At 38.9% G+C, this 72,089-nt stretch overlaps 1 protein-coding gene, 1 long non-coding RNA gene and 1 pseudogene across 11 annotated transcripts in view; 2 read left to right on the forward strand and 1 right to left on the reverse strand.

The window, feature by feature from the left end:
- The first annotated feature begins 4,577 nt into the window (after positions 1 to 4,577).
- Positions 4,578 to 23,888, forward strand: LOC144373989 (serine/threonine/tyrosine-interacting-like protein 2; annotated as a pseudogene).
- Positions 23,889 to 56,574: 32,686 nt separating this feature from the next.
- Positions 56,575 to 58,533, forward strand: LOC144373963 (uncharacterized). The gene is made up of 2 exons (XR_013433510.1): positions 56,575 to 56,799; positions 58,421 to 58,533. It is a non-coding gene; the product is annotated as an uncharacterized LOC144373963 (long non-coding RNA).
- A 4,965-nt stretch (positions 58,534 to 63,498) lies between these two features.
- LOC144373966 (transport and Golgi organization protein 1 homolog) overlaps positions 63,499 to 72,089 on the reverse strand; it is a 147,576-nt gene continuing 138,985 nt past the window's right edge. For all 10 annotated transcript variants that reach the window (XM_078036905.1, XM_078036904.1, XM_078036910.1 and 7 more), the window contains 9 exons: positions 69,831 to 69,932; positions 68,913 to 68,973; positions 68,762 to 68,797; positions 68,618 to 68,685; positions 68,398 to 68,498; positions 68,079 to 68,216; positions 67,041 to 67,117; positions 65,312 to 65,462; positions 63,499 to 64,303 (listed from right to left, as the gene is read on the reverse strand). In XM_078036905.1, the coding sequence (XP_077893031.1) occupies positions 64,026 to 64,303; positions 65,312 to 65,462; positions 67,041 to 67,117; positions 68,079 to 68,216; positions 68,398 to 68,498; positions 68,618 to 68,685; positions 68,762 to 68,797; positions 68,913 to 68,973; positions 69,831 to 69,932 (1,012 nt within the window). In that variant the 3' untranslated portion in view covers positions 63,499 to 64,025. The remainder of the gene's footprint in view (positions 64,304 to 65,311; positions 65,463 to 67,040; positions 67,118 to 68,078; positions 68,217 to 68,397; positions 68,499 to 68,617; positions 68,686 to 68,761; positions 68,798 to 68,912; positions 68,974 to 69,830; positions 69,933 to 72,089) is intronic.

Consider the following 72,089-nt stretch of genomic DNA (forward strand, 5'->3'; position numbering starts at 1 on the left):
TCTCAAAATAAAATATAAAAAGAGAAGAGCCGGGGATGAAGTTCAGTGGTTAAGTGCTCCTGGGTTCAGTCCCCAATACTAAAACAAACAAAAACATCAATCTCTATGTCTCTGGTTTTCAGAAAATAGGGGGGATAGAGAAACATGGCAGATGATACCACAGGGGTACAGTTGGCAAGACAGACTTGAGAATCACCACAATACAAGCAATTCCATTTCTTCAGCAAATAAATTGCAAGCAAAAATGAGACATAAAGGGAGAACCTGTAGTCCTAAGGAAACTTAGGACAATATGGACTAAATATAATTAAGTAAATGTTATTTATGTCCTTTTAAGACAAATTAACTATAAGAAAAATATTTAAGAGATAGAAATTTGAATATTAACCAAGTATTTGAAGATTTTAAAATCTCACTTTTTGACAAAGAAATTTAGCAGCTCAATTCAAAATAGCTAAGCTATGGAACCGACCTAGGTGCCCTTCAAAAGATGAATGGATAAAGAAAATGTGGTGTATATACACAATGGAGTATTACTCACCCATAAAGAAGAATGAAAGTATGGCATTTGCCAGTAAATGGATGGAACTGGAGATCATTATGCTAAGTGAAATAAGCCAAAAAATCAAAGGCCAAATGTTCTCTCTTATATGTGGATGCCAACACACAATAACAGGGATGGAGAATCAAAGTTCATTTGATTTGATAAAGGGGAATGAAGGAGAGGGAGTGGAGATGGGAATAGGAAACAAAGTTGAATGAATCAGACATAACTTTCTTATGTTCATATATGAATGAATACATGATCAGTGTAACTCCACCTCATGTACAACCACAAGAATGGGAAGTTATATTCCATCTAGTATGTCAAAATATATTCTGTTATGTATAACTAAAAACAAATTTTAAAAAAGAAAAAAATGATTCATTTTTTATATGTCATAATGACCTAATGATTATTTTAAAAAGACTTAAATATAGACAAAATGATATGATTTTTGAATTTGTTTAAAGAATAACTAGAGCTGGGTATAATGGTGTATGCCTATAATACCAGCAACTCAGGAGACTGAGACAGGAGAATCACAAGTTCAAGACTAGCCTTAACAATTTAGTGAGATCCTCAACAACTTAGCAAGACCTTGTCTGAAAATGAAAAACAAAAAAGGACTGGAGATGTAGTGCAGTGAGAAAACATCCATGGGTTCAGTTCTTAGTACCAAAAAAACAAACAACAGAGTGAAGAAATGGCATGATTTGGGTTAGATGAAGCAAAAATTTGCCATGAGTTGATAATTGTTGAGGTTGAGTGAACGTTAAAAATTATATGAAGATCTACAGTTATGTCTGTCAAGTAAAAGACATTCTAATTATGTGTTTTTTCTAGGGAAAGCTATGAAGAAATGGGTAGAGTCAATTGCTAAGATCATCAAGAGGAAGAAGCAAGCTCAGGCAAATGGAATAAGCCATAATATTACCTTTGAAAGTCCACCTCCACCAATTGAATGGCATATCAGTAAACCAGGGCAGTTTGAAACATTTGATCTTATGACACTTCACCCAATAGAAATTGCTCGTCAGCTAACACTTTTGGAATCTTATCTCTACAGGTAGGTAATTGTTATTTCTTGGTCTATTTTCAAAAACCTTGAGCATACCTCTTACCTATTTTTTAAACATTTTGCTACATATCATGACAGCTTAAAAATATCTCATCTATTTTCCTGGGTTTGGAGGGAAGCTCATAGCAGTTTTAATCACAGTATGTCCTGTACGTAAGTCTTCTAACATGTTGCTATATAGACCTAGATTAAGGATGAGCAATCCTTCACAAGAGGAATGGTAGGAAGACTAATGCAGTACAATAGTAACAACTATTCAACAGTAAGCCCCTTCCATAATTCCTCAAGGGCAGTGGGGAAGGAGGTTGTGAAAATCTCTGAAAGCTGGTGAGGTCTAGATTCTTAAACTGCCCCACATAGCTCCTGTCACATCTTATAAAAGTCAAGGCAGTTGACCAGGAAAGCTCAGCATCAGAGGTGGGGGCAAATCCCACTGCTAATGGCATAAGGTTCACAAAATTACAGCTATGTTTTTTTAAAGAATATTTTATTACAAATGGAAACCTTTGAAAACTTGATATTTCATATTAATTTCCCACCAGAGAAAAACAAAAAGCACACATATACCAGTTCTCTGTCTATTTTAAAGAAAGCTGATCTTCTGTGTTACCTTAGAATCAGGATGGTCTGATTCAAACAGCTTCCATTTTTATGGAATTAATTCTACATACTGTTTAACATGAATAAACAGGAAAACCACAAGATAAAAACATTTGTCCATCTGTACCTTTTTCAGTGTGAGATACTGTATTTATTAAAAATTGCCTTTTTATTCAATATAACATGATTTTTACAGAAGTTAAGGCTGAGAAACTTGAAATATAGTAGTTCAACAGAAACTTATAACTTTTGGAAAATATTTTGTTTGACCTCAAATGGAACATTACTCATATGAATGAATACATAACAAGATGATAGTACTTTTCAAGTTTTATAAAAAGCTTTTTATTTTAATCAATTTGTCATTCTGTCTCTGATTACATTCTTTTAATCTGAGGAGGTTAAAAGCAAATAGTTTTTAATCTTCTGCAATCATGGGTAGAAGGAGCTTCTCTCAAAGAAGAAAGCAGATATTATTTTTGCTTAATTAATGTGCTTTAAAAATATGTTAAAGCATATGAGCATTTTGCAAAAATAATTTAATAATTACTGTAAATTAATAATTGGCATCAGTTAAATCTTCTCAAGATACATTTCTTATTTGATAGAATTTTTGTAGTGAACTGATTTTATAATCCCTGTTGTTAATTTAATTGGGCTAACTTTAAAGTGAAATCAATGAAGAATATTTTATTACTTTTATTTTTATGTGCATTCATTATTTGCTTCTGGAAGAATTTAGAAATTCCAATTACATAAGTGCCTAGCACTTCAGTCTGTAATTTGTCATGGATAAGAAAAAAGCAGGACTTTTAGATATGTACACAAGTTACATAAAAGAAACCTGGCCCAGTTCCTGAAGTACAGGAGAACCAAGGTGCTGCCATTGGATGCCACACGGGAACCTGTAGAGAGAAATAGCATAATCAAAGTATGCTCAGATGGGAGCAGGGACCATCATGGTAAAGTTCATGGTAGGGGGTTATATCAGGAGCTCATTTATCACACACGAAAGTAAATGAAATAAAGTCCCAGTTGAAGCAAGATTATAGAACTAAACCCAACTTGGGGGTGACTGTCTGGGAAAATCTTTGTTCAACTGTATTTTGCCCCACTGTTGCTGGCCTTTGAAGATGGAGAGGACCATAAGTAGGGATTGGAGAATGGCTGCAAGGAGCCAATAGTGACTGCTGCCCAAATACCCAGAAGGACACGGGAACCTTAGTCTGCAACTGCAAGGAACTGTATTCTGCCAGTCCCAAGAATGGGCCTGGAAGAGGACCTGATGTTCCTGAGGAAAACAGGCCAGTGGGACCTCAGTTGTTCCTGCTGTAACTCCTTGAGCTGGGAACCCAGTTGAGTCCTGCTAGACGTCTGGTGCACAGAAACTGGGAGGTAAGGAGTGGGTCCTTTTTTAGTTTCTAAGTTTGTGATAATAGGTATGGAAGCAACAGAACACTGAAATAAATTCTGATACCAGCCATGCTACCATAACAAAACATCAAATATGTGCAAAGTGTTTTGGAATCTGCTGGTAAACTAAGCCTGCTGGAATTTTGAGGAGAATAATAATAATTTTAAAAGCCTTGATTGCTTTAAAGACTGCTATAACTATGGACCCTAAAAGGACTGCAAGGGAGTGCTCAGAAGAAAGAAAGCCTCATGTTATTGAAACAGCAGGAAGGGAGACCCTTGTTCCACCGTGGCCGGAAGCTTAGGAAAATGGTTCCCTGCAGTCCTTTAGGAGGTAGGACCTGTCATTGGTGAGTTTACAAGTTGGGTTTACTAAGCAAAGTGTTGAAGTGAAAACTGTTTTCTTCTTTATATTTATAGTAAAATTTCAGGGCGGGGAGAGAGAGGGAGAAACTGAGGAAAGAGCTGTCAATGTGGGAAATCCTCATCCTGTACAGATGGCAAAAGGTGCTAAAAATAAGAGATAGCTGCTCTGGAGGTTAGCACAAAGAGCTGAAGGGGTGCAGCAGTACAGGCCTTTACTGCAATCTCAGGAAGATGGAAAGGTCCCAGCACTCAACACCAGGGGTTCAAGTTATGCCTGTAGGTCTTCTCAGTCCTTTCAGAGAGCCACCAGGGAGCTTCTTGGAATGATCCTTCAGCCACCACAGAAGAAGCTGAAAATGGAAAAGGAATGACCTCAGCAAGATGTGAGCACATGTTCTGTCTCATGAAGCATCCACAGGGGCCCACAAGGAACTGGGCTGTCTCATCAGCAGGACAGCGGCCCATGGGAATGGACAGGGACAGACCTCAGGACAGGGAGAGATGCTCAGAACTATCAAGATCTCTGGCAGGAGGGGGCTGGGCAAGCCACGCGGCTACTAACACAAGCTCCCTTCCATGCAGAAGCAAGAAGACACAGTGAAGCTCCCAGAGGGCAGAGATAATCCAGGTGGGATCTTCCCGGGCCTGGGGACTTAACGTAGAGGAATTCCCCCATTGGATTCAATTTTCCCCACGTTTAAAGAAGAATGCCAGTAACTGTCAGTTTTCAATCCCCATGTAACAAATTAGCACAAAGGTAGTGACTTAAAACAGCACAAATTTTTTGGAACCTATTGAGAGCCACAGCCAAAGTCAGAATGATGCCTGGCATATTGCCAGAGGGAATGGTTGAAAGGTGCTGCCAGCGAACCATTGAGATGATGATTTGAGTTAAGCTGTATATAATAGTTGTGGTGCTGGATTGATTGAGTTGTATATGGACTCTGTTGGGGGGGGGGAATAGGGCGGCTCCGGGAATCTGCCTCAGGCACCCAACACTTTGTAGTCACGTTGCAAGGCCCTGCTTTTGGAATTCTTTTCAGAGTTTATTGGAAATTTTTGAATGGTGACATGTCTTGTTCTCTAAAGATTAATTAATTTTCAGCAGTAACTAAATTTCCAAAAAGCAAAGTATGGTATATAAATTTGGGCTCAAAATTAGACAAAGGTTATGAAAGGACTAGAAATCAAGTAGACATAATTTCCCATATGGCTTTTAACTGACTGTAAAGAAAACTCAAGAAGAACATTTAGAATAGTTGAAATCAGTTGTAACTTCCCATATTAACTTTGCTTTTATAATTAGTTTGACATTATCTTAAAATCTAAGTATTTTCATATCATATCATTTTAGCAGATAACACTAACTTGAATCAGTTACTCTTAGTTTATTTACCTACATTCATTGTATTCATATAACAATAATAATAATAATAATAATAATAATAATAATAAATGTGTTAGGCACCATTCTGCTGCAAAGGTGTTTCTATCAAAATTTTTGTGAAATTACAAAAGGAAAGTAAGCTTTTACCTTGTAGGTTGAGTTCTGTTGCCTACTATAATAAGTAATTGCCTTTTATAATAAGGTGATTCTGTGCAGAGTTCTGTATTTGCTGTAATTCTAAATTTTTATTTACATTGTCAGAGAAGCTGACAGGTAAGAGGTAAATTTCATGAGTTACACTTAGACCTAAGACCTTGAACTTTACTGAAATTGTTTAGTAGCAATGAATCACAGCCCTTCATCACCTGAGTCCTTTTCATATAACCAGGACATGACTACAGCAGCAGCTGACTGTGTAGATTTCCATATAGGCTACAACCAAGAGCAATTATTAATCTCCTTACTACAAACAGCAACTCTAGAGTTAAAATGTTGACTTTCAAGAGAATGTACGTGAGGCCAGAGACCTACCAGGTGACCCTATGATAGTGTACCACTCCAAACCAAAAATTTCACAGTAGGAAAACTGTGGCAGATACCTAGAGTAGAGTTGGAAGACATCAAATCCAGCATGGTTTTTTCTTCTGTTGATAAACTTACAGATTTCTTCTGTAAGAAAAATTCTGAAGAAAGGAATTACCTTATTTTCATAGTCAATGTATAACTGATTATGTTTTTCTGCCTCTTCTGTTAGTTTTGGAATGCCCTTCAACCCTGACTTCTATTTATCCTTCTCTTTACAATGAATGCTATCAGAGCAGTCAGTTACATTTATGTTCATGGTGCATGGCACAGAGAAGGTCATGAAGAAATCTTTTTGTTGGAACAAAGAAAAGAAATAAATTATCTTACTGGATTTTGCAAGCTTAAAATTAGTTTTGGAGTCAAACTTTCTGTATTAAGATTTTATTTATTGTTATAATGTTGGTGAATAAAAAAAAGCATTTCCTCCCACTGAACATTAATTCCCTTAACTGTAATACTGGGGTATAATTTGACCAATCTAAAAACACTGTTGTAAAGATTAAATGAGATAATACAAATAAAGTTGATAATATAATAAGTAGGTATTATATAGTGTTCTGACTGTAAATAGCTTTATACCATTTAACTTTTATTATTTCAAAGGGATGTTATCAATCTATTAAAGAATCTAATGGAATCCCCTCATCATCCCCTCATCATTCCATAGCTTTAGCAAGCTCTTCAAACTATCTAAGCACAATTCACAATAGCTAAATTGTGGAGCCAACCCAGATGACCTTCAGTAGTTGAATGTGTAGGGAAATTTTGGTATATATGCACAATGGAATATGACTCAGCAATAAAAGGGAATAAAATCATGGCAAATAAATGGAGTTGGAAAATATAATGTTAAGTGAAGTAAGCCAATCCCTAAAAACCAAAGGCCAAGTATTTTCTTTGATATAGGATACTGAATCATAATGGTGATGGGTGGGGAGCATGGGAGGAATGGAGGAACTTTAGATGGGGCAAAGGGGAAGAAGAGGATGGAAGCGGGTATGGGGGTAGGAAAGACTGTGGAATGAGTTAGACATCATTACCCTAAGTTCATTTGTGAAGATACGAATGGTGTGAAAATAATTTGTGTACAATCAGAGACTTGAAAAATTGTGCTCTATATGTGTAATATAAAATGAATTGCATTCTGCCATCATATATAACAAATTAGAAAAAAATAAATTAAAAGAAAAACTACCTGTGTGCTCCATATCAAAAGTCACTCACTGACACTAGTCACATTTTCCCCCACTTACATATCATGATCCATTAGTGAAATGAAGTCTACTTATTTCATAGAGACTGATTTTATTTGTGGGGGGAATGACTTGCCAAGGATTGAATTCAGAGGCACTTGAACACTGAGCCACATCCTCAGCCCATTTTTTTATTTTATTTAGAGACAGGGTCTCGCTGAGTTGCTTAGCACCTTGCTGTTGCTGAGGCTGTGTTTGAACTCAAGATTCTCCTGTCTCAGCCTCTGGAGCTGCTGGGATTACAGGTCTGTGCCAAGGTGCCCAGCCCCATTATGTTTTTAACTAATATGAACAAATGGAATGGAGTGGAGTAGAGTGCAGTGGAGTGGAATAATAGAATAGAAGAATAGAGTCTATGTTTTGCATTTAGTGGGATAAATAAAGGTAAACATTTTGTGAAACTTCCTTAAAATGCATGTGCATAGTATGCTTATGCGCCTATATATGTATGTTAGGTTCAAATATATCTTGCTTGATCAAGATGGCTCACACAGAGCATCCTGCAGATTTCTATGCCTTATCATTTTCATCACCCTTGCTGTTCTTAGTTTCACCTTTTTTGCTTTATTTCCCAACATCTAAGCACAACAGCTACATTTACAATACAACTGATTACAGAGATCACACTTATTTAAAAAACAGATTAAACCAACCAAGTGATCACATTATCAAGTGATCACAATAATTGTATGCTAGCTTCACTGATAACACAAAAGGTCATGTTCAGAAGGCAAGATGCATCAAATTTTGAGTGTTCCACATAGATGACCTGTATTCGAAAGTTTCTTAGGATATGACCCGGGAGCATGTTATACACAAAGCAGGAAAATGAAGGTGCACTCTTCTAGATGATGTCAGAAATTGTTCTAAGTCAAACTTTATATCAGAGCATGATGCCTTACAGTAAAATTAAAATAAATAAATATTCCATATTTTTGTAATTAAGATGCTTTAAGCCAATTTATCCACTTTCTTAACTTGAAACTAGAATCAGAACATGAATCAAATATGTCAAGTGGTTTTCTTACAACACAGAATTCCACAACTATATATAAAATGTTTTTGTTCGAATGATATATAGTAAAGACTGTTCAAACACACACACAGACACACACACAAAAAAACTAAAATGCCTGCAGATGATGGAGACTCCTTTGAAATTCTCCATTCCAACGACCATTAATCTAATTTTCTTCTTCTTCTTCTTGAATTCATATCTCTTCAAAAAGGATAGTTTCTCATTGAGTCTCTGAAATGCAGTGTAGCTGTTCTCCCTCATTGTTAATTTCTTGCTTATTAAACTTTTCCAAGAATTAATCTAATTAACATTGAGTTTACTTTTTAAGACTTGTATTGTTTCACAAGAAAAAGACATAAAATTATTTGAGGAAAAAATGCAGGCATTTCTTGTTTTTTACCTGGTGCATTTTTACTTTGTTTGCCACAATAGTGATTTAATTTACACTGAACAAACACAACTCTCTCCAATACAGTTTCATTTAATGCAGCTAAATTTGTATTTGGCAACAATGTACTATATTTAAGATAGACACATTAGTTAAAAAAGCACATAAACAAAGAATTTCTTTTTGATATTCTATGAACTCAACATTAGAGATTTTAGGAAGATTTGCCAGAGGAATTCCAGAAGTTATAAGTCATTATTTATTTAATTGCTCTTCCAGGGAATGTTTGGAACTTTTCGTGAATCTATATCTCATGTAGATGTTTGCCTTAAATGTTGATTGAATGAAGAATTAAATAGTCAATGTGTTAGAAATTAAAAACATAACTAAACTTTTAACTTTAGCAATTCCTGGTCTGTTGACTAAAGATATGTGGATGTTCTTTGATGCACAACATCTTTAATAAGCTTTAGAATATATATGTTTTTGAAGATTGTAACTTCATATATATTATGTGAAGAGTTGAAATAAAGCAACTAACTATTCAAGCCAGATTAAGAGTACCAGGAAACATATTATTGGTGTAATAAATGGTGCTTTGTGCATGCAAATTTAGGAAATAGAATTTACAGGCATAAAATAGAATTTGTCACAATGGCAACAGAAGCCAAACAACCAGGATATAGTCACATGATGTGGTTCCTTAAAGAGCACTAGCTCAGCAGTCAGGAAGTCTTCATTTTATTTTTCTTATTGTCATGACTATTCTTAGTTTGTTATCTTTCGTAAACTGAATGTCTAATTATAAATGTGTGAAACAAATATAAAAGCAACATTTTTGTTTTGGAAATAAGATACTAAAGTGGTTGCTTTAGTCACAAAGTTCATATACAGGCAATTATGACTACCCATTTAATGCCTGTAATAATTATTTTTTTCCAATAGCATGATTTTTTTGTTCCCTCAAATGGTGACATTCTTGAGTAATTTTATAAGTACAAAAATTATTTAAAAAAGTAAATGTTCTCCAGGAATGCCATTCATTCTCTCATAAAAACTGGACAGAATTCTAACTGCAAGTTAAAAGAAAGAAGGATGGACAGACTCAGTCATTTTCATTATAATCCTTTATATCCAGTCCCAGAATATAATTTGGAGTCCAAAATAAACAGTGAGGGCAGGGACCACATTTATCTTTCACTGATCAAGTTACCAACCCCCAATAAGATTTCAGTTAATAGAGTTTGAGTAAGTGAAAGTACAAAACTAAATCCAAGAAAATGAAACATGATAAAAACCATTTGTGCCTTTAACATTGAAGAGCAAAGGCTTCCTACCAAGCATTTTTCTCTTGAAATTTCCTATTACAAAATAGTATAAATTTCTTCAGAAATCTAAGCAATTTTTTATTAATGTGTTGTCCATGAATTTAGAAAAGCTTGTGATATTCAGAATTAGGATGATTTTCTCCACCAATAAGAAAAGGAGGAATTGATACAGTAAGTTATAATGTCTTGATCCAAAAATATTGGATGACACCAGGCAAGTAACGGTCCTAACATGCAAAAGAGTGCAGGTCCTGAGCAAACTCACACTCAATCAGAACAGTTATTTTTCATGTACTCAGAAGATGTCTTATCACTCATGGCCTATCTTCTGTTTAGCTGTGGTTTTTAATTAATAGAAGGACAAATGAAAGGCTATGGGGTGGGATGGCCAAGTTTTGCAGAACACTCTGGAGATGATGCACCTGCCTGTACTATTTAGCCCAGGGATGCCCAAATTTGGGTTGACACATTTTGAAGTCTGTGATAAATGTTTGCAAAATTAAACAATATTGACAGTGAAATGAGCTTTTTATTAAAGTATTTTTCAACTTTAAAATCTCATTTTAAACAGAAGTTTTTAAATAGAATATTATTGAATAGTAAATTTTGCTGTTTCCAAGCTCAAATAATTTTAAACTTTAGATAATTGGTAACAGAAACACATTCTGAGATTTCATTAAAAAGAAGAAAATAGAAAACATTGCAAGTGCAAGAAGAAAACATTAGATTAAAGGAACAAATTTCAGTGTTTCTATTTACAACTTCCATTCATTGATGAAGACAGAGAGTCTAGGAGTACTATGAACAGCGTTCCTTCCTCTTTTATTCATCCTTTGAAAGAATCCAGCTACCTTTGATACTTCTGTGAAAAATGGCATTCAAATATACCAAAAGAAAAAGAAAAGAAAAAAATGAAAGGATGCCTTTTGTATTAAAGAATGAAAATGGCCTTGGTTCTCAAAGGCTCTTTCTTTTTCATTAATTTATTCGGACCTGACCAAGTTATGATGGAATGTCTTACAATTTATTGTATAAGTTGTGCACAAATGCAAGAAAAAAAAAGCAAAACAACACTTACTCCAAAATAAACTCACTCTACTTAGGCAAATTGTTATTACCAAGTTATGTTGAATTTTAAAAAATAACTGATGTGCCTGAATTCATTTTTAAAAGAGCTAAACATATGTTAAACTTCTCTACAAGTATGATTTAATTATTAAGAGATCTACTTCAAAGTTCAAATATACATGAAAACTAATATATTTACTTTCATAGAAGTCTTTTTAAGAGAGGGAGCTTGATACTTCTTCAAAATAGTTAAGCCAGGTTTCCTATGAAAGTGGTGAATTGAAGTTTTTACCCCAAGATTATTTACTGTAGGATTATTATGTAATTAAATTAATTTATCATGTAAAAGTATTAAGTATAAATTCACATAATTTCTCTTGGTAAGTAAATAAGCAAATAAAAATACATAAAACATACCCCAAATCACCAGTGTATTGGGGGACTATAGCAGAATCATGATACCTTTGAGCTAATGTCATTACCATATTCTCTCAGGCTTTAAAATAACAATTTTCCTTACACATTTACCATACATTCACACACATATACACACACAATAGGTGCATACACTCACATAAATACACACACATGCATAGACTTTAACCCTTTTGCTTTACATTTAGACATTTATAGCTAAAACAAACCACTATGTTCCCCATTTGACTAAATAAAACTTTAAAAACTCTCCTTTGGGGAATTGTTAATTTTTTATATCATTGAAAAATTTATTTACTGCCTCCAATCAATTCTGTAGGAGAATCAAATGAGTATAGAGTAGTCTTGAAGATTTAAAAGACTGCAAACAAGTTTGTAAGAAACACTATATCCTGAATAGGAAAGATAAATATATGTAATAATGAAAATGATACACTTAGGCAAGGGAATTTGGAAAAAGTTGTAACAACAGAGAAAATAGACATTTAAACTCTGAACTGGACCCTAGTATTTAGATTTTTCTTTTCAAAGTTACTCATATGTTAAATAAGGATAGTAGTAACTACCTTCTTGGTCTTTGTGGAGATGATCAGGCATGTTAAATGACTAGCTCTGGAACAAGTATATTTATTAGAATTAGCAAATAAATGTTCATTATTATTAATGGTACTTGATGACATTAATAGTTATAATCATACTTGGTTGTGATCTTCTTCCCCAGCATTCCCCTCACACTGAAGCTTACTTTACACTTCTCTCATGATCCTTTTCATCTGTCTGATTATTAATATTCTGCTACTAGTTGTTGAACTGTGTGGGGTCAAGTATTATGATGAGCTGATGTGTGCATCCTACAAAGCAAGGTCTCTCCAACTACACTTTGGTTACCATGATTTTATTGTTTTATTTTTATTAATTTATTTTAACTGATACATAAAAATATGAAAATGATGTCTAAGATCAAGTGATTTAGTGTACTGCATCGCTTAGAACCAATGAAGTAAAGTAAGTAATTGGCAGAAAAAGTTTTTAAAAAATAGTGAAATGGCAAAGCAAGGCAGCTACCATTAACAACAACAACAACAGAAAGTAATGACCTTATTATAGACATTGTATGCCATCTCCACTCTAATTTTCACAACTCTGGATTCATTTGCCAGATTTGTAATAATGTTTTCTTCTACCACATAAATTTTATCTTTAATTCAAGTGTTAAATAAGAACACTGTTGAATACTGTTTAGATCTTTATTACAGGTTTTACACTTAAGTTACAGTGTTTCATATGCCCATGTGCAGTATCGATTAATACAGTTGCTTTCCTGCCCCTTCTTTTCTAATCTGAGATATAGTAATTCATTTACATATAAAAGTCTGAAGGTAAGCATCCATTAATTCATACTATGTATGTGGTAGAAAAGATTATTTTACATGTGGAAAACTCAATAGAAATAACAGAGAATTCAAACGATCATTGTTATAATGCCTTTTAGAAATAGATCTCAGTTTTTTGAACTGTGAGATCTGATTTAAAAATTCATGAGAATAACTTTCCTGTGAGAAGGCTCAGGGAATTATGAGTATGACAGATAAAATCAAAATAAAAATAAGAAACTCAAAAAATCTGGAATTCATTCATTATGTTGGTTTTATAGTTTATTATCACTGATTCAGATAAATCTTGGACATTTTTCTTCAGTTCACAAACTGAAAAGAGGAAGTGTTAAACTACCTGTGTAAAATTGTTTTGGAACCACGTAATTGTAATTAGATAGGTCAGGATATATGAAAATACAATCATATGCAGTAAATTTAGAGTGGGACCTGCTGGAACTGCAAGGGGCGGTACTCCTCACTTCAGACAGACAGAAGCCTCCGCCAGGGCCCAGGCACAGGCGGACTCCCTGGACTCCAATCCTCGAACAGCCGCCCACTTCAGAAACCTGCCGGATACTTCCCTGAAGGGCTGTCCCTCTTCCACAGCCACCACTGCAGGAGGCCGCCCCTCAGGGAGGAGGAGGTGCAGGCCAGAGGCCGTGTCCCTCTCGGAGGCCGTACCTCTCCTCTCTCTTCTTCTCTCCGTCAGTGCGTTTGGCTACCCAGAGAGGCTTTTCTCTCTCCTGTTCCTTCCCGCTTTCTTAGGGAAGGAAAGCATCTTGCTCCCTGGCCCTCTCCCTTTGGCTAACTTGTGAGCTGGTATACTATCAGGAGATAAGGTCGGCTCAGAGGGATGAGTCAGACTCTGAGCTGGTCTGGAATTTGAGCTTTTCTGACTTGGTGTCAGAGAGACACTGAACCTGGTTTGAGATTGGTAAACTCACCTGTCTGAGGTCAGCACGGCTGCTCAGGCAGTAGCGCTGTATCCGTGAGTCCTGAAAGCTTTACTTTCCCAGGGTAATTTGCATTCCACAGGTAAGGGAGTCCAACCAGCAGAGCGAACCAGGTTAGGGAAGAACATGGTCCATTCATTTGGAAAATAACTCAGAGCAACCACTTCATGCTGAGCACCATAGGACTCCTAAGTGTGACTCAGACAGACCCTAGTTCTCAAGGACCATGTCTAAGCTGTGAGCAGCCAGCGTTAGAGAAACCAAGGAGAGAGTAAGGGAACCCAGTTTCTTCCCATCACCCTTGCCCACCTGCAGCTGACCCTGACCCCAGTGTCTAGCTGGTGCAGAGGGCCTTTGGGGCCTTGCTAAGTCCGTCCTGCAGATCGCCTGGCATTCAGCTCATGCCCACAGTCCCAAGAGAGCTGGCCAGTACAAGTTCTCCAAGGAACAGGGAAGGCTACGGTGTCCCCACTCCCTAATGCAAATGCCACCTGCTGCCCATAGAACTCAATCCTCAGGGGCTCAGAGCAGATGCAGAGTGTCCGGGCATGCTGGAGTCCGCTGAGCAGCTGCTGGTGGAGGACCTGTACAACCGTGTCAGGGAGAAGATGGATGACACCAGCCTCTACAACACCCACTGTGTGCTGGACCTGCAGCGGGCCCTGGTCCAGGACCACCAGGAGGCCCCTCGGAATGACGTGGATGAGGTCTGGCCCCATGTCTTCATAGCTGAGAAGTGAGTGTGACCATGGTGGTGGTGGTGACCTTTGTCTCCCCTCTGTTAGTGCCTGGGAGAGGTGACATTCCTTCAGCTTCTGCCCACAGCCCTCGCAGCTCCAGCCCCCAAGGCTGGCTGACCATTTGCCCTGCCCTGGCCTGGCCTGGGGAGAGACTCCCCAAACCCTCAAACAGATGCCCAGGCTCCCTGATCTAGCCTTGCCTCGTGGATGCCTCCTCTGGGCCTCCTTTCCTGACACAGACTCCTGACATCATGTCCACCATCCCTGGACATCCATAACAGCCATTGGACAGAACGGCAGGAGCTGTCCACAGTGCTTGTCTGCACGCGTGCTCACCAACACACGAAAGTGTGTGCCACACAGTGGGCGGGAAACCGGGTTACAAAAGAATACTGAATGCTCACAGATAGGTAGAGGGGTGTGTGTGTGTGTGTGTGTGTGTGTGTGTGTGTGTGTGTTCGCACGTGCGCTTTTCCATCAACAAGTTAGCAGTAGGAGTCTCTGGGAAGTGGTTTTACAAGTGGCTTTAGTTTCCTGTCTAGGTTTGTTATGAATTTTACAAGTTCCCAAGACATTTATTGTCTTTGTGATCTGAAAAAATGTTATTTTTTAATAGTTTATGAATGGTTTCCAGAACAAAAACAAAGACAACTTCCACATTCCACATATTATCCCTCCAAGCCTTACCAGTACATAATTGGTACCAGCAGGTTAATATAAGAAACTAATTTTGGCTGATCCACTGCCTGCTGAATGGATGTACTCCCAATGTAATTACCCAGGTGTCCACAAGCACAGAGGGACCCGGGCCCAGGTGGGCAGTAGGAGATAGCTGGGGACATGAGGTCTGAAACTCCTTCCTGTTGTGACGGGTGCCTGGGGACTGTTCCCTTGGGCAGGGACCAAATCCTGTGTTTTCACCACCAGAAGCACTTGACCTGTGGCCCCAGGCATCTCCAGCCGCCCCAGCTCACTGTCCTGTTCCTTCCTAGGCAGGCCTGTGCTCAGGGCTCTCAAATTGAGCCCTTCAAACTCAGTTGCAGCAAAAAGAGCTCAGAAACACCGGTTCTTGTTCCATCTTTTTCTTCTTTCATGGTCTTGGGCAGTTATTCATTTTTAGAATCTTTGAATGCAGTTAAAATTGTTGCCTTTGAGTTTATTGTAAGGGGAAAACGAGATGATGCATATGAGGGGATTTGGGCAATACAGTGTGTGTCATCCGTGCACAACACACCTAATGTCTTGTCTGCCAGCTTTGTGCTTGGGTGAGTGTGCATTCCCAAGGTATGGGATTTGCAACTAGAGAACCCTGGACCACCCTAAAGAGTCCTTGCACCCCAATCTCATTCCCCCCACCCTGCCCATCTAGCTCCGTCTCTTCTCTCTCTCATGCAGCAGCCAAGTCAGGCCCCTTTAAACACAGGTGTCAACAGTGCGCCCCAGTGCCTAATGCCAATGTCTCGGCTTGGCACAAGATCATGAGCCACCACACAGCTTTGTAGGTTCAAACAGCAATTCTTTATTCCCGATCTCACACCAGCCTCCACACACGCTCAGGGGAAATTCTCTTTTTCTCCCCCACAATGCACGTCCTAAATACTTTTTCTCCACGAGAACTCAGCGGGAACTCAGGCAGCAGGCACGCCCTACTCCCAGCAGCAATAATCTTTAACTAAAACTTCCCTAAAACTCCTTTTTTCTTAAACCAGGAACACCCTAAGGAGCGGGATACTTCCTCAAACCTGATCAGCTCTAAACCCGGATCCGCCTTGGTCCTTGAGCAAGATCACCTTACATGCAATGTCAACAGCGAAATCCATTTAACATAGGGTACGCTGGCAAGGAAATTTTGAAGCGTCATTCCTACTTGACAATATCCCTCAGCACCCCAGACCTCCTGGGGAGAGGAGGAGGCACCCTGCTAGGTCTTCAGGCCCAGAGGCAGGCTCCCATCATGGTGGTCAACCTGCCCGGCTCTCCCTGCAGGAGTGCGGCTGTGAACAAGGGACGACTGAAGAGGCTGGGCATCATCCACATCCTGAATGCTGCCCACGGCACCGGTGTCTAAACTGGCCCTGAATTCTACACTGGGCTGGAGATCCAGTACCTGGGCGTGGAGGTGGACGACTTCCCCGAGGTGGACATCACCCAGCACTTCTGGAAGGCTGCGGAGTTCCTCGATGAGGCCCTGCTGACCTACAGAGGTGAGGGGCTCTGCTGCTCGGGCTGTGGACTCTCCCTGGGTAGAAACAAAGGGGGTGTCACGGTTATCTGAGGGGATCTGACAACACGGTTGTTCTCTAGGAAATGGAGAAAGAACAGGATGATCACTGACCCCACAAGCAATCCTGGGGGCCTCTCGTGTGTGGGTGCTTGGTGGCACCCAGGCAACAGATGGACACACTTAAGCTGGCCAAGGAGAGATGACAGGGAGGGCGGGAGGTGTGGGGTGGTGACAAGCACAAGGCAGGGACTGTCCTGTGATGGCTCCCAGGGCTGACTGGCTCCTTGGAGAGGCCATCTGGGAGGTCCTTCTGAGTCCCTGGTCCCCAGGGGAAGTGATCTGAGAGTAGCCACAGTAGAGCCTGGAGGACAGGCTGGAGCCAGGACAGTCGCCACAGAACGGCAGCCAGAGGACAGGGTCTCAGTCCAGGATTCGTTCGGCTTTTTCCACCTGGACTGGGCTGTTTCCCTGTCCCGGGGAGCTCCAGTTTTCTTCAACACAGAACAAAGATCAAAACATCTGATTCTAAAGTTGTCATGAGGGGCTGGGCTGGGCCTCAGAGGGAGAGCACTCGCCTAGCATGTTCGAGGCCCTAAAATAAAGACGCTGTGTCCAGATAAAAAATAAGTACTAAAAAAAAAAATTTAAAAAAATAAAGTTGCCATGAGGGATAAAAATCTTTAATGCATATCAGGGTTTATTTAGCACAACACCCAGCTCTTGGTGAATGCCTGAACGTCATGCCATTATTGTAATAAACCATGTGGCATTCCTGGGAAGGGCATTTCCTGTCATCACCAACATCAGAGATAGGTCACATCTAATGGGACATGCACACACGTCACGTGTGTGTCATAAATACACACACGCACACACACGTAATGCTTAAAATTCTCCTACTTTAAAAAACATGAGCCTTTGGACAGATTGGGGTTGCTGGCATCTGTCCAGGGTCTGTGGGAGGGGACCTGTTCCTTCCACTAGACCTGAGAGCAAGGCCAACCTCCCTGTGGAGAGGGAGCCAAGAGTGTCAGACACAGGGTGGGTGGAAGGTCCCCACAGCATCCAGAGCAAAAGAGGCTTCAACTCATTTTGGGGGCCACCGAGGCACCACGAGAGCCTGTGGGGAGGCGGAGGGAGGATGTTGCATTGGGTGCAGGAGCTGCGGCTCCAGGAGGAAGCTCCTTGCTGTGTCTATGAGGGGCCAGCCCACATTGAACACCCACGTTGGTGTCAGCAGGCGTGCACCCAGTCTGCTGGTGAGGTGACCTCTCCTGCCAGGTTTCTGTTCTTACGACTAAAAGGCTCAGGTGTCACTCCAGTTGCACTGGGCTGACTGGGCTGTGCAAGAGACAAGAGACCCAAATACCTTTTTCTTTGGGGTCGCGGTGACAGCTCCTCTGAACTTAAGGGTCCACAGGAAGAGAGAGAGCGAGAGCATGCGCTGACCCCTTTTATTGAGGAGAAGCTACTCAAATGAGGCAAGGGGTCAGGTTTCAGGGGGCTGAAATGATGTCCACTATTCATGATGTCCACTATCATCAGGTTGACTGACACCTGGGTAGGCCACACACCAAGGGCACAGTAAGAGAAGGGGACACACACAAGGCACTTCCATGGAATATTCTATCCTAAACAGGGCAAGGGGTTATATTACAAAGGAACCGGTGAGCATAGCTCCACCCATAGGGCTGTAGGAAGTCACACCCGTTCATGACACATTTCTGTGACTGAGCGCCTCAGCACTCAGCAGGGAGTGTGACTCAGTCACGTGCAAAGTTGGCCTCCCACAGTCTCCTGTCCCTCAAGCCTTGCTCTTGAGTGGGAGCAGAGGGCCATACCCTGACTCTGGCTGCTGCCTGTAGGGTAGGTCTCACATGCATACGCCCCTACCCTAGAGCCTTCTTCCTGTGGCTTCCTCTGCTCTTAGATGCTTGGACATTAGCTGCTAACAAGGAGGAGGGTGGAAAGGGACACCCCCGACCCCTCAGGACAGTGCTGTTATCCACATCTAACTGTCCTGGAAGCTGAGACCCACTGGCAGTCTGGTGACTTTGCCAGATGTAACAATCAAGATGCCCTTGGTTGCTGGTAACAGAAAACCACCCCAAAGCCTTCACAGCAGCAGAGGCCTTCAATAGGAGGCCACAGGAGGATCCAGAGACCACAGGAGTGTGGCACGGAGTGGCTAGGAGCAAGGACAGGCAGGGCACTTTTGGTCCCACCCTTCCTCGCTTCCCTGGGTGGCAAACAAAGGCTTGGCATTAGCCGATCACCTGACTCTGCCCATCGCCATGGGCTTCTACCCACCAGCAGTCCCTCAGGCCACCCTGGCTCCTCAGACAGACCCCAGGGTACAGTAGGCCCAGAGACACACAGAACCTGCAGCCTCGTCTGAGTGGGATCTGATGCCCTTATAGGAGGACTGGGTGGTCACGTGCAGGAATGCGTTGGCAAGTCCTTGGTCCTGCCAGATGGCCCAGGGAGGGACCGTGGAGCCCTGGGCTGGAGTAGGAGGGGCAGTGGCCTGAACCCCTGAACTCTGCTGTCCTGTGTCCCTCAGTGGGTACCAGATATTGGCAACAGACCCTGCAGCATCGCTGAGCCTCAGGGCCCATCTCATCTCTGACCCCTTGTGTGACAAAGGCATGGCCTTGGCTGGCAGGGAGACAGAATAAGGAGACTCGCCTCCCATCTCATCTAATCAGGGCTCTCAGCCGACGCTAAAGGTCCCCCAAGACTGTGGGCAGACAGACGGTGATGGCCAGGAAGTAGGTCTCCAGGAGTCTGGTCTGCACTATAAGCCAGCACTAGAGCGGTGGTGTAGACCCCAAGGCCATCCCGTTCAGGGCAGAGGGGAAGCACAAGGGAGGGGCAGATGACTGACGTGCTGAATGGCAGGGTCACGACTGGACTAGCCCCACAGACTTACGAGCAGGTCACAGCTGCCGCAGTACTGGAAGGAATCTGTGAGATGCCATGAGATAAGGAAGACAGACTTGGAATTTTTTTTTGTTTTATAGATTTCAGTTGATATAGAAGACGACTTGAGCATATTGTGTGACATGCCCACCCACACAGACCACAGGCCCCGGCACGTGGTGCTGTGGTTCAGGTTGGTCTGAGTGTTGCCCAGCACTTCCCATATTGGAATTTAATCATCCCATTGTGAGGTGTTAAGAGGGTGGGAACTTAATCAGAGTATGGTGTTCAGAGACCTTTGTGAAGGATGAGGTTTGGATGTAGGCATTAGGGTGGAGCCTCATGATTGAATCCTGGAAACGTTTGAAGAAGGGGGTAAGATGAAGGCAGACATATATGCATGCTCCCTGCCTCTTATTCTGTAAGGCTCTGCACTGCCTTGGGACTCTGCCAGCAGGAAGGCAATCACCAGATGAGGCTCCTGGATGTCGCACTTACAGAACCATAAGCCCAAATAAACTATTTTTCTTTGTAAAGTAGCCTGCCTCAGGTATTTCATTATAGTAATGGACAGCTGACTGGTACAGAATGCATGAACGAAGGCTATGTTCTTAGCGTCAGAGTGGTGAGAGTTCCACCTACTGTATGCCATTCAGTCAAACATGACATGTTTGGCTCCATCCTAGACCCAAACTCCTCAGTGACCAACTGATAAGTTTAACTCTTAACCTGGAGGAGAGTGTCTAGAATAGCATGGAAATATGAAAAAGAAAGTTTGAATATTGATTGAAAGACACATAATAGCCAGGAAAAAAAATCCTTAGTGAAGAATATGATAGTGATCCTCTCGAGGAATTTTGCACATAGGTCGTGATCATATGGACGTATTCATTCTTGAATGCAGAATGTCAGAATAGGAGCGCTGACTGCTGTTGCATTGTTATGCTTTGCCCTAGATAGGAAAGAACTGCCAAGACTCGAGTGATCCCACATGAAGGGGGCCATGTCCACCTGATTCTGTGAGCCAGTGAGCTCCAAATCGCAGGAAGTATCCTGCAGAGGCTGGTGGTGGCCAGCCAGCATGAGGACACTGTACAGGGCAATCCCAAGCTCTGACTGACTGGAGGTGCTCTTCCACCCTGGGATCTGCTGTGATTCGGGGACTCAGGCGATGATGAACACCAGCTCCAAGCACTGGGTCCAGCACCCCGAACAGCACTTCAGAGAAGCAGGACCGGGCAGCCGCCATGGTGGCATCACGTCTCTGTGTGTTCTATTTGCAGGGAAAGTCCTGGTCAGCAGCGATATGGGCATCAGCCAGTAGGCAGTGCTGGTGGCGCCTACCTGATGATCTTCCACAACATGGCCATCCTGGAGGCTGTGATGACCGTGAGCAGGAAGCGGGCCATCTATCCCAACGACGGCTTCCTGAAGCAGCTGCGGGAGCTCAACGAGCAGCTGATGGAGGAGAGAGAGGAGGACTGCAGCCCAGAGGGAGCCAGCGAGAGCCAGGAGGCCCGGGGCACCCTTGGGGCGCGAGCGCAGCTGACTGTGGAGGAGGACGAGGCCACCAGCCACCTCAGCGGCTGCTCCCTGGGGAAGGCCAGCTAGGCCTCCGAGCCCCTCATCCTCATTGACGAGGAGGAGGAGGAGAAGCTGTACGAGGAGTGGAAGAAGGGCCAGGGCCTCTTGGCGGGCAGCGAGGCCGGGGGTGGACAGTGTCCAGGGCCGGCCTCTTCGCGCCAGGCCAGCCAGGAGCAGGAGCAGGAGCTCGAGGACCAGGGCGTGGAGAGGATCATCCAGGAGTGGCAGAGCCGGAAAGAGAGGTACCACACCCAGGGCCACCGGTGGTGGGCCCTGGAGGAGGAGGACAAGGAGGTCGAAGAGGAGGAGGGCAAGTTCGCGTGGAGGCTCAGGAGGACGCGGAGCCAGAGCAGCGTCTCCGAGAGCGAGAGCATGCTCAGCCGGGAGGCGTGCTCCTGCGGCAGCTGGAGCTCGGTGGCCCCAGCCCAGGCACCTGGCGCCGCTCGGACTTGATGTCCACCGAGTGCACGTGGGACCTGTGGAACGAGAGGCTGCAGGACATCGAGAGGGAGGCCGTGCGGGAGTTCCGCTCCAGGAGCAGGAGGGAGGAGGAGGACGCGCGCTCAGAGGCCGGGAGCACGGTGCCCGAGGATGACCAGCAGAGCGTGTGCTCCGAGGCCAGCTCCTTTTACAACTTCTGCAGCAGGAACAAGGACAAGCTTACTGCCCTGGAGAGGTGGAAGATCAAGAGAATCCAGTTTGGATTTCACAAGAAAGACCTAGGGGCAGGAGAGGACAGTGGTGAGGCGCAGGGCCCGGAGGATACCCCCGGGTAGAGGAACCCCCCCAGATGTCAACCTGATGGCCTACCAGACCTGGAAGCTGAAGCACCAGAAGAAGGTGGGCAGCGAGAACAAGGAGGAGGTGATGGAGCTGGGCAAGGCGGAGGATGCCGTCCTGGCCAAAAAAAGACAGCGGAGGCTGGAGCTGCTGGAGAGGAGTCGGTGGACGCTGGAGGAGAGCCAGTCCATGGCCAGCTGGGAGGTGGATGGCTCCGTGGCTAGCGGGAGCATCCCCTGTCCGCCTTCTGCTCTGCAGCCTGCTCTGTCAGTGCTAATGGGGACACAGGTCAGTACTGAGTGCCCAGAGCCACCACTCCCACCTGTCCCAGGCCGCCAGCAGCATTGGGGGATGCTCAGCCACCAACCCCAGCACTCCCCTGCCCAGCCTGCCAGTGAGGCCTGGAGACACCATTTCCATTGCCAGCATCCATACTGGATTGCCAGCGTGGTCAGTGAGACCCTGGCTCAGAAGCAGGGTGAAATGCTGCTGCTGTCTCGCTCACCGACGGTGGCAAGCATGAGGGTAGGGCCAGACACCAGCTGCCTGGGGGATGGCCAAGTCTCCATGCTCAGTGGACAGAGCAGCTCCCTTCTGGGTGACTGCCTGCTGTGTCAGAGCCAGGCAAGGCCCAGCTCCAACTCTCAGTCCGTGCTGTCCTCCAGTACTTCACTGATCTCCAGGGCCAAAGGGGCTGGGAGCAGGGTGAGGGAGACCAGCAAGCCCATCTACAGCCTCTTTGCTGACAATGTGGACCTAAAGGAGCTCTGCCACAAGGAGAGGGAGATGCAGATGGAGCTGAGGGAGAAGATGTCCAAGTACAAAATGGAGAAGCTGGCCTCCGACAACAAATGCAGCTCCCTGTTCAAGAAGAAGAAGGTCAAGGAAGAGGATGATGGTGCCAGTGATAGGGATGGGGACACAGACAGTGCCATCAGGAGCTTCCGACTCTCTTCCCGCAGTAACTCCCAAAAGCCTGAAACAGACACCTCCTCCTCCCTGGTGGTCTCTGACCACTGTAGGAGAGGCAGCAGAGGAGATGGACAGCAGCATCAATAAGTGGCTCAGTGGCCTCAGGACCGAGGAAGACTCTCCTCCCCAGAGTGACTGGTCTGGCAGCTCCAGGGATAGGTACATCAGATCTTCCCTGCACCGGGAAACCGAGTCCAAATCCTGCAGTTACAAGTTCTCCAAATCCCGGTCAGAGGAGCAGGACACCTCCTCCTACCACGACGCGGACGGCAGCTCTGTGAGGAGTACTTCCTGTTTCTCCTCGTCCTCCACCAGGGAGGGCAGAGAGACCCACAAGTTCTCCAGGTCCACATTCAGTGAGACCTCCAGCTCCAGAGAGGAGATCCCGGAGCCCTACTCCTTCTGCCGGACCCCTGAGCCCTCCGAAGGGGAAGAGTCCCCAGAGCCATGGCGCCGGGACTGGGCTAGGCCCAGGGACTGGGAGGACATAGAAGAGTCATCCAAGTCGGACTTCTCTGAGTTTGGAGCCAAGAGGAAATTCACCCAGAGCTTCATGAGGTCTGAAGAGGAAGGCGAGAAAGAGAGGACAGAAACAGAGAGGAGGGAAGGTTTGCCTCTGGGCAGAGGAGCCAGTATCGGAGAAGCACAGACAGAGAGGAAGAGGAGGAGATGGACGATGAAGCCATCATCGCTGCTTGGAGACACTGGCAAGAGGAGACCAGGACTAAGCTGCAGAGGAGGAGGGAGGACTGAACAGGGCCTGGGCCACCTGCCACTCAGCGGAGCACAGGGCTCAGGCACACCCTGCCACCACCCCTCAGGGGCTGAGGATGCAGAGAGGATCTCTCCAACAGGCAGAGTGGCAGTGCCCAAGTGGAACGACACCGGGGTGCAGGGTGGGAGGAGAGGAGCCATGCTGGGCCAGCTCGGGCCGTTTTCTGTCATCCAGGGCCCTCTGTGCTTTGGTGCTTATGTGATTGATAGTGTGTGTCCTGGACTGGAGAGGAGAGCGTGAAAGGAATTGCAGTTTGTTGGAGACTCCAGTGTACATCCAGAAGGCCATAAGGCAGGACTTGCTTCTGTTCAAGTGGTTTCATAACAAGTCCCAGGAAATCTGTCAGCAATGCCCAGCTCTGTTTAATATCTTGGATCTCCATTAAATTGGTTTGTTGTGAAATCTTCCTTCTGCACTCTGGTCACTTTAGCTCTTTAGATGTTAGGGGAAACTCACTTCAGAAGTCATGGTGGGTTTTTATGGGCCAGCCTCACCTTGCTTCACAAAATCTGTGCCTCCAGGCAATGCCACCACCGTCTCATTGTTATATAATAAAGGAAGATGTGGTGCAGGATGGAGGGCAGCTGAGAGGCCATTTCAGGACCCACCCCCACCTCGCCCGGGAGCAACAGAAGGAACTAAAGAAAGAGTGAGGTTAGTGTGTGAGCGGCAAGGTCTGGGGTACAGAGAGGGTCCCTTGGAATGACAGGAACACAAAACCAGCCGGAGGGAGACCAGAAAAGCCCAACAGTACCAGGTGGAGGTGAGTTTTTATAAAACCTCGCGGCCATCCTTGCTTTCATTTCTTGAAGGCTGATTGGATAATGAGAGTGTACTTGGTCCTTCCTTACCCTGTGGGTGGGCTGAGCTGGCGAGAAGTCTTTACCCTTGTCACCAAGACATTTCTGCCTCCAAGACACAGGTTGGCTTGCTGGAGCAAGCAGAGGACTTTGAACACCTTACAACCTCCACTGGTGGGCTGCTCTCCAGAGCTGCTGTGGGGCCGCAGACCCTGGCCAGATTTGAACAGGCCTGTGCCATGCAGGGGTCTGAGATGTCTTGAGTAACCATGAATCCCAGCCCAGGGACGCAGCTGGCCATGACTTGATTATCGAGAGGGCAAGAGTAAGGAGGAATACACCAGTGGGTAAACAGTAACTGGTGATCCTGGGATCCCTTTCTCTAACCTGAGCTGCCCGGGACATGGAGATGAGGCAGCCTTTATGCATGGATTGGCTCAGCATCACATGCCTCATGGCTTCAAAGATGAAAATGCTAAGGCGAAGGGTGCCAGCATGATGCCTGATCCCTGAATGACACACAGCTGCTGTCGGAGCGGCTGAGTTCATTTTCTGCCTCCCCCTCCCTGTCCCTGCAGCTCAGTTGCTGCGGCCCCATCTCCCCTCATGATGGACAGGAGCTTGGCAGGGCGGGCCAGGGGGCTCAGTCTTTATCCCATTCCCCCCATTCCCCCCTTTCCTTCTCCCTGTTCACCGTGGCTTCAGTGGGCTCCCCTGGGCTTGTGTACTCCCACTGTGTACAAAGGTGCCCTTCTGGAACCATCTGCACCAAGAGGCTGCTCCCACGGGCCCTGGGCCTCCAGGAGCTCCGGGCTTCCTCTCCTTCGTGCTGTGGGGAGGCTTCTGACCCAGGCATGAGCAGCTGGGCACCCACAGAAGGAGCATCTTCTGAAGGGAGGACTGAGGATCTCACTGGATGGGCCCTGTGCCGTCTCCACGGAGCCAGTTAACCCAGGTGTCTGCCCAGGCCTCATTTTTAACATCACTCACACAACAAACAGATGAGTCCCCGTCATGTCAAGGTAGAGCAGAATTCTCACAACTCACTCCTGGTCCATTCCAACTTCCTTCTCTGAATGTGGACCAAGCAGTTGAGGTGTGTGGAGCTGAAGAGTCGCCAGCCTTCCTCCATCCGGGATGTGCACTGCCCACTTGGGTAGAGATTTCAGGCTATAAGGGCACCTGTAGACCATCTTGGCTTACTAGCAGAGGAAGCCAGAGAGGTCCTTTGCTGGCCTTGCTGGGGACCCTGCCGCCCAGGGTATCTGTCTGAGAATTCAAGACTCTGGATTCGGCTTATTCCTGGAGTCGAGTTTATTTTTGGAAACCACAACAATAACAATTGTATCTGATTTATGATGAACTTGAGGAAATATCTGGGATTGAACTGTTAGACTCCCAAGTGTGACTTCTGTATCATACCTAACCGAGGGTGACAGTGGCAGTCCCGCGTGCTGTCTGCCTGTTGGTAAAAGCCCCACAGGAAGAAGCGGGCACATCCACAGTGGTGACTGAGGAGAGCTCCAGGGTGGACGTTTGCAGAGCACCAGAGGAAAGGGGTCAGAGGGAGAGAGTGGCCCCACCCTCGTGCTGAGGGACAAAGTGAGGAAGTTGTTTCCAGAGCCCCACAAGAGCCATGACCAAGGGAGAGGGGCCCCTGACCACCTGGAGGTCAGGGAAATAAATGTCCCAACCCCTGTCCCCCCATTGTGGTCTCATGTAGTAGCACCCACCACCAAACCTGACTAAAGGCAGTAAGTGGAGGAGTCTGAGGGACAAAATGTGGGTCTGGAGAGGCCGCGCCACTGAACTGAGAGGAAAGAACATCACGCAGCCCTTTCCAAGGACGTGTCTTGGATGAGGGAGACGCTCTGCACTGAACACAAAACCCACCCGCCCTAAGATCAGCACTTGGCACCGAGTTTCAGCTACATGGAATCAACTTTTGGAGACGCTGAGTTTGTTTTACAAGAAAACAAATAAGGAGAACAAATCTGAAGTTTGGCCTCTGCCCTCTCCTAAGGTACTAGAGCTCACTAGGAGAAAACTCCCCACTTCCTGGCTGTGAAAGGGTTTGGGAGACCCGAAGGCATCTTGTGCACCCAGGGCTGGGCTCCACCTCTTGGCCAGGAGGGGCAGCTCCCTCAGGAACCCCAGAGACACAGAGGGCTGGGGACGGAGTCACAGAACTCCAGCCTTTCCTACCCTGGCGACTGCCTGCCTCCCACCCGCAAATCCCTGCGTCAGTCAGCCTGTGACAGTGTTGATAACAGGGTGGGGAGAACCTGCTTTTAGTGTTTGGAATGTCACCAGAATAGAGAGTGAGGGTTTCTCTGGGCTCCCTGAGGCGGACCCCTGGAGAGTCATTAACCAATGACAACTGAAGAACAAATTCGTGCTACCATCTGTCTTAAAGCATGTGTAGAGCTGCCTTGTGAGAAGCACCCTGAGTGCCACACCTGTCCCTTAGGGTTGTCTGCTCTGCTGCTACCAAGAGAACACCATATGAAGCCATGGAGAGTGGACAGTCTCAAGTCCGGGAAAGGCTCAAGTCCCTCACAAGAAGTAGCTAGGTGCCGTGGTGGTGGTGCAGGCCTGTGTCCCAGCTACTTTGGAGCCACAGCAGGAGGATGGCAAGTTCCAAGCCAGTCCCAGCAACCTAGTGAGACCCTGTCTCAAAATACAAATTCAAAAGGGCTGGAGGTAGTTCAGCCCTAGAGCGGCTCCCAGAATCAGCAACAGCAACAACAAAAGAGTTGTCAAGCGAATCAGAAGAGCCTGGCCAGGTCTCCCACCTCCTCACTCCTACCTGCACCTGGGCCAGCCGGATGGCTCCTCCACGCATCCACTCCCTTTATTCTGCCACCACCCCCCAAAACCAGGCCTCTTCCCCACCCCTGGCGTTTGCAGTGGACTTATAAACTAGTTCCACCTCACCACCCCTTCCTTATCTCAGGACCCAATTAATCTCCCCACAGCTCACAATTCTGTTTCTGTTTACTACTGTTTGTATGGACTCTGAGGGCTCCCGACCCGGGAGTCTTAAGTTCCTGTGCATGGCCGTCATCCGTCCCCCTCTGGCTGCATGTGGGCCCCATCTGGAGCACTTTCAGCTGTCCCTCTGTGTGGCACTGCCCTGTTTACCTGCTTGGGTGCTGCCCTCCAAGTCCTTCTAGCAGCAGCCCACACTTAAATCCCTCCCAGCCACTGGGCCACACAGTCTCCTCCTCCTCCAACGTCACACAGCACTCTGTGCCTGACTCTGGGCTCACCCCAGTCTGCTTTTCTTCATAGGCATCTGGTACTTCAACTTTCCTAACTTTCACCATGTCTGTGGTGCTACAATTAAGTAAGATTATTTTAATGTGCCGAGGCCGTCCATAGCATGCAGGAGAATTTAGTGGTTCCACGTTGCTCCATATAATTCTATAACAATGATCAGTTATAATTATTATTGTAGACATGGTGTGGTAAGTAGTTAAGAATACAGCTTTGTGATCTAATTGAAAAACTGCCAACACTTATACAAAGTGTTTACCGAGTTCCAGGCACTACACTGAGAGCTTTAGCATGGATTATCCACTTTGTGTCTACTGTTATCAACTTGATCTCTCCCCAATCCTACCCTTGGTTATTATTAATTTTTGAAGCACATGATGTACAAACACCGTGCCAGCCACTGGAAATTCAGCAGAAATCAAGGCAGGTCAAAAATGGCCTCAGCGAGCTGGCTGTCCTGTTACAGGAAACAGTGGACAAACAGGCCTTTCGAGATCTAGAACACTGTTCACGTCTGTGGGCCTTTGCATCTTGTCTGCCCCCACTAGCAGGGAAGCTCCCAGGGAAAGGGTTATTCTGGGCTGCATCTCCCACAACTTGATACCAAGTCTTCTCTGGATGAAGACAGAAAATGCTCTGAAGGAAGTGACGGGGACAGGCATGGGGTGGCGTGGCTTTAGGCAGGTGACATGAAACCTGGACCGGTCAGGCCAGGGCTCAGGGGAAAGATTGCTCCCCTTGGGCAACCCCTGGGGACCATGGGGCTCTGGAAGGAGGGATGATGAACTACCTGGGCCACAGGGCTACTCCACGCCCAGCCTGAGGGAGTCCCCTGGAGTCTGACTTCAGGCCACGCACCTCAAAGGGCAGGCAGCCTCTGAGGGTGCTTGGGAGGGTGCCTGTGCATCTAACCGAAAACATGGGTAAGGGTCCGCTGGCTGATTCAGCAAGGATCCTGGGGCCCGAAGGAGGCAGCTTGTCTCTGCTGAGGCTCAGAGTGCCTGTCCATCCGTCCTTCCTTCCTTCTCTCTCTGACTTGCTCGTTCTCTTTCTTCCCTATGGGTGAGCAAGACGGTTAAGTGTAATGGGAAGAGAATGTCACAGGATTCACAGTTGGAGGGGACTCCAGGAGGGACTCAAGTCCAGGGTGGAGTGGTTCAGCCACCTGCTCGGGAGAATAGCTGCTTCTGCTCACTGTGCTGGCCATGGAGCCAGCACTCCTGGAAGCCTCACTGTCCGGGCCCGGGGATGCTGCGAGCTCTCCAGCACAGCCTGTCTTGACCCATGTCCTGCTCTCCAAGGCAGAGCAGAGACAGGGAGGAGGAGGAGACAGGGAAGGAGCGTGGCTCCAGAGGCCATTGGTCACAACTGTCCTGCCCTGCTCTGGGTCTTTCACCCAGAGCACTGCCAAGGGCCTCTGGAGGAACCAAGCCTTCCTCACAGGAACCCAGAGGGACTAAAAGCCCATTCACAGGCAGAAGGCCAGATAGCAGGCAGGACTCTCTGCCTTTTGTGGGACATTGAGACCAGGTAGATCATTTCAAAGACAATGCCAGTAATGTCCTGTACCCAGCCCCAGGGGCCCCAGAGAAGGGGCACAGCAAGAGAGACCCTCCTGGCACTTCCTTTGGGGATGCCATCTGAAAAGCCCAGTGACGACCACGTGGTAAGATTCACTCAGCTCCACTGCCCAGCATGGCAAGGCTGTGACACGGGTTACTATCCCACCTTACAGATGGAAGACTCCGATTGAGAGGGGTGCTGTGCACTGTGTCCCCCAGATTCATATATTGAGAGCAAATCCCCAGTGCAGTAGTCAGTAGCACCCAGAGGCAGGTCCTCCACAGGAGAGCAGGCCCTGAGGACCTGTCCTTGTGGATGGGATCATTACCCGTGGAATGGTGCTTGCTCCCCATCCAGCCTCGCCCTGCTGCATCCTCCGTGAAAGGGAGAGTCCTCCCCAGACGCAGAATCTGCTGGCTCCTGGGTCACAGCCCCGGGAGCTGTGATCAGCACAGGCTACTGTTTATAAATTACCCAGTCTACATGGTTTTGTTACAGCAGCACGAAGGGACTGGCAAGGGCTGAAGTCATGTCCCCAGGATCACACAGGAGGGGGACGGCAAGAATCTGAGCCTAGATGTATCTGACTTTAAAACCACTTTTCTACCACACCATTTTGCCCAGGGAGAGGTTAACACTGTGATTGTAGAGAAATCTGGATGTGGAGGCAGGGCTGGGGCCGGTTGGCCACTCAGGAGACTCGGTTCCCGAACAAAGCACGACTGGCCTTCCTCCCAGCAGCATGCAGCCAACTCACTAATAAACAGCGCAGCACGGGAAGATGACAAGCCCGCAGCCCCAGGGACTGCTCCAAACAGGAGCTGTACTTAGAGACGGGATGTTCAAAGAGGTTAAGATTTCCATCTGCACATCTGCACTCTCTTCCCCGCTCCCGGGAGAGAAGCTCTCATCGCGGGGAGTCACCATATTTGCGCTTCTTTCAGACAGCTCTCTCTCTTTTAAAGCTGCCAGCACAGGTGCAAGGTAGCTCTCCATCCATTACAAAGGCTGCCGTGGGCAGCAGGGAGTAGGAGGGGCTTCGGCAGGGCTGACACAGGACACAGATGTTCTCTCTGTGTGTGTGTGTGTGTGTGTGTGTGTGTGTGTGTGTGCGCGCGCACATGTGTATGTGCATGTGTGCGTGTGTGTATAGACAAAGAGAATTTCTATACATAGCTATTTAAGAGGATGAATAAACCTGAGTATTTTGCAAACTATGTATAAACATAATTTTCAAATGTAATCTCTTTTCAGATTAAAATTGCATATTTTCTAAGCTTTTATATTGAAATTTTAAAAAGATTATGGAGATAATTAAATATTATTACTTGTGTGTCTGAGAAGCATATCTTGCTCAATAATAGGTTTTTTTGTGAGTTGCTGTCCTAGCTGTTTGTTGAAGATACAGTAATTGAAGAGTGTCCACTAGCCTAAGCACCAGGGGCCAGGACAATACTGTTACTTCCCTTTACTCCTCTTTTACCTTTCAAAGAACATTAACTAAACACAAAATCACCAAATCCCCATTTTACTAAACTTTTTGTAAGTCATACAGAAAATACATTCAGAAAAACATGTCAATTTTTTTCCAAAATATGTCATTTTGTAAGCATTGTAAATGTTGCACACAGTTCTTTGCTTTTATCATCTAGACTTATTCCTCAACACATTTCAGAAATATTTTTTTGGAAGGACCTAAAAGTCTCAGTGGCATTGTTCAGCTGCCTGCCCTGATGATTTCTTTTATTATTCTCATGAATCTCCCCTTTTAATTTCCACCTTAGCTATTCATATTCTTATTCTGAATATTGTTTAGACAGTTTGAAATAACTTAAATGATTTTTCCTTCAGTTTTTCCCCTTTCCTTTAAATTATGTATGCATTGCATACCTGTATCACAACACTCAAGGGTTTTTTTTTTGTTTTTTAGAAAGAGTCTCACTGTATTGCCCACACTGGCCTTAAACTCTTAGGCTCCTGCCTTAGCCTTCCCAGTAGGTGGTACACATAACTATGCCCAGCTCACAACAGTGTTCTTAAGGGCATGTCAGTTAAAAAAAAAAAAGAACAATAAAAACACACTTTTGTGTAACTTATTGTTAAAGAAATCCTAGATTCCTCAGCAAGGAGTTTGTGAAAGGTCCATTTCAGAATGACTATGCCCTACTTCACTTTACTTTTCACACCCATCCCTCTGCTTTCAGTTGGGGATTTTAAGTAATTGAACCATGACAATTTTCCAAACTCTTTGATTTGGAAATCCTCCCTAGTCTTTGGGACTGGATTCCTAATATAGATCTTGTTCTTTTCCTTTAGGACATAAAAGGAACTTATTTTGCTGAAGCTTATAGATTGAATGTCTCTCTTTTTAATATAGTGATTTGGTATATGTTTTATCACACATAATAGAACATGAGCATATTAAAAGCAAGGACTGTGCCCTATCACATCTGCTTTATAGCTTATTTTATAAAACAGATTGACTGTAAAATTTGCACCATTCATCAGAAATACTAATTTTGTTAATATTACCTACATTTTTATACAAGTCAGAATTGAGCTTAAATCAGAATTAAATTAGACCATTGTGCTATCTTTCAGATATCTTTTAGTAAATTTCAGGCTTTATGAGAAGATGGTTGGAAGGGAAGATGTCAAAACTCCCTTTTCATTGCCCTCCCCCTTTTTAATTTTCTGTTTTCTTTTTTTAAAGTTAGTATTTTGTGGCTAGAGTTGTAGCTCAGTGGTAGAGTGCTTGCTTGCCCAGCATGTGTGAGGCACTGGGTTCAATCCTCAGCACCACATAAAAACAAATTAATAAAATAAAGGTATTATGTCCATCTACAGCTAAAAAAAGCTATTTTTAAAAATAAATAGTCAATATTTTAACATACAGATAACAAAGATAGTACATATAAATGGGGTAACATGTTTTGATACATGTATATATTGTGTTATATTTAAATCCAGTTAACATTTTCTACTCACGTATCATTTCTTATGTTTAAAAACTTACAATTTTTTTTCTTTTTTCTTTTGAAATGTAGGATGCATTTATTTATCCCCCCACCCACCCCTACTGGCTCCAACCCCTGGTAACTACCATTATACTTTTAACTTCTATGAAATCAGCTTTTTTGTATTCCACATGAATAAGATTTTGTGGGTCTTGTCTCTGTGCCTGGCTTGCTTCATTAATATAATGATCTTGTTCCATCGTGTTGTTGCAAAGGATAGGATTTCTTTATTTTTATGACTGAATAGTATTCCATTGTGTATATATAACACTTTTTTTTTATCCACTTATCAGTTGATGGACTCTTAGGTTTCCATTTCTTGGCTAATAAGAATAGTGCTGCTATGAATATGGGAGTGCAGGTGTCTCTGCAGCTTACTGATTTCCTTTCCTTTGGCCATATATCCTGGAGTGGAATTGTTGGATCATATCATAGTTCAATTTTTAATCTTTTGAGGAACCTCTACACTGCTTTCCATAATGGCTATCTTTGTTGCCCTTTAAATCATATCTAGACCTATCACCAAACCAAACTTGATTTAGAATTGGTTGTGGCATATTAGTTTAGAAGAGAATATATACTCATCTCTCTCCCACTTCTCAGCCCTTTGTCTTCTGATTCTCTTCTCTAAAATCTGCAAGGTGCTAGAAAAGGAATAATAATTTATTTAAAGAAGTATAGATTTCTTTTGTAAATTTTTTAAATTGTAGATGGACACTATATCTTTGTTTTATTTTTTTTTATGTGGTACTGAGGATCGAGCCCAGTGCCTCACACATGTGAGGCAAGTGTTCAACCACTGAGCTAAAATCCCAGTCCCTATAGATCTCTTATAAATAAAAATTCTTGATTTTAGTAACCGACAGTTAAAATTATCTTGGGATTTATAGCATTTTTTTTCCTACAGAAAACCATAGGCAAAATTGCAACATGCTTGGAATTGCGAAGCGCAGTTTTACAGGTAAATTGATTTTTTAAAATGAATTATTCTAAATTGTTCTGATAAGATATTAGATATTCATGCCCAAAGAAATATTATCTCAGAAGGGTTTTATAACAATTGGAATTGATCAGTTGAACTCACACTTAAATGATTTAGTTCATACTTTGTACACGGTAGAAATAAAAGATATGATTCTAATTTTTTCTGTTTCTATTAGCTTGAATATTCCAAAAATCAGTTTGGAACTTTTCATTTTCTACCTTTAAAACAAGAAATATATTTATTTTAAATATTTTATTCTTGCCATTTAAAAGACATAGGGTGCATTGAAATCTTTGTAATGAAAAGATATAATATGCATATTTTAAATTTAGTCCACACAGTCCCAGGAAGAATTTAAACTGGAGGACCTGAAGAAGCTAGAACCAAGTAAGTTTTGTTTTGTATTTTTTAGTGATATTCCTTTAGGAAGAGAGTTTTATCTGTTGTGAATATTAAGATTGTTTAGCACAGAAAGTGATTGGATTTATTTCTCTTATTTTTTGGTGCTTTTAAAATTCCTACAATATTTGTATTTTTAATTACCATTTGGATTTAATCTTTATTATAGAATATATATGTTGTACTTCATCTAAATATCCAAATTAACCTTTAATTTGTCTTAATGGCTTTAATAAGATTATAATTATTTTGATAAACATTTTCAGTAGAGTCCAATAGAGAAGATAAGGTTACAGTCATTAATGCCCATTCACATTACATGTTATTGAAAACTACAGTCTGAATGTTGGGAATGCATTACAAAGTGTTTTTTTGTTGTCTCCATTTTTTTCCCTTCTTCAAAAATTTAAAAAGTAAACAATTCCTTTAGTTATCTTGTTGGTTAGGATATTCCCAAATAAAGCCTTTCTGCTGTTTCAAGTGATTGCTCTCTTAGAACTGTCTGCAGTATGAGCAAAGGCACAGTGTGAATAACTGAATGAATGTAAGTTAATGTAGCCTCTTTAAAAAACTTTTTTAGTTGTAGACAGATACAATACCTTTATTTTATTTATTTGTTTTTATGTGGTGTTGAGGATCGAATCCAGTGCCTCACACATGCAAGGCAAATTCTCTACCAACTGAACTATAACCCAGCTCCTGTACTCTTTTTTTATTGAGATAAGATTGCACATCTCAGTGCATTTATGTGACTAGGGAATAGTAGATTTTATTTATCCAACTAAGTAAGATTTTTAAGTAGGGAATCATAAAATCAAAGCATTTTCAAACAGAAAAGAGTCTCAGACTTGTGATCACATTCTCTATTGAGGAAAGAAATGAAATGATTTGTTTGTCCTGTTTCACTTCAATCTCTCAGTAACTGAGCAGGGCCTAAATCTCAGAACATTTGTCAGTGTATCTCAGTTCACACTAGTGCAATCCTTTTAATGTAAACATGCTTTGAGTAAGAGATAAAATATTAATTTAAGAACTAAAGAGAGTCTTGCACAGTGGCGCATGCCTGTAATCACAGCCGCTCGGGAGGCTGAGGCAGAAGGATATCAAATTCAAAGCCAACCCTAGCAAAGCAAGGCACTAAGCAACTTAGTGAGACCCTGACTCTAAATAAAATACCAAATAGGGCTGGGGATGTGGCTCAGTGGTCAAGTGCCCCTGAGTTTAATCCCAGTACCCCTTGCCAAAAAAGAACTAAATAGAATGTTCCTATAAATTCCACAAACTGCCAATATCTAATTCATTATAGCAATTTTAACAAAGACATATATTATTGAGATAGCTGAAATGTGATTGTATTGCAGATCCAGGATAGAAAAAGGATTCTCAGAGTATACTGAAGGGGATCTGATTTTCTGTTGTTTGGGTTGGAAAAGAGAAGTTAACAACAACAACAGACAACAACAAAGGAATGCATAGCAGATTTGTTGTGATTCTGGTGGCTTTTCCACAGTTTTAGATGATCATATTTCATTTCTTCTGGACACCATCCTTCTGAATATGGCAAGAATTCTGATGAACTCTGTAATTTTAATAGTTTTGGTTTCTTTATGTAATCCAGATCATAAAGTTTTGTTTTCTTTGTGGTTCTGAGGATCAAACCCATGACCTCACACATGCTAGGCAAGCGTTTTACCACTGAGCTACATCTCCAGCCCTAGATCATAAGAGTTGGAGATGTTATAAGAGACACAACTTATATTCAGAAATAGTTCTTATGCCTATATCCAATGTATATAAGGATACTAATCAATGTGATATTTCTCACAAATTTTGGGGGTTTTTTGTACCTAAAACTTTATTTTTCAAAAGCATTAATAAATACTTTGTATAAGATTGAGATATAATTTATATAAAGCACAATTCACCAATTTAACGTATCATTCAATTTTTTTAGTAAATTGGAAGAATTATGCAGACATCACCACAATCAATTTTAGGACATTTTCATCACCACAAGAAGAAACCCTATTCCCATGAGCAGTCATTCACTTCTTGCCATCCCCCTAAAATCCCTTCCAATTCCCAGCCCTAGAAAACCATTAGTTTGATTTCTGTCTATAAATTGTCCTATTGTAGACATTTTATTTAAATGGACTCATATGATATATGATCTTTTATGACTGACTACATATAAGATTATTTTGAGAAAAACACATTGATGGCTTTAAATAAAAGATTGCAACAGTTGTTTATACGGTGGTTCTACTGAAAATTATGTTTGTGTGTGAGTGTGTGTGTTGTGTGTGTGTGTGTGTGTGTGTGTGTGTGTGTGTGTGAGAGGGAGAGAGAGAGAGAGAGAGAGAGAGAGAGAGAGAGAGAGAGAGAGAGAGAGAGAAGAGAGAGAGACAGAGAGAGATGATGCTGGGGATTGAACCAAGGGCTTTGGGCATGTTAGACAAGTGCTTTACCATAAACTATGTCACCAGCCCTCAGTTTTTTATGATAAAATTATTAGGATTTTGGCTTCTTATTCAGTCACTATTTCCTATTAGTTGTTTGTTTCCAAACAAAATTTAAGAATCTTATAGATACACAGAGTGGCCGTAAAGACTGTGGATGTTTATTTCATATATTTATTATCTCTTCTCTTCCTCTGAGCATGCTCAAGTACTTCTATTGCCTCACAAGATCTTTCATTAATTGCCTTTTTTTTTTTTTAGAATAGCATCTATATGCTAAGCACTCGAATCCTCTCAGTAACATTCTGCTAAGGACAACACTGACACTAGCTTGTAAATCCCAGCAATGAGTTTTAGGGTCACCTGGATTGGTTCTTTCACTATGCTGTTAGTAATACCTGTAGTGGTGCTGTACTACATCATTCCTAAGTACAGCTCTCCAGTTCAAATTCCTAAGAAATTATTGACCCATGTATTAGTCAAAGATCAGGTTAAAATCTATTACTTTTTTGGCTTTTTAAAAAAGATTTGGAATAGAAATAGAAAGAGTATTTTGGAGATTCACTTTATTATACTTTATATAATGTTTTTCATTTGTACTTTTCCCTTCTTGATAGTTATCTTTTTAGATGATTTTAATTTGCTGTTGCTTCTCAAAGAAACATAAGTGAGTATTCTGTATTTCAGTAGGGTAGACTCTGTAATTTGGAATTTATCCAAGCAGGGCACTTGTTGTGAGTTAATTATTGAGTTGGAATTAAATATTTTCTACAAATTGGTATTTAGTAATATTTCAATTAAGTATACTTATTCAAGCTTTCTTTTTAAAACGTTAAGCCTCTTCTAAGGAAAATAATGAATTCTAACTTTTAATATGTTAAACTTAACTGGTTTCCTTTCTTTTAAAAAAAGTTTTTTTTTAAATTTAATGCATGTGTGTGGTGCTGGGGATCGAACCCAGGGCATTTTCCATATAAGGCAAATGCTCTACCACTGAGCTACATTGCTAGCTCTTGGCTGGTTTATTAGGCTGATGTATTCTTTACTTGAACATTTTGAAATCTTTTAAATTCTGTCTGAAAATACTAAAACTATGATTGTGAAAGTCTAAGCCATTTTTTCTTATGTTAATTGCAGTAATGTACTGCTGCTTACTCAAGCATATCTCCCCACCACCACCCTGCAAAATTCCCTTCTGTTAAGCCACCTTTCAAGGCTTCACAGAAATTCCACCTTTCCCTGAAAGCTTTCTCTGCTGTCTCTATAGAGGCATAATTAAACTCTGCCTCCTCTCCTGTATAGAATCATTTTAACTATCCATTGTCAGATTCTCACATGTGTTATTTTCACTTGTATTTGTTTTAGTCCTCAAAGAGATTATGAATGGACTCTTCCCCCACCCCAGAGCCTATTGAATGCTTTAAGTGTAGTATGAACTTGGCAAGATTGTGTTGAGTTAAATAGATTTGAATGTTTTGAAGGAATCTTTTCCTATAATTTAAAAAATAACCTTTCAAAATTGAGGCAGCTGCCCATTTTCTTACCACAAAAATGAAACACGTCAGTCACCAAAAGCAAAATGCATTTTGATATTTGCCTGTGTGTCATCTTTTGAGGGTTAGCTTCAGGAGGTTGGTAGGTCTGTGCTCCAAGAGAAAGGCTGGGAGTGCTGAATTTTCCATGGTGGAGTAGCATCAGATGTCTACCATGTAGTGATCCAAAGTGTGTAAGTCCTACCAAATTAGCCAATGAATCTCCAACCCATGACATGCTTCATACTTATGATAATGTCTTTTGTAAAATTCAAGCTCCTCTTGAGATCCTCCTAAGACATCATTGCTAGTATTGGTAGAAAGAAAACTCTATGTAAAGTTTAAGCTATTTTAAAAGAACAATAGAATATGTTATTCCATAGTTGTTGAAAATGTAAACCTATAATACAGTTATAGAAAGTAAAACAAAATTTGTTTTAAAGCTATTTAAATTTGTTCTAAAGCTATTCACATAAATTAAATGTTTCATAGTACTTTAACTTGTAAAAATAATATAACAAAGCTATTATTCTAAAGCAAATACGTCCTCTTCAGAGCTTTGATACCAAAGAAATGAAAATACTATTTAATTATTCTATTACAATACAAATGCAAGATAACCACTGAGCCACATCCCCAGCCCTATTTTGTATTTTATTTAGAGACAGGGTCTCACTGAGTTGCTTATGCCTCACTTTTGCTGAGGCTGGCTTTGAATTCTTAATCCTCCTAAGCCTCTGGGATTACAGGTGTGCACTACCACACTCAGCCAAGATATTCTTAATAACCAAGATATTTTTCAACTTTTTTGTTTGTTTGTTTTTGACGTACTGGGGATTGAACCCAGGGGTGCTCTACCACTGAGCTATATTTCCAGTCTTTTTTATTTTTATTTTTTAAAACATTTTTAGTTGTAGATGGACACAATACCTTTATTTTATTTATTCATTTCATGTAGTGCTAAGGATTGAACCCATTGCCACATGTGCAAGGCAAGCACTCTACCACTGAACTACAACCCCAGCCCTTTTATTGTTTTATTTTTATTTTGAGACAGGGTCTCCCTACGTTGCTTAGGCAGATGAACTTCTAGTCCTCCTGACTCAGGCTTTTGGTACCTGGGATTACAGACACATGCCACCATAACAGGATCAGCTTTTAAAAATTATTGTTATATACATTTTTAATGGTTGATTTTTTTGCTCATTTTATTAAACTCTTATTACAATATGATCATTTCTGTGTGTTTGTTTCTGATATGAGTGAGACATGATCTTTTTGTTACCTGCTCCCCATTCTTGGTATCTATTTTATTATTGTGTAAGTGATCAATATTTATTAATATTACTTATTAATATTAAGTTGATTTAATAGTTTAGTAACAATGATCATGCAGAAGTATAGAAAAGATGTTCTTGTATTAAAAAATAAACAGTACTTCTTAGTGAGATAAGAAATATTAGGATTCTAGTCAACTAGATCAAAAAGGTCATGGAGAGAGTGAATGTCCATTTTAGATTTTTCCTTGCCATTTTGTATACATTTATTTAGGCTGTAATTCTCTCAATAGCCTGTAAAGGAAGTAGCATTCTCATTTTAGAACTGGGGAGATTAGAGTATTTATGTAAATGTTCAAGTTATTGTTGTAATTGTAGGGCTAGGTTTTGATTTAAACCTTCTACTTTGATCTCCTGCTGCTTCCCCTTTGCTTGTCAGACTTAAGTTCCCACAGTCCTTTCTGTGCCTTGAATAAGGCAAACTGTTTCCTACTTGGAACCTTTGTTGTTGCTCCAGCCTGTTCTTTAATACCTGGGAAGCCTTATGCTAGAGCTACTTATAGATTATTCCTCTCATCTCAGGTCTTGGTTCAAATGTCTTCTTACAGTTTAGTTTTGAAAGGTACCCTGTCTACCTTAGCTACTCTACCAAGTTCTCTCTGCTTTTACACAGCATCCTGTTTGTATCCTTCATACCACTAATCACATCTTACATTATCTTGTTTATTTGTTGGCATATTTATTGTCTACTTTTCCTTTGTAAGGTCTAAAGTCCAAATATGAGTTCTTGATTACTGTGTATCTTTAGCACCTAAAACAGTGATTGGAACATTGTGAGTACTCGGTATGCATTTGTTGAGAAGAAGAAAGAGATAAAGGATGAAGAAGAGCTAAAGGGAGAGAGAATAAGAGTGAGTAATGAGAATCTAGGTACAAGTTTCCAACTTCTTTCTCACTGGATGATTGACTCCTATTGGAATAAGTTATGTAATTACAACCTGTTCTTTTTGAATTTCCTTATTTAGGAACCCAATATGCCATACTCCTTTTAACTGAAATCTGCAAGACTCCAAAATTAAAGTCTGAGTAATTAGAGTAAAAACCATGGGTTTCCCAATTAATAATGCTAAATATTCATCTTGAAATAATTGCAGGTAGTAACAGGGAACCCATAAATTGGGAAATGAAACAATAAATTTCATAAAATACTTTTCCAGATACAGATAGAATTGTAGAACATCTGTCTGTAGGCTTACATGCCAGAAAGTAATCAACCAGGACACAAGAGGTGATAGCATTATGTTGTTTGATGACTTCCCTGCGGAGAAAGTCTGCTGTGTGTGCGTGTGTGTATGTGTATGTGTGTGTACACACGTGTAAATATATATATATATATATATATATATATATATATATATACACAAACACATATATACATATGCATGTATATATGTGTGCACATATATACAATAAATTTCATCATAAAAGGAATATTAGAATTATAACCTTGCTGCTACAAACCTTACCAGTGTGATAAGTATTGAGGGAAATCTATTTAGGATAAAGAATAAGATGTGATTATCTATCTCTCTTTAATTAGTCATCTTCAGTATCAATCTTTTAATTAAAATACTTCAGGAGAAGAGGTATTCTCTTTCACTGGTACCCCATATCACCTAGGACCTTGTACATTGGAGAACTATTTTATGGTTCATTTTCTATGAGGGCTCTGAGACTTTCCTTGGAGATCTTACAGTACTCTGAAAATACTGGTACCTGCAGTCCACTATGGACATTTTTATTTTGCTAAGACACTCAGTAGTCAATTGCAGAGTCTTAAAATGATAGTGAAGCTCGGAATTTAAAATACATATATTAATGTGTGCTTAATACACTATAAAATACGATTAAAAGTATCAATTTAAGATATAACATATAAGACTAACTAATATATAAGACTTACATAACATGTAAGACTAAGATATAAGACTAATGTTTGTCTATGTCTTTATTCTAGTCCTAAAAAATATTCTCACATATAATAAAGAATTTCCATTTGATGTTCAGCCTAGCCCATTAAGGTAAATAAATAAGCATCCATATTTTGTCTTCTGATTTTATTATCTATTTTATGCCTGTTTTTCAAATATTTCTGTATTTTTTTCCCTATCAAATATGGTATTGGTGATATGACTGTTACCATTGGTAGCAATGAGATGATTGACATTGACATTTATATCAACATCAACCTAATAATCAGCATCTTATCTGGGAAGTTAGTGGCTATGAGGGTTAGCTGTTGTATTAAGTGGAGTAGCTCACTAATTTTTCTGTCCTTTTTTATATAGGAGAATTTTAGCCCCTGGTGAGGAAGAGCATTTGGAATTTGAAGAAGATGAAGAAGAAGGTGGTGCTGGAGTAGGGTCTCCTAATTCTTTTCCTGCTAGAGTGCCCGGTGGGTACAAAAAATGTACATTATATAATTCAAGGTCAGGTGTTTGGAAGTTACTTTTGTACTTGTTAGTGGCGGGTAAACATCTCCAGGTTTGCCAATCTTAAGCAAATTATCATGGCCATTCTGTTAGCGGTAACTATCGGTTTATTGTGAAAGTATCTTACTATTTGTGTCAGGGATCCTCAAAACATCCCATGTTTAGTGATTGGCTAGGAAGACCCACAGGACTCAGCATATAGCTGTACTCACAGTTGTATTCTGAGTCATTACAATAAGAAAACACAAGAACAAAGTCAGCAAAGGGTAAAGGCACACAGGCAAATTCCAGAGGAAACCAAACTTCTAAGAGTCCTCTCCCAGCAGAGTCAAATATGTACTTGATTCTCTCAACATTCTTTCACACCTGTGAAATGAAAAAATATTGTCTATTGTGGAAGCACTGCAGAGATTCAGTGCACAAGACACTTATTGGGGTTAGCGTGAACCAAAACTACAGACTCCAGGAAGAAAGCAAGTGTTCAGCACAAACCATATTGTTTGCATGGACGGTTTAGGCACAGTGATATTCTTAACAGGGCATGATGGGAATCCTGCTGAAATCCAGGTTCTCAGATGCTAGCCATAGACCAACATTGTAAGTAGGCTTTCTAGAGTAACTGTTTGCTATGTTAATTCTTTTCTTTATATATCTAACTGTTCTTTAAATAATCATATATGATTGTGAAACCTGGACCTGGAGGAATAGATACTAAACAGTTGCCCTTAACAGGGAAATAAAGAATACATAGCAAGTCCTTTTTATTTGTGGAAGATCTTGACAAGGTTGTAAAATACCCTAGTCAAGCACCCTGAGTAAATTATTTGCCTCTTCTACTTCTATACTTTCTTCTGTTCTTATACAGTGCACAGTTTTTACTTCTGATGAATTAGTTCATTTTTGGAAGTGTAGAAATAGCGCTGTACTATTGTGATGCATTTTTTTAAAAGACTCTATGCTTTATGGTATAATTAAATATAATATACATATCATCCATAAAACTTCATAATTAAAGTCATATTCCAGTAATTTAAATACTCTTTGGTAGAAGACGTTTGAAACATAAACAGTATAGGCTTAGACCAATAAGATACCTGCGCTTTTGAGTCTAACATCTGCCAATCAGTAGTTAAGTGACTGTACTTAATTCTTTATAAAAGCAGATGTTGACAATGTCTAATTCATAGGGTTACAATGAAAATTAGGCACCACATACAAATCATTTGGCATTATACTTTTCATTTGCTGGGGTAGTGGTGGCTACTGTATTTTCATTATCACCTATAAATGATGCTAACAGTCTTACACCATAGGATTATTAGAAAAATTACAATCACTATAAAATGTTATTGTTAGTGTTTCTTTGGTACAAGGTAATTATTTCCAATCTGCTTGTCCTTATGAAGAAAGAGCTATATTTTACTTGTTATATTTGTAGGAAATTTCAAGATTGCTGATATGATGAGGTAAATAAATTTGCTAAAATTTTTCTGCATTTTTTATTTCCTTTTCAAACACATGCTGTAATTGAAATAGATTCCAGTTCTATAACTTTCTGGGTTTGGTTATTTGTTCACTAGTTATACTTCTGTAGCAAACAAGATCCTTAAAGCAGATGATGTAAGTCATGAAATGGACAGGTCTTTATGGGGTTCAGGTTGCTGAGTTGAAAAGAAACTCTGTAAATTAAGTCTATTTGCTATGAAAGATTAAGCCCAAAGTAATTAGATTTTTTTATTCTGATATAGCATTTTGGTATTTTATTTCAGAGATACAGAAAGCTCACTAAACCTTTCTATTCCCTGAATTATTTTCCTCAAAGTAAGAAAGAGTACATATAGTTCAATTGGCTATATTTGATTTTTGATCATATTTTCCAGGGCCTGTGTCATTATAAAATTGAAAATATCATTGAAGGACAATTTGACCTTTAACTTAATTGTAGAATGGGAAAAAAATTGTTATACTGTGGACATCCAAGATTTCATTCGTGCTAAGGCTGTTGTGTCTACATTATCATGGCAGGGTGTTTCTAAGAATTATAACATTTTTATTACCTTTATTTTATGTAATTTATATAATTGTAAGTTTGTTGTACTTTTTTTTTTTTTTTTGGTACTGAGGATTTAACACAGGGGTACTTTACCAGTGAGCCACATCCTCAGCCCTTTTTATTTTTTATTTTGAGACAGGATTTCACTTAGTTGCTGAGGGCCTCACTTAGTTGCTGAGATTAGTCTTAAACTTGGGATCCTCCTGCCTCAGCCTCCCAAGTCACCTGGATTCCAGGCTTGTGCTATAGCATCTAGCTTATTGTGATCTTTTTAAAAAAGATTTATTAAGGTGTCCCTTACATATATAAAAGGCATCTTTTTTAATGTACAGCTTTATAAGTTTTGACAAACACACATGCTAAACACTACTACTGTTAAGCTAATGAGATGAAGTATAATATATGAATATGGTATGATCAAGAGTTGTTTATTCCCATTTAAAATAAAAAATGGATTTTTATCCAACCTTTCTTGAAAAGAATAAAAAATTGTTAAACCTTTCTTTGACATTATTATCATTTTCAAAGCCTTCAATTCTCATAAGACTGTAACTTTTTTGTACTGCTTTAAACACTAACTGGCTTAAGTCCAAATAGTAGTTTAATTTTCTTAAGGTAATCTCAGTAGATTTCATTTAAATAGAGGATAAAAATTTATAACCTATTATTTATTACCTGAAAATTTATTTATCATGTTGAATATTAAAGCTTCTAAATGATAAACCAAAGTAATACAAATTTTAAAAAAATAGCTAGCCAGGATTATATGCTTATAATCCTAGCTACTTGAGAAATTGAGGCAGGAGGATTGCAAGTTTGAGGCCAGTGGGGGCAACTTAGAGAGACTTTGTCTCAAAATAGAAAGAACTAGGGATGTAGCTCAGTGGTAGGGTGCTTGCCTCACCTGTGTGAAGCCCTACATTCATTTCCTAGTACCACATGCACAAATAGCCATGTCACAATTTTAGACAAAATTTAAAAAAATGTTTCTGAGTGACCTAAACATAATCCTAGCAATCTCAACATTATTCTAGATTTGTATTGGTTATTCATCTTTTATATAGTCTTAGATATGTACAAAAAATGTTTTTTTGAAACTCAAAATGAAGAGTGAATCTTACTTCTTTAATATCAAACCTGTACTTGTTTCTTTCCTACATAAATATTCAATTCTGAGTTGAACTTGAGAGTTAACAAATATGAATTTCATTTTCAGCTAAAGTGCAGTTTTTTTCTTACCCATGCATATAGGAAGTTGAAAACTGCAACAAAATATTCATTGCTGTTCCATGAATATTAGGGCATCCTTATTTCACAGAATTTCAGAATATATTTAGGGTTAAACAGTAAATACCACCAAAGTGTGCAGATAGACTCTGGCTCTCCGAGTACATCCTTTCTATCAAAGTCTCAAATTCTCAGACTGAGCCGAACAGTCAGAGCCAGAGTCCCTCATCCAGTCATGTACTTATATTGAAAGGAAAGGAAAATACCATTCAATGTTATCTGGTAGTTCTCCTAGCTGTTTTTCAATAGTTTTAAGGCTTGTTAATATTCTATTACTCTCAAGCAGTTTTGAAAACATTTTAAGATTTCTTTTTTATAATTTGTTTCTACATGTTTGTTTGTAGTACTGGGGATTGAAGTCAGGGATGCTCTACCACCTAGCTACATCCCCAGCTCTTTGATTTATTTATTTTTATTTTGAAACAGGGTTTTGCTAAGTTGCCCACACTGGCCTCTCTTGCCTTAACTTGCCAAGTTGTTGGGATTAAAGGCATGCAGCACTATGTCTGGCTCAGTTTGTTTTGTTTTTTAATCCATGAATCTTGTCACTTGAAGTCAAAAGGTTTTCTCCAGAGCTTTGCAGAAATTGGTTCATAGGAAATGTCTATTGAGTAGGCTCTTCAACAAGGCTCTAAGCAACATCTGGCCTGCTTTTTCTTTTTTTTTTAAAGAGAGAGTGAGAGAGGGAGAGAGAGAGGAGAGAGAGAGAATTTTAATATTTATTTTTCAGTTATTGGTGGACACAACATCTTTGTATGTGGTGCTGAGGATCGAACCCGGGCTGCAGGCATGCCAGGCGAGTGCGCTACTGCTTGAGCCACATCCCCAGCCCCAGGCCTTCTTTTTCTTAAAAGTCCCCTGGCCACTCAAATTTTTAACCCAACACCTGTAGTAACTCTTCCTTGCATGCTAAATGGCATCTGTGTATGAAGCATATACCCACTGATTCATCTTAGGTTTTGTGAGAGTATTTATTATTTTTTTCCAGATATGATGGTGACACTTAAGAATTCAGCCATTATCCAAATCACATATTTCTGAACACATAAAAATACATATTTCTAGTACCAGTCAATAAAGAAAATAAAAACAAGAATATACTCATATAACCTATATACAAACAACTTTAATAAAGTATAATTTTTGACAGACCTAGAAATATTATTGTTTGAATGCTAATGACCCCTAAGATTTTTATCAAAATTTTAATATAATTTCAAAGTGAATAAACTTCTTATGATTTTACTCTTTATCTTGAAAGGTTGGAGCAGTTCCTCAACTACTAATCAATTACCAACCAAAAGAAATTGTCCATGTGTTTTCATATTTTCACACAATTTGTATGTGTGTACAAATTGCAGATGTGCAGTACAAATTGCAAAATTTTTCTCTTGCTAGATTTTTAAGACCCATTTCATGTTTTGTGCCATCTACAAAATGTTATGACCAAATAATGATTTGACAATACCATTATTTTAAATTATGTTAAAATTATCCCAAAATAATAGAAAATATTATTTTATATATATCCTTTTTATTGGATTTTAAAATTACAAAGAAATGTGCACTTAAAAAATGTGTGTGACAGACTTTGAATTGGTAGTATCAAACATCTGAATTTAATTGCAAGTATGATAAATCTAAAACAAAGAAGACATAAATGTATAATCACACACATATGATAATGCTTAGTTTACATTTTAGATATCAGGTCCATCTCTGTCCTAAAAGTATGGACAACAAATTTTGTACTCCTTATTCATGACATTTAATTCACCAAGCACCAATGCAAAATGAAGACTGACTCACCTCTTATTGAAGTAAATGCCTGTGACAAACATTTGTACAATATCATGTAAAAAGCAAATTCAAATCAGTGTTTTAAAAAAATATAATTTTTGGTAATTTTCCTCTTTTAATGTTCTGACCTAGACAATAATGTACTATTTTGGAACAAAGACTGTCATGCCATTTCCAATTTTGGACTAGAAATTGTCCTTATGGTATGATATGAGATATAAACAATTGAAATTTTTAAAAAGCAAAAATAAAAAGTTGAAAGAAAGGAATGACTTCCTCTTCTGCATGTGAGGACAGGATCTTAAGGATCCCACTGACCTTCATATCCATGTCACTCCAGACTCATCCTCAGGTTGGTGGTCCTTTCATTGTCTGATTCTCCATGATCGCTATGGCTACCCAGAGACTATTGAATGTGAGGCCATCCTACTTGATACTTAGACCTTCATTTTTTTCAGCACACTCTTGGAACAAAGAAGTTATGGGCGGGGGTGGTGGTGAGGGGCTTCAGATGTTCTCCCATTGTTTTTCTGTACCTGTTGCAGGTACAGTGGTGCTTCATTGCTCGGTCTGTGTCAGTGCTGTTGGGTGCCCAGCAGAGGCAGAGGCCTTACTTGCACAATTCCCTTTCCTCTCCACAGTGGCAGTGGCTGTAACATTCTTGGCTAGGTCAGATGCTTTTACACAGTTTTTAAAACATTCTTAAGCAAACTTGTCTATGTTTAACAAACAGCCATTTGGGGGATCCATAGCTACCTTCATAAATTGTTTTCCACAGATGAAGCACAATGAAATAGAGCAACTTGAGTTTTTACCCAAGTACCACCTGTTAATAAACAGTTTCCATCAACAAGATGGATTTTTGGTATCCCCTATTACAGTAGTGTGGTAAAATGGTTCCAAACCTTCCAATTCATTGTCATTATTTTATCAGAGTTGTCTTTAGGTTTAGGCTTAGAATCTTCCTCTCACAGAAAATCACACTGAATTCAGTAATTCCTTCCAACTCTTTTTGACACCAGTGAGAGCATGCTTGCTCTGGTTGGTGCGTAAGAGGTGGTTGGGGGCAGATAAGTCAGAAAAAGACGTGCTTTCTGTGTTCAGTACAACTTGGGGCTCACCAGCTACCAATGGCTTCCTTTGTCTTGCAGTAAAAACTGAAAGTGGAATTAACCAAATGAACACAGTCCTGCTGCTCACTGCTATATGAGTGTTAAAGACCTATCATATTGCTATCTGGGCTACTCAGTCTCTGTCCATTCCTGTGAATGTGCATTGCTCAGTGTACAAAGTTCAAATGTTACTCTTTTTTAATCAATCCCTTACTTAGGAGTTCTTAGTGACAGCTCAATAACATCCCTGAGATGTTATTGAAAACTTGGTTTGGACAGCTTTAGCCATTTAGAGTTTTCCATATTTAAAAGTATGAGGCACAAATAGTGGCCTCACAAAAATGTCTATATTCTAATCCTGGGAACTTGTGACTGTTATGTTTACATGGCAAAAGGAACTTTGCAGAAGCTTGAGATGGGGAGGTTCTCCTGCAGTTCCTTTTAAGGCTTTAGGGACAATTAAAATAAAAATGTTAAAATGAGACATGATGGTTAAAAGCATGGACTCTGTAGCCAAACTTCTGTGTGATTATGGATAATTTGTTTTTCTATGCCTCACGTTTCACCTCTGAAAAATAGAACTAAACTATTGTTGTGAGGATTAGATGAGAGGAGTAGGATAGTATGTGGCAAACACAAATACTCACAAGTGTTAGCTCTTTCTTATTTACATAGCAGTTCCATGTGGAAGAACATTTCTTCTGATCTTTGCTCTAGATCTGAGAGCAGATGATCTAGCTGGAATAGCACAGTTTACACTGGATTGTGTGTAGTGATTTCTTTCTTATCCTTGTTAGTCTTCGAATTTTATGAATGTAGTTGACTTGTTCTCATATTACACTATGTAATTGGATATGTTAATTCTTCACTTAGAAATCTTCCTTTTAATGCATTGGCTCAATTTACAACTATCATGGTTTTATCTTTGATGCAAAAACATGCACCCTTTTTTATCTACCTGGGAGCTATAGATGATATGGTATTATTTTAGTATTTGATCTTCTTTTATGTTTATTATTTCTTCACTCATTGATATAGATTCTCTAGCCATTTGTTTACTAGAGCATGATAACCTCTAGAACTGGGAATTTAGTCATTCATTCAATAAAATATTTCTTCAACAAAGATCTGTTTATTCCTTGTGCATACTACAAAAGGAACAGTTCCCACACCTTTCAGGATGCTTATTGTGTAGTCAGCAAGACAGAACCAAAAGCACATGATTATGATTAGAGATGTGCACCAATGTCATAGGTTGGCAAAAAAGAAGGGCTGAAGGAGTTCAATAAATCTGGCCAGATTTAGGACTCACTGAGTATGTAGGAGTTGACCATGCAGAGAGAGCACATCATAGAGCATTCTGAAACACCTTAAATAGACACCTTTCTATGTAATCTATGATCTTAATTACAGTCAGCTTCCTTCATCATGGAACATAATGTTTGACATTTTACCTTAAATTAAACAAGAAATTCAGACTTGAAATCACTGCCTCCATATTAAATTATCTGAAGCATAATGATTACATTAAACCTTACTGTGTAGTCTCAGGCAAAAAGATTGTTGGTAAGGAATGTAGCATCAGCCCTACCATTTCAACTGAAAGATCTAGATAATGACAGCTTATAAAATTGACTCACCCCAAAGTAACAACAAGTTTAATATCAACTTGGCAAAAAATAATCTTAACATCAAAAAGACTTTTTGAAAGTTGTAAAGCAATCATCTTTTGAATGTCAAAACAGGTAGTAAAGAGGTAATACATAAAAGAGGTAACATTCTTGGGTGTTTTTGGGGGTGGGGTGGGGTGGGTTCTTTTTTTGTCTTTTTTAGAACTGGGGTTTGATTCCAGGATTTTGCAAATGCAAGGCAGACACTTTGCCACTGAGCTACATCCCAACCCAACATTCTTAATATATAAAGAAAAATTTTAATTGTAATAACCAAAGCAGAATACATGAGAGGAACAGACAATATGAGCAAGCGCGTGAGCATGCACATACACACACACACACACACACACACACACACACATACATTTAAAAAATACCCGTTAAACATATAAAAAGATACTCAACTTTATTTTTAATAAAAACATAAATTAAAGCTACTGTTGGAGAGTCTTAGGGGAAATAGATACTTATTAATCACTGGTGGGAATAGAAAAATGGTACAGTTCCTTTGGAGGGGAATTGAGCATTCTCTAACAACATATAAGTATATATTTTTTCCTTAGCAATCCCATTCCTGAGAATTTACTCTGAAAATGCACCCCCAAAATACAGGAAAAAGAGGGAAAAACATTTGCATATACACAAGATTCTCTGTTTAGGTGATTTTTATAATGATAAAAATTTAGAAATAATGTAACTGCCATATGAAGATTGACTGAATAAACATAGGATGCTGTAGAAAATAATTCAGAAAATCTCCCTGAACTAATGAGTTATTTTTCAAATTATTGTTAGCAGAATTCATCAAGGTAGTTTACATTAGCAGATTAAGGGGAAAGATTTCATAAAGTTGTCAACAATGCAGAAAAAGTTTTCAGTTAAATTTGAAATACAGCCTTGATTTTAAACACTTCTTGGCAAAGAGCAGAAAAACATCCTTAACTTGATAAAACATGGCTACATGACATTTACAGCCCAAAATCGTTTAATGATGAATTTGAACAAAACAAGAGTGTCTATTACTTCTTTTCATCAGCATTGTTTTGGAAGCCCTAGCTACTGCACTAGGACAAGAAAATGAAATATAAAAGGGGGGATGTTCTTTATTTGCATATTTATGAATATATAGAGAATATATGCAAAAACCTATTCATAACTCATTAATAAGATAATGCGGTTCTTGTATATAAAATCTGTACAGACAAATCAATTCTATCTCAAACAAGTAATAGTTGCTTAGAAAATGAACTATTATAATATTTATAGTAGTATTAAATAATATCAAGGACCTTATTATAAATTCAACAAAAGAAATATAAAAATTTTATGTAGAAAATAAACCTTTGTTGAAAAAATAAAAGAATATCAAAAGGAAAATGAAACTGGAGCCATCTTGAAATTAGAGAAAAAGATGGAAGAGTGACTTAATAATTGTTATGGTTGGTGAGATGTTGAATTGTACATTCTCTTTTACTTTTTTCATTTCTCTCAATTGAATTGTTTATGAGAATGCATTTTATAAAAACAGTGAAGTCATTATTCTTTTTTTCATTTGTTCATAGTAGTTATTCTTGACATTAGATTCATTTGGACTAATTATACATGCACGGAATATAATTTGCTCCAATTCAGTCACTTCACCCTCCCCATCCTCCCTCCCACTGTTCCCTTTCATCCACTTTACTGATCTATTTACTTACATTTTTTAAAATTAGTATCTTATAGATATTCAAAATGATGAGTTTCATTATAGTATATTCACATATGTGCATTGGAAAGTTAGTTTGGGTTCATTCCACAGTTTTTCCCTACCCACTCCCCATTCCCTTCTTTTTCTTTTATTGATTTTATTTTTTTTAATACACGACAATGGACAATTCTTATTACACATATAGAGCACAATTTTTTATGTTTGTATAAAGTATGTTCACGCCAATTCACGTTATTCATGTACTTGTTTTTTTTTTGCATTACAATTCTTATTACACATATATACCATAATTTTTCGTATCTCTATATATAAAGTAGGTTGACACCCATTTTGTGTCTTCAGACATGTTCTTTGGATAATGATGTCCATCACATTCATTAGAAGGCTAATCCCCTGCCTCCTTCCTTTCCCTCACTCCCCTCTTCCCTATCTAGAATCCATCTATTCATCCCATGTTCCTCCTCCCTACCCTATTATGAGTCAGCCTCCTTATATCAGAGAAAACATTTGGCATTTGTTTTGGGGGAATGACTAACTTCACTTAGCATTATCTTCTCCAGTGCCATCCATTTACCTACAAATGCCATGATTTTATTCTCTTTTAAAAATGTTCATAGTGTATATATGCCACATTTTTAAAAATCAATTCATCCACTGAAGGGCATGTAGGTTGGCTCCACAGTTTAGCTGTTGTGAATTGTGCTGCTATAAACATTGATGTGGCTGTGTCCCTGTAGTATATTGTTTTTAAGTCCTTTGGGTATAGTCCAAGAAGAGGAATAGCTCGGTCAAATGGTGGTTCCATTCCCAGATTTTCAAAGAATCTCCATACTGCTTTCCAGATTGGCTTCACCAATTTGCAGTCCCACCAGCAATGTATGAGTGTGCCTTTTTCCCCACATCCTCTCCAATACTTATTGTTGTTTGTCTTCATAATAGCTGCCATTCTGACTGGAGTTGTATCTTAGTTTTGATTTGCATTTCTCTGATTGCTAGAGATGTTGAAAATTTTTTCATATATTTGTTGATTGATTGTATATCCTCTTCTGAGAAGTGTTTGTTCAAGTCCTTGGCCCATTTTTTGATTGGGTTACTTGTTTTTTCAGTGCTTAGCTTTTTGAGTTCTTTCTATACCCTAGAGATTAGTGCTCTATCTGATGTGTGAGGGGTAAAAATTTTCTCCCAGTATGTAGGCTCTCTGTTCACCTCACGGATTGTTTTCTTTTGCTGACAAAAAAACTTTTTAGTTTGAATCCATCCCATTTATTGATTCCTGGTTTTAATTCTTGTGCCATAGGGGTCTTATTAAGGAAGTTGGGGCCTAACCCACATGATAAAGTTTAGGGCCTACTTTTTTCTTCTATTAGACGAAGAGTCTCTGGCTTAATTCCTAGGTCCTTGATCCATTTTGAGTTAAGTTTTGTGCATGGTGAGAGTTATGAGTTTAATTTCATTTTGTTGCATATGGATTTCCAGTTTTCCCAGCACCATTTGTTGAAAATGCTATCTTTTCTCCAGTGCATGTTTTTGGCATTTTTGTCTAAAATAAGATGATTGTAATTTTGTGGGTTAGTCTCTGTGTCCTCTATTCTGTACCATTGGTCTACCAGTCTGTTTTAGTGCTGAAACCATGCTGTTTTTGTTACTATTTCGTGTAGTATAGTTTAAGGTCTCATAGAGCGATACTCCCTGCTTCACTCTTCCTGCTAAGGATTTCTTTAGCTATTCTTGGTCTCTTATTTTTCCAGATGAATTTCATGATTGCTTTTTCTATTTCTATGAGGAATGCCATTGAGATTTTGATTGGAATTGCATTAAATCTATATAGCGCTTTTGGTAGTATGGTCATTTTGATAATATTAATTCTGCCTATCCAAGAACAAGGTCGATCTTTCCAGAAATAGTAAATGAATTCAGCAAAGGAGCAGGATATAAATCAATATCCATAAATGAAAGGTATTTCTGTATATCAGTGACAAAGCCTCTGAGAAGGAAATGAGAAAAACTACTCCATTCACAATAACCTCAAAAAAAATGATACTTGAGAATCAATGAAAGAAGTCAAAGATGTATACAATGAAAACTACAGAACCCTAAAGAGAGAAATCAAAGAAGATCTTAGACGATGGAAAGATCTACACATTCCCTTCTTAAAAGGAGAAAGGGAGGAGGAGGGAGGGAAAGGGGGAAGGTGGGCAGGGTCAGATCAGAATATGATAGCCCAAAGGGTGAGGTTTTGGTCTGCTGAGAACTTCTAACTGAAGGAGATTGGAATCCCAAAAGCAACCTCAGCAGCAAAGCCTCTGCTCTCCTCATGCCCTCCTGTCCGTTCACCCTTCTCTCCCAAAGCCAGTCATAAAACCTAGAAAGCGCTCTCTCTCTCTCTCTCTCTTTTCCTTTCTCTTTCCCTCCCTCCCTGCTATTCCCTTACTGTCCCCCTACCCTCCCTTACCCCTCCCTTAAAAACCCTCATTCCAGACAGGACCTGCCTTAGGTCCAGAAGGAACGAAAGCTATACAGAGAGGCCAAGAAGAATCTGACCAGACAGGGCTTGCTGGGACCCTGGCAGCCTTTTACCATTAGCTCACACCCCCTTTTCCAGTCATTTCTACATGGCCATCCATTCTTCATGGAACATAAACAAAAAAACAGGAGTTTTCCCTGGATCTGTAGGTCTTTATTTCTGAAGGCTTTTAGGTCAAATAAAATTCTATTAAATAATTGTTATGATTTTTAAAATGTAAAGCTATATTCTAGTTCATAAATTAGAAGAAGCAGTTTATAAAGATAGACTCTTTCTGAAACTCATCTGAATTTTTATTGCAGTTCCTGGACCTTTTATACAGCTATAGAATTAAGATACTGTATTAGTGGTAAGAGGATAAACAGTCCGGTAAGACAGAATAGAAAACTCAGAAAGTGATTGCCACATGATTTATGATTGAGGTGGGACTGCAGATCAGTGGTGGAAAATGTCAGTCTTTTTAATGAGTAGTGCTGAGACAATTGAGTATTTATGTGAAATTGAATAAAATTAAAGCTCCTACTATACACCGTAGTCAATAATTCTATGTGACATATAGAATTAAGTGTGAATGGCAAAACTATGCTTTCAAGATAATACCTTTATGATTTTGGAGTGGGGTAAGTTTTCTTAAATATGACATAAAAAGCACTGATTGTAAAGGAAGATATTAAGAAATTTGAATATTACTAGCAGTAATATAATAATATCTTTTGGAAGAGTGAATTGGATAGGGTGGGGGGAAGGACACTCCCAGGAGGCTGATCATATCTTTCCTAGATCTGATACTAGTTATACAGGTGTATTCACTTTGTGGAAGTTCAGCAAACTGTACTAACAATTTGTGCATTTTAAAATGTATATGCTCTACTTCAACAAAAAGTCTTTATAAAGGAAAACTACTAAGAAGCTATTTGTAAAACATTTGTCCAGCAAAATAATAGAGACCTCCTACAGCTCAATAAGATAGACATCTCAATAGAAAATCGAGCAAAATAATTGAACACACTTCAGAAAAGAGGAAATCATACATTTGATTTATTCTAAAAGGTGCTCAACCTTATTAATCTTCAGAGGAATGCAAATTAAAATGATTGATCTCTTTATACCAAAATTGGCTAACATGAAGAATCTGAGAAAACAGTACCTAGTGAGGATGTGGAGCAATGGGAACACTACTGCACTTGGGCTAGGAATAAAAGTTGGCACAACCACCTTGGGAAATGGATTGTCATTACATAGTAGGTATGGAGGTAACATGCCAGGTGACTTAGTGATTCCCCTGTTTCAGAAATGGGTGCTTATGGGCACTAGAAGATGTTAGAAGAGTATTTATAATAGCCTGTTAACTATATCCAAACACTTGAAGTAATTCAAATGTCTATCAACACAAGAATGTGTACATAAACTGTAGCATATTTATACAGCCATGTACTACATAATAGAATGAACTTTTCTGCAGAAAAATTCATATATGATATACATACATATGAATATGTATGTATATATATAAATATAAATGTATACATATTCACATTTTTCATAAAATTTCAGAAGTGTTTCTTAACTTTCTGAAGTTCATCCCAGATGTCCAGGTACAAGCCCCTCTTCTAAAAGTACCTTCACTTGTCAATCAAAGAACATGCATAAAAGGTATTATGTATATATTTAATGATATCAGCCTGAGCCCATTTAGGTTTGTTAATGCAACAGTGGAATGCAGCCTCCAGGCCTTCCTATTATTGCATTTGTCTGTATTGTCTTCATATTTGTTTAAATTAGAAAGTAATACATTTTTAACAGCACTGTTGAGGTACAATTTGCATTTCATAACATTTCCCTTCTGTAAGTATAAAATTCATCGATTTTTGACACCTCTATAGAGTTTTGCATCTGCCATCACTATACAAGTTCAGAACATTCCCATCACCTCCCAAAATTTCCTCAAGCCACATTTGCCATCAATCAAATGTGTATTTTCAAATGTAGTGTGTTGATTACTTCATGTATTTCAAATAACTCATCATTAAAAGTAGCATAACACATTGTTGAATAGAAACTTGAAAAACATCAACCAAAATCTTTTGTTAAGTGTATTTTGAGGTTCTGTATACATACTTGATTAAAATCAGCTTATTTGCATCTGTTCTCTATTGGTAGTTTCAAAAAAGGGAACATACTGAACAGTTGATTTCTTCCTTCATATGTTCTTGGTGGGTGAATGTTGTCATGTTGTTCTGGTGGGTTTTAGTTTTAAAAATTTTAGTTGGTTTTGGAAAAAATGTTCAGTTATACAAATGGCCATTTTATATGTCAGTCTGTATAGTACTAATTTCTGAGGGAATAAATCATACAAAATAGAATGAAGAATAGAAGTTAGACTATATAGTTAAATTAAAACATAAATATCAAATTGTAAATTATTTTCTTTATTAGGAGTAACTAAAGAGAAGAATGTATTGATCAACTGTGATATTAAATGTCTCAGACTTTAGAACAGTATAACAAGTATTTTAAAAGCTTTTCTTGTCTTTGTTCTACCACTTCATATTAAGATGCTGAATATAATATAGAAGTACATATTGAATATAAATATTATGTGAGCATATTATACTATTATGTATCATTGGGCTTCCTCAAGTGATGTTTTTAACATACTTTTATTATACATACTATATACTATTATTATAGAAATTATTATTTCTGCTTAAAGGTGATTGTATGGGTGGGAAATGCAGATATATTATGTGTAAATTTAAATATTTTTCTAAAAAAGTATAACATCAGATGTTCATGAATTTTGGAAATGAAAATACATAATGCCTAGCTAGTTCCTAAGAGGTAGGCTATATCTTCTGTTTGTCAAAGTATTTACTCTGCATTATTGGTGGAGCTAACTTTTATTGAGGTTTCTCTGTTGCCAGGTACTTTATTACCAAGGTTGCCATCAGAACCGGGAATGACATTACTCACTATCAGGATTGAGAAAATTGGTCTGAAAGACGCTGGACAGTGCATCGATCCCTATATTACAGTTAGTGTAAAGGGTAAATAACTGGCAAATTGCATTATGTTTTTTCTCATATGGGACAAAGTTTTTGACAGGGGTTGATCTTGTATATGTGACAACTTACTTTAATGCATTCTATAATGAGGCAAAATCCTAGAAGAGATCATAACAGAACATAGTTTGAAAGACTTACAAAAAATATTTCCTACTTATACACTCACTTTTGCTTTTGAGTTTGTATAGATTTTTGCTCTTCAGATTCCATCTAACGTGCAGACTAAACATACACATTGTCCTTAAAAGCAGCTACAGCCTTCAGGATGTAGATTAACAATAGCACCCCTCACCTTCTCCTACCCAGTCTATATTCATTTCTCTCCACAAAGCCCCATGTCCTGTTTTCCCATCTCTCCTGCTTCAACCCCTTCTTCTTCCTGTGCTACTGAGGTATCTACTTAGGTGAGTCCTACAGAGGCAGATGAAAATCAGGGGACAGGGAAGTAGGGTGCGTCCATAACATCCATGCCCTGAAAGCAATCCCGTGGGATGATGATGTGATTAAGGAATAAATTATACCATTTTACAGAAATAACTATAGTTAGTACAAACGGCTTATTTTAATCTATAGTTTTGCACCAAAGGAACAGATTGGTGCTGAAATTAAATGGAGGAACTTTTATCAATTGACCACAAAGAAAAACATTTATTTAAAGAACAGAATCCACAGCACTAATACTGGTACACTTTTAAATTCCGATGTTACCAGTTATCAAATATATAGTATACTGGAAAATATTTACATTGTTTCATAGGCCATTTGTAAAACTGCATACTCATTCAGAAAGTATACTTAAAACACAAAAATATTTAATGATGTTGTAAATGTTAAATTACCTTTGCATATGTTAAACTGAAATATTTTTATGTAAATATTTTTTAATTATTAAATGTACTAAATTGTTTTTGAGCTTTTTGAGACACATAAATGAATAACACATAAACACTGAGGAGTTATTAAATGAGTCCATGTTGCATTTGACTAAACTGAGATTTTAAAAACCAGAAAATTAAAACTATATATAACGTACCATCTGGTTGTTGTAAATTCAGGGTATGTTGTAAACAGTATAACCAGAATTTATATATATGAAAAATTATTCATTAACAAAAGGTTTTTTGTTGGCTGTTCTCATCCATTTTTGGTTCTTAACAGGGAAATTATGATAAGGTTAGGTTTAAAGGCTTTTCTAAATAAGTCATACTTGATCAAAGTTAGAAATTGGTGGCAGAGCTCCATGTGGCAAATTAAATACTCCAGATTTTTTTTTTGCATAGAAAAATATAGTGGGCTATTCCCTAAGAAAAACATGTTTGTTCTTTTTACCACTTTACTATGAAGATCAAGTTTTGTCCACTTGGCCATGTAAAGGCTTCCTTGTCCCCTTCATGAGGTCTCCTATCCAGTCTATATTCATTTCTCTCCACATACCCCATGAACTTCAACAACTGTCACATACTTGCTCACACCAAATAGGAATCTCTTAACCTGAGAATCTCCTCTCAGCTCTTTCCATGCCTCTTTAGGAACTGTAACCTTTGCAGTTTCTATATTTTCCGTCTGTATATGTGAATGCTCATAAGCAGAAACTTTTCTCCAGATCTGAATGGCATAGATTTAACTCCTGTGCAAGATACTCCTGTGGCTTCAAGAAAAGAAGATACATATGTTCATTTTAATGTGGACATTGAGCTCCAGAAGCATATTGAAAAATTAACCAAAGGTTTGTAATTATCAGTTACTGACTTCTTAAGGACACAGTACTTATCTGGGTTTGTGTTCATAGTGTACTTAACACAAGATCTTATGTCACATAGTTATGAATATTGACTTAAAGTCAAATCAATTTTTTTAAAATATGAGAATTAGCAGTTGCATTATCTAGTTGTGTAATAATGTGGTTAAATATTATTTGATAGGGAAGTTTTTCTCATAATACAGAGTTAAGGAAGCAGGTTCCCTAATAATTACCTTAAGTCCTTTTAGGAACCTAATGATTACTTTCTAACAGTTAAATTATTTTTTTTCTTTCAATAAGATGCATTGGGTAAAAAGATACTATAACTGGCAGTTAGTTTGTAAGAATATGGAAAGGACAATCTGGGCGTGGTTGTTTCAGGAGGGAGAGAAATGATATAAGGTAGAATTTTTTTTAAAGGAACTTTTAAATTTCTATTCTATCTAATATAGGTGCTTATTGAAACCATTTTTATAGGTACTGCTGATACTTAAGTAACTTCTGTTTTTCTTGTGGTATTTAATATTTTATATTCTTTGGTAGTTTATGATTCTACCTGTGCACATAACTTACATTCTTGCTATACAATTTTGTTGTACTTTGTAGAATTAAATGATATGGAGAAATGTCACTCAGACATGCTAGTACCAGAGCTTGGAGTGACAGCCACAGTGAGTTATCAACAGTTGTGTCATCAGACTGTTTGACACATTACTTTGTAAAATCATAGGCTTCTGGTGACACATAAGAAATGTGTGGTCTCTGGCTTATGTTGTTTGTTTTAATTCCTTAGGTGCAGCTATCTTCTTTGAATTAAAACACTACAAGCTTACAAAAAGGTTTACCAGCACCAAATGTTTTGCTTTCATGGAGATGGATGAGATTAAACCTGGGCCAACTGTAATAGAACTGTAAGTGATATACATATAGGATTCATACTTTTCTAATGGTTACTAGTTCATGTTTCTTCTTAGTCCCTCTTATCGAGAATGTAACATTGGAGTAGATCAATCATCAAAGTATTTTAAATCTATTGTGGTTACAGATACAAGAAACCCACTGACTTTAAAAGAAATTGCAGTTATTGACCAAGAAACCACTTTTTCATCTACATCAAACTTTGAACAAGGAATGATTCTGACATGAGTAATGTCTAATTTCTGTGAATTTTACCACTCAGTAGAAACCATCATAGCTCTGTGTAGCATATTCATCCTTCAGGAGGCAGGAAGTGAGCCGTACCTATAGGCCAGTGAGTCCATTGCAAAGCTGTACCACAGAACTAAAGTCCAGCACCTCATTGTTATAACTCCTTTGGATACAGGTTTATTGTAGATTTTGAAACTTGTTTTTACTTTCCTATTAATTGTGCAATTAATAGTCTGTTTCCTAATTTACCACTGTTCCTACCCTGCTTCCTGGAACAATACTGCTGTGGTAGGTATGCTCATCTTCAAACTTAATACAGCAATAAGAATGTGCTAGGATTTACACATTTGCTCACTTTTGCTCCAATATGGTCTTTTGATTTGAATTAACTTCAAACTTTTGAATTGAAGTGGGTAGGATAGTACCAGATTGCTTTGAAAGGAAATTGGATCAGTTATGGTCTGTCTTATAGGCTGTTCCTTAGAGCTGGCCTAAATTCACCCTCATCTGATAGTTCTACTTAGAAATAGTGTGCCTTGATCAGATCAATATCCTATATGGGAGTGTTCCCCAGATTGTAGCTGTGATTTTTTTTTCCAGATGACCAGATTGTTTTTCTGAAAGTGAGCACATTTTTAGTCATGTTGATTAGTTGTTCTACATCACATTGCTATTGTTTCTAGGGTTAACATTAATGATTCTAGGGTTAACATTAAAACCATCTCTCTCAGAATAATTACAAATTTTGGGGTGGGTTTACGTCTTCTAAATCATATCATCTAAAAAATTGAGTCAGATGCTAATGAGATACTTTAGGAACAACTGCTGTTTTTCTGACAACTGATTGTGAAACCTTAAAACCTGCATACCTTGTCTTTATAAAGTGATGAGTATGAAAAATCTGGAAAGATATATATTTTTTTAATATAGGTAGATATGACTGCCATTTATTTCCTATTTAGATATATTGACATTCATATAAAAATATGCAGGTCATTAGCCTATTATAATTTCACTATTTACATTACTTTTAACTTGATGAGACATAAATAAAACTTTCATAGTACACAAGGTGCATATTTGATACACAGAACATAAAGATTTGTGAGGAGCTTTTTTGTGGGTTACATGTAGAACCCACGTATTTTAATATTCACTATTTTAAATGAACAATGCATGAAGGGAATGCAATACTTGGCCTATTTTTAAACTAGTGTAAACCCTAATCATACCATCTGTTTGCTTTTTAAAACAAATAACAGTTGTTTTAGCCCTTGCACTTCAAGAGATCTAGTCTTTAATTTTTCAGTTGTCTGTTAGGTCAGTTTTGTTTACTAGACTCATAAAACTATATGAGCCTGAAAGAATTATCAACCAAATTTAGTCTTTTCTTTCATCTGGATTGGGTTAATTTCACAAGTGCAAAAATAGTTCAGTCTACAGTAGTTCTAGGAAATGAAGAATTTGCCTTAATAAAATGTTCACTCAACTGAAACTCCAAGTAGTCAAAATTTCCAGACTGTAAACTTCTCAAGAGAAGGGCCTCATCTTCTCCATGTCATGTAAACTTTCCAAGGTGCTTGGCAGCACTCTGTACCCTGTGGAGTACTCAGTACCTTTTTGTTTGATGTTACTGATGTTTGATGTTGCTCCCTTAAAATCTGCTATTAAAATGTAGCAAAACGGATACATTGTTCTTTCTGTTCTCTCATACTATAAAACATGTATATCAAAGTGATAATTTAAAAAAAAACAAACCTTTTTTTTTTGGTTGTAGATGGACACAGTACCTTTATATTTATATGTGGTGCTGAGGATCAAACCCAGTGCCTCACATGCAACCCCAGCCCCTCAAAGTGATAATTTATATGAAGAAACATTTAGCATCCTTCACATAAGAATGCTTTTTTTAACCTCTATTTATTTATGTGGTGCTGAGGATTAAACCCAGGGCCTTGTCTGTGCTAGGCAAGTACTCTACCACTGAGCCACAACCCCAGCTTCCACCAAAGAATGGGGTTTTATGAAAAAAAAAGAGGATGCTTTGTATGAATGTCTTTCATCAGCATTAAACAAACTTAAATTGAACATTGTCATCAGCTTAGCTTTAATTCAGACCTGAATGACCAAACCTCCCCCCCCAAAAAAAAGGTGATTTTATCTTGAAGCAGTTAACACAAAGCAATCTGTATCTCACAAATTAGTTGTTTAAATTTACTTTCTAGTGTGGGAGGGGATGAGTTAATGGACAATAATTATAACTATAGCAATAATACTTTCAGGTTGAAACACTACTGCTTCACAAATGAAATGATTTTAGTAACTAAATTCAAACACAAGTTGCTGGAGAGGACTTCTAAAACTTTTGAGATACAAAAGTATACTTGAATCAAGGGACAGTATTCTCTACACAACCTGTATATGGGCAGCTACCTTGGGCTTTGCTACAGAAGTGGTACAATCAATCAGATGGATGTAAGGAGAGGCAACTATGGGTGGGTTCAGAACTGCTCAGATAAACTACGTAGAACGCATTATAACTTACTAATAGAATAAATACAAAAAAGGCTTTAGAGGGAAAACTACTGTTGCTTTGAATAAAATAATAAATCTGCCTTTTCTTGAAAGTCTATCTTCCTAGCTGACATCACCTTTATTTAAATGCTATTTTAAAATTAGAAGTTAAGTAACTTCAGCATTGCCTTGTGTCCTGTAGAGGTTGAAAGATACATTCAAAATGTGTTTGTGACTTAAATTTTATTTTACATGGTTAAAAATGGCATAAGCTATTATATGGTTTTCCTCTTACACACAGCTGCTGCTTCTAATATTAAATGGAGGTTATGTAGATAGAATTTGAGTCCTTTAGGAAGAATTCATTTTTATTCTGAGTTATCTTCAGTAGTTTAGAGATTTTGTTTCACAGAGATTTTGTTTCACACTGAAGCTTTTGCCCCTATTTTGAGAATACTTAGGGGACATAAAAAAACAATGATATGTTATGTTCTAGGTTTCAACAATCCTATTACTTTTTAGAATTTAAAAGAATGGAAGAATATGGTCTAGCAGTAAACAAAAGTATCAGGATTTTATAATTTTATTTAAATCTTAAACCTCTTAAAATGTACTGTTAAAATTGCCGTAATTAAAATTACAGTTCTGGAGAGCTAGTTCTTAGAAACATTGTTTTAAAGACAGTAGTTACAGATCCAGGACTTGCTTTAATTGTTTTTTAAATAAAATATGTTTGAGTATCTATCAAAAAAAAGAATTTAATTCAGCCCGTAGTTGCTGAGTAAAGACATTATAAGCCTTAGAGTTTCATTCATTCTTAGAGGATTATACTTTTCTAATTTTTTTTATCATATTCCTTGAAAATCAGTGGGAAGGTATGGGAAAGAGAAGAGTGTGTTGTGTACATTTTTAAAAAGAAATTTCCTTATTTTTTATAGACACAACATACCACCTTATATTTTACTGTTACAATGCAATAATGGCAAAAGCAGTAGCTCTTGCTACTAATGTAAACTCATTCTCAGAAAAGCATTCTCACATGGACAGTGGTTAGAAAAAAGTACATGAATGTGCTACAAAAATAGAGCCACAAGACTTCTCACAAGTAAAAGAAATCCTCTGTAGAAGTCCACAGTTGACCAAGGTCCAGCCTCCTTAACAGTGAGCAACAGGGAATATGCTGCCAAGTCACTATCTTCAGTTCTGAGAGTGCATTTACATGCTTCCCCAATGGCACAAAATCTCATGACGATCCAATGAATCAACAGACACTTGGGAAATATTAATAAACAATTTTTATGAACTATTACAACAAAGAACTTCAGCAATAAGGAAAATGATGTTTATGATCTTTGAGTAAACATTTTTAGCCCAACAGTCTCTGCGACCAGATATTGAAAGAGAAAAAAAATCAAGCTTATAAAACACCATTTCTCTGTTATCAACTGGAATACACTAATAATAGGATAATGGAAATACATGTTCTTAAAGCATTTCCACAGGAAATGTCCATAATTATGACATTCTAAATCATTTAGCAATTTTATATGCTACATTAACTAAAACAAAGGTATTCCTTATTGCACATTTTTAAATTGGAAGGATACTCTAGCTTAAGTGGGGGATATTTAGGGAGAAAATATTTTGGCTCAAAATGTATACTGCGCCAAGGCAGCTTCATTCTGAAAACATAAACCATTTAAAATAAACTTTTATATTTTGAAGCCAATAATCCTTTAACTCTGACTAAGTGTCAGAGGTTAATTTTATGGGCCCTGTTTTTAAGGCCTGTGAACAGCCCTCACTACTCTTGAGAGTTAGGTGGAGTTTCATCTTTAAAGCCTGAAGGCATTAAGTCTTTTGCAGCAGGTGGTGGCCCATAGTCTTGGGGACCATGAGTTGGAGGTGGTAATGGGGCACCAGGAATGAAGTACTCTCTTGGGCCAAATGAGCCTAAAGGTCTAAATGGTGCTGGTGCAGGTCCTGGAAAAAAATCACAAGGGTCAAAAGGCAAATCCCATTTTCCAGGTGTAACACCTGGTGCATATTCTCTGAAGCCTATTGGTGGATGCATACCAGGACCTGGAAAATAAAAAGGAAGTTATGTAAATACCAGAAATTTCTGAACTAGGGTGATTTCAAGTATGTTAATATAGTCTTTAATTTCTCCCAAGCCTAGAACATCAGCTGGTGAACATCCTGACTTGCCAGATGAGGCAAACTGAGATGGAACAAGTTTAGGTTATAGCCTTTGACCAACCAGCCATGAAGCAACATATTAAGGATTTAACATGGCTCTACCTAGCTCCAAGCTTGTCTTTTTTCTTTCCCTACTATATAATTGCAGAATTATTTCTATCTCACAAGAGCTCCATTTATATTTGGAAGTATTACCATGACAAGATGATAGATTATGAAATAAGAACTTTACTACATCAAAGAAATTTTGATAAAAGGAAATCTCACTATCTATTACTGTATCCATTAAAAATTCATGAAGTATTTCAGCATGGACTTTACACATGCCATCAGAATCAAAGTGCACGCATGCCCTCCTGGAAAAGGCCTTCCACAGCCACCTAATTAAACCAGGAACATTTATTAGGTCACTGTTAAATCCTCTTTAACACTTCCCTCTGACTTTTTTCAAGGTAAGGAGGGTTTGACTTTTCCTTTTCTATATTCTATAACCTACTGCTTATGCTTCCATTATGGGTGATTACAAACTTTATGTTATAGGATTTTCATATCTGTGACAAAATTTTAAGTTATGGCATGCATCTCATCCACCTTTCCATCTATTGCAGTGCATATCAACAGATTTTCAACAAACATCTGCAGAAGTAATATTTCTGGCTTTTCTATATATAGCCCCTTATCCTTGTCTATGAGAGATAGCTATTGCCTATCTCAGTATAAGATTATGTAGTGTCCCATATGTCCCAGAAAACTGGAGGAAAAGTTAAAATGTACTCAGCTTTATCCTTTCATTGTTAAGACCTGAGATAGCAACCAACTGTTTTAGCAAGCAATAGAAGTGGAAGATGAATGTGATTTATAAGTCAATCACTACTTTTCAGATCATCATACCAAATGGTGGAGGAATTGGCCGAGGCCCAAAAGGCCCACCGAGCTGAAGTGGCGGTCCATACCAAATGGGAGGTGGTGGAGGCCGTCCCATTGGGGGTCCCATAAAGGGTACCCCTGAGAAAGGAGGGGGCCCTTTCATAGCCATATGAACCTGCAATTTAAGATTTGAAAGCAGTTAAAAGTTTTAAAATTCCTATGTATTAAGACAAAGTACCAATACCTATAAAAGCTAAAACCCAAAACCTGTCCAGAGAACACCATCAGTGCAACAAAACTCTACCCACCCCTCCTGTGTATTCCCACTGACAGCTTACAGAAGTTGGAAGGATGCCACAAGAGGGAGCAGTTTGTTACTGATTATATCTGCACAGGAAAGGGAAAGGCAAGAGGACTGGCAGGGGTTATTAACAGAGGTGATTTCTGACCAGTATGTCATGCTGTATTCACTACAATCTATTTCAAAGGGAGTCCCCCCATCCCCATCACTTCCCTTTCATCACAATAGCTCATTACTTCCATATTAAGAATGAACAGAATAAAATGAAAAATCCATTCTCTACTCATGTAATAATAGCTACTATTCTACTATATCTTCAGTAAGTCTTTCATATATTATTCAACCTCTGAGATCTTTAAGTAGACTGTCTTGTTTTAAATAAGAGGGAACAAAAGCAAATGGGATATCATAATTTGTTGAAGGCCACACTGCATATTAAAGAACTCAATCCCAGGTTTGCATCCAAGCCATGTTTTCCCACCTCTATTCCTCTCTAACAATGGGTCTTTGCTCTCTTTTAAATCTTCTACTACAAAGGGGTTTGGGGTCTTATCTAAGCTGCCCTTAGATTTCTCCAGAGATGTATATTCCTGGAATATATATACACTGGAACTTGAGAAGTATTTTCCATCACAGTGCTATATACACAAATTAGGAAGACAAGCCTTTAATATTTACTTTCATTTACTGTACACCATTTGAGATATTGATTTATCATTTCCTATGAGTAGTGGGTTTGAAACTAAACAATTAGAAATTTATTTTATTATAGAGCTGCAGAAGACCTACCAGATATAATAGCAACACAGTTACAAGAGAATACACTTATGTGAACAAATGAGACCATTTCTTGGGACTGGCTCAAGAGGTCATTTCAGATGATCATTGTTTCACAGAAAATCTGATACCAATCTAATTCAAATCACTCAAAATAGGGTTTGCACAAATGGAGGAATTCTTAAATAACATTCTTCCAAACAAAAATAAAAATGATGAATTATATAATTTATAATGAATTTACTTTGCCTTAGAACATTCAACACAAAACACCATATAAAGTTAGAGTGATAACTTTTCACATTCTGTAGTTCATTATAGTTGTACACACTTAAGCAACATTCCCAAGTTAAAGAGAAAATTAAGCTCAATATTGCATGCAGTTTAAAGCAAACAAGATCAGTGTCATGCTCTGAATATCCTTCCCATAAATGCACAGAATAAAACCCAATTCAGTTCTCAACCTCTAAGTACTTACTCCAACTGGATGCTCAGTCAAAGAAGTAAGGGTGGAGACTGAGGGGGTCTCAGGTTCTTGGGGAACAGTTTGCTTTTTAAAAAACAAATGGGATAGTACAAATAGAACACAAAGAAGGATAAAGCAAAGAGCAAGTACTGTAGGAAAGCTACATGTTCCTGCATGACCACATGATTCACAGTAACTACAGAACTTACCTTGCCCTCATTCGTCACCTTAGCTGGAGAAGAACTTCTGGAGCTGCTGTTCATGTGATCTGGACCACATCCTGAGTCTGTTAGAGATCAAAGAATGGATTCAGACTATTCTAACATGAAAAGAATAAAAATCCTCCATCCACAATTACAGATTCTTTGAAATTACTTGGTCCCTTTACCAGAGGCAACGGGTTTCCCAGATGCCTCAGAAGACCAGTACGAGGTAAAGGTCCATCCATTGACCTTGGGAAAGAAAGATCAGAGCCCTTGTATGTATTTTTCAGAAGAAATAAACCACTGGTGGACAGGTCAGTGTTCAACAATAACTAGAAAGCAACATGAAAAATGGGTTGCCCAGGGGTTGGTGTCATAGCTCAGTTGTAGAGTTTTTGCCTAGCATGTGTGAGGCACTGGGTTTGATTCTCAGCACACATTTAAAAAATAAATAAAGATATCATGTCCATCTACAATTAAAAATATTTTTTTAAATGGGTTTCCCAATACGTAAATCACAATTTATGAAGAGACTTAAGTAAAATAAAGAACTGCCTTGGGTTGATAGAACAGGAGATTAATAAGTACTGGTCCTAAACTTTAAGCTATAGACTTAAAGTATGTGTAGGCTGGCTTTTCTTTAGTCTGTATAACCTGACTTCCAATCTTACCAAGACTACAGTCCTATTTAGAATTTGAAATAAGATTCAGTATTTCATGTTGGAAATATGTATGCTACATAAAGTTTAAGGCTACTTTTATAATATTTGGGAAAGGAACACCATAGAGATTTAATTTAAAGATAAAGGTTTACACTTCGCAGTGTAAAATTTAAAAGAAAAAAACAATACAGGGACCTCCAGGAAAAAAAAAATGTTTTCTATACTAGAACAGATTTTCCAGAAAACATTCACTAAGATAAAGTAAGAAATTATCTTCTATATATTGTACAGGCCCAAATTCAATGTTTTCATTAGAATATTCAAAAGGGGGAAAAAAAAAACCTTGAAGCAGTTTACTATAAAGCAACATGTGAATGCTCACCAAATCCGTTTCTAGGCATATCTTTTTGATTAAGAGTAATAGAAGGAGGTCTCCCAGCTGGCTCTGCTGTCAGTGGAGGGGAACATTCTCCACCATTCATGGGGGATGGACCAAAAGAGCCATTATGGATCAGTGGACCTAAAGAAAACAATGCCGTGTTACTATTTTAAGGCAGCCTTCTCCCTGACACCAACCCTCACCTCCTGTTTTAGCAAATCATTCAGATTATTTCATAACCATTACACACAGAAATAAAAAGTAATTTACATACATTCTGCACCAAGAAATAAAATAGCTCCTTTTACAAAGTGCCCCCTACCTCTCTGAGGAGAATTTTGTAAATCTGGTCTTCCCAGCATAGGTTTTACAATCCCGGGTTCATCTTGATGCACTGCGATCTTTTGGGTCATTTCCAATAGTCTTGAATATTGAGAAAGAATGGACTGAATTATGAAACAGCAATCTATTCCTTCATAGATAATATCTAGCATAACCTTAAAACACTATAAAACATATAGGAAGATACCAAAATCACATACTTCTGTCTCAAATTAGCAACTTCCCTTTTCTCTTCAGCTATAGCTCTTTCTGCAGAATGAGCTTTGAGCTATTAAAGAGAAAATATTCAAATTCAGTTGTAGTAGGCTATGCACAAAATAAAGAAAAGGGGGAAAAAATCTTACCCAATTATCATGAGCTTTCTTCTCATGCATAGCAATCTGAAAAAGACAATACATTAAAAAATATGTTTTTAGGGACTCATTATAATAGCCTATAATTGTCTGTATTAGATATCAAGAAATTCTGCAACTACAGGACAGTATTAATTACTACCTGGTTTTTAAACGAGTGCTTGGTTTTCTGTAATGCTTCTTCCATCTCTTCAATTCTCCGCCTAAGAATTACAACAATTGAATAACATTTGAAACATTTCTGACCATTTTCCCTTTATTCCATCAGCTATACTTTTAAAGACTTTATCATACATAAGAAAAACATTTCTATAGTTATATGAATCCAGTGTGATCAAAACTAATACTACAGGCCAGGTGCAATGCCACATGCCAGTAATCCCAATGATTGGGAAGCTGAGGCAGGAGGATCACAAGTTCGAGGTCAGTCTCAGCAATTAAGTGGGAACCTATGCAACTGAGACCCTGTCTCAAAATAAAAAAAAAAAAAGGTCTAAGGATGTAGCTTAGTAGTAAAGCACCAAAAATAAATAAATAAATAAAATAAAATAAAGACCCAATACTAATAACTTCTTTATCATTTAATTGCTAGAGATTCTGAATGATAAATTATAATTTCCTTAACTGTTCATCAGTGTGTTCTCAAGTAATTCTGCTAGAAATATCTTCCTCCTTAAAACTTTTTTCTTTTTTTCAAATTATATCCATAAAAGATTTCCAAGGTCTATCAAATGCCACACTTTTGTGGGTCTTGATACATCACACAGCAAACTGATTTCTTAAAGAATTACTACAACATACAAAACCCCCAGAACTGTTTGCATTGACCAAGTTCCCTATGGTCTTGCCCATTGGGTATAAGTAAATTTTTGTTAACATTTTTCATTTGTAAAGTTGAAATTTATTTTTTCTCCTGTGTGAATTGAATGTATTCATATCCTCTCGTTATTTATACTTCCATGCTATTTTCTTCTATCTACATAATGTAAAAAAAGATTAAAAAAGAAAGCTAACACTAGTTTATTAGACATTGACACCCTCCTTTAGAAACTGAACTCACTTGTAATTTTTAACTTCCTGTACAGCGGAAACCACCTTTTCATCTGCAGCTGACAGCCGCTGCTCTTTTTCTAGTCTCTCATATTCTTCTTGGCTCACTTTCCTAAAATAAAGCCAGTTATCAAATCAAAAGTTTCTCTCTGTGAATATCACTTCCCACAATTCTATAAAATGCTTAGGCACATAAAATAGGAATTCAAACCTGCAATTTCGTAAATCAAACTCTGGCAAATCACTTACATTTTCTAATTTTTCCTCTTAATTCTCTATTTACCAGTAAATAAAATAAATGTGAAAACAACATGTGCCCCAAGGGCAAGTCTCCTGTGTGTAAGATAATAAAAACTCACTTTACTTTAATGTGGAAGATCAGGACTGATAAACCTAACATAATTAAACATATTAGGATAAAGCAAGGGATAATTCTTTTCTCATTTCTGCCATGGGTAGGACACTAAGTATATCTTTGTCATGGAGGAACTCTTTTCTCAATCCAAGACTGGTACCATAATAAAGATATAGTCACAAAGAAAAAATCTTCTAGAATATGTCTTTTAGCTATGCAATTAGCCACAGAACATTTTTCACACTTTAGATATATATTTCAAAAGAATTGCAATTAAGCAAAAAGACAAATCTGAGTTTTGATAATGTCTGTCAACCAGAAAAAGAAGCCAAACTGACCCACGATCAGAGTATTATCTACTGATAATTTTTAACTCTGATCATGAAACTCAAGATGTTCATCTACTGAGACAAAGGTAGCCAAATTTAATGATTTTAAAAATACTATTTTCTGCTATCCTTGTACTACTTTAGCCATAGTTCCAATTCAAAAGATAATTAACTTGAAACTTAATTTTCCATAAATCAGAAGAACTATAGTAAAAAAAGATTATTGATACCAAATAGAAAAAGGGGATTATATATTCTTATATAGCTTCTCATTTAATTCTTCAGCAAGTATTTTATGAGTGGCTATAATATACTAGTTACCTTGTAAGATGCTAAAGAATAAAAGAGCTCACTGTTTCAGGTATAAATGACGCCTAAAGGAATATAATAATTTTCCCCACTGGCTTAAGAAGGAATATGGAGAAAACTGAATCTTGAAGGACAGAGAGAATTTTGTTTCCAATTACCAAAGAGTTAGTCTGAGAGCACTAAGAACAATCAAGACATCTTTATAAGAATATAAAATTGTGTTTGAAAGGATACAAGCTAAAAAGGCAGTGAAGATATATGTATGTGGCCAAGATGCATTAGAAAAAGGAATCTCAGAATTACAAGTAAAGCTGGCACTTTAAGGTACTTTTCTCCTAGGTTTACCCACATATTGAAGATAACACAAAGATATAATGAGTCTGAACTAAGCCTTCATCAAATTCCTGGGCTTAGAGGAAAAAAGAAGTGTTTGGGGCTACAAATAAAGGGACCCTTAATAAAAGCCCTAGCCTTTGAGTTTAGATTAGAAAGTACTGCACACTTAAGTGATGAACAGGCAAAAAATCCAAAAGGAACAATACTGAAACATTGAAAAGACAAGTCATTTTTGAATTATCTTAATTGCTGACTAAGTTTGAAGTGACAATCTTACTCAAGTAACCTCAACACTTTTCTATAAGAAGATAACTTCATCTTAGTCCTCAAATTTCATGTATAATTATCACAACAATGTTAGCCAATCAAAACTGACCAGGCACTCCATAAGACAAAATTCTGTGAGAAAAAATCCCACAGAAAAGGAAGCCACCTAATGGGGTTAACCGCACATGTTTTAAAATCACTGTGCTTTATATAGTCAAAAAAGTAAAGTCAAGATTATGAATTTCAGGTCTGGGAATATAGTTTAGTTGGTAGAGTGCTGCCTTGCATGCACAAGGCTCTGAGTTCAAACCCCAGCACCACAAAAGAGGAAAAAAAAGATTATGAATTTTGTCAAAGGATTAGAAACTATAAAACCAAGAAATAGTTGGGTGTGGTGACCTACATATAGTCGAAGATACTTGGAGGCAGAGGAAGAATGATGAGATTAAAGATAGCTTGGAAAGCAGTAAGACACTAGTCCCTTATGAGAAAGAGCAAGGAGTCTGGGGAGGTAGCTCAATAGTAGAGCACATGGCTCAAGGTCCTGGGTTTGAGCTGTAGTACTGAAATAGGACTGGGGTTGTGGCTCAGTGGTGAAGCACGTGCCCCACATGTGTGGGGCACTGGGATCAGTCCTCAACACCACATAAAATAAATAAAATATTGTGTCGGG

Source organism: Ictidomys tridecemlineatus, unplaced genomic scaffold, assembly GCF_052094955.1.
Source record: "Ictidomys tridecemlineatus isolate mIctTri1 unplaced genomic scaffold, mIctTri1.hap1 Scaffold_54, whole genome shotgun sequence".
In the NCBI taxonomy this organism is placed as follows: Eukaryota; Metazoa; Chordata; class Mammalia; order Rodentia; family Sciuridae; genus Ictidomys; species Ictidomys tridecemlineatus.